The sequence below is a fragment of the Rhinolophus sinicus genome, linkage group LG16 (assembly GCF_036562045.2).
Source record: "Rhinolophus sinicus isolate RSC01 linkage group LG16, ASM3656204v1, whole genome shotgun sequence".
Lineage (NCBI taxonomy): Eukaryota > Metazoa > Chordata > Mammalia > Chiroptera > Rhinolophidae > Rhinolophus > Rhinolophus sinicus.
The window spans coordinates 17007310-17076868 of record NC_133765.1 but is presented as its reverse complement, the minus strand read 5'-3'; the positions used below and the strand labels follow the sequence as shown (position 1 = coordinate 17076868).

At 47.0% G+C, this 69559-nt stretch overlaps 3 protein-coding genes and 1 pseudogene across 9 annotated transcripts; 2 read left to right on the top strand and 2 right to left on the bottom strand.

Moving 5' to 3' along the window:
- Positions 1 to 16758: 16758 nt before the first annotated feature.
- Positions 16759 to 17850, bottom strand: LOC109461459 (V-set pre-B cell surrogate light chain 1). Its single transcript, XM_019757692.2, has 2 exons — positions 17398 to 17850; positions 16759 to 17312 (listed from the first exon to the last, which is right to left on the bottom strand). Exons 1-2 carry the CDS (start codon positions 17441 to 17443, stop codon positions 16894 to 16896), a joined length of 465 nt encoding a protein of 154 aa, XP_019613251.1. The 5' UTR covers positions 17444 to 17850; the 3' UTR covers positions 16759 to 16893.
- PRAME (PRAME nuclear receptor transcriptional regulator) lies at positions 16769 to 30585 on the top strand. 2 transcript variants are annotated; one of them, XM_074321447.1, is made up of 6 exons: positions 16769 to 16903; positions 25040 to 25117; positions 25647 to 27213; positions 27582 to 27881; positions 28317 to 28907; positions 29790 to 30585. In XM_074321447.1, exons 4-6 carry the CDS (start codon positions 27592 to 27594, stop codon positions 30310 to 30312), a joined length of 1404 nt encoding a protein of 467 aa, XP_074177548.1. In that variant the 5' UTR covers positions 16769 to 16903; positions 25040 to 25117; positions 25647 to 27213; positions 27582 to 27591; the 3' UTR covers positions 30313 to 30585. The 2 variants fall into 2 exon arrangements, with proteins under 2 accessions (XP_074177548.1, XP_074177547.1); XM_074321446.1 differs by having other exon boundaries at positions 29787 to 30585.
- Positions 18594 to 19594, bottom strand: LOC141569189 (transcription factor BTF3 pseudogene; annotated as a pseudogene).
- Positions 30586 to 47366: 16781 nt separating the features above from the next.
- TOP3B (DNA topoisomerase III beta) lies at positions 47367 to 68995 on the top strand. 6 transcript variants are annotated; one of them, XM_074321312.1, is made up of 20 exons: positions 47367 to 47490; positions 47778 to 47856; positions 51207 to 51241; positions 52220 to 52401; positions 53559 to 53690; positions 55011 to 55117; positions 55724 to 55798; positions 57151 to 57347; positions 57780 to 57936; positions 58714 to 58827; positions 60262 to 60352; positions 61897 to 62051; positions 62211 to 62316; positions 63081 to 63227; positions 63328 to 63501; positions 65311 to 65439; positions 65911 to 66060; positions 66422 to 66522; positions 67172 to 67373; positions 68411 to 68995. In XM_074321312.1, exons 4-20 carry the CDS (start codon positions 52332 to 52334, stop codon positions 68890 to 68892), a joined length of 2589 nt encoding a protein of 862 aa, XP_074177413.1. In that variant the 5' UTR covers positions 47367 to 47490; positions 47778 to 47856; positions 51207 to 51241; positions 52220 to 52331; the 3' UTR covers positions 68893 to 68995. The 6 variants fall into 6 exon arrangements, with proteins under 6 accessions (XP_074177413.1, XP_019565737.2, XP_019565736.2 ...); XM_019710178.2 differs by having other exon boundaries at positions 51121 to 51241; XM_019710177.2 differs by lacking the exon at positions 51207 to 51241.
- The last annotated feature ends 564 nt before the right edge of the window (positions 68996 to 69559 follow it).

The window sequence follows — 69559 nt, the reverse complement described above, 5'->3', positions numbered from 1 at the left end:
CAGGTCCCTCAGTCTCCCATTCTAAGGGAAAAGCAACCCCAGGGTGTCAGTTCACCGTAATGTCACCTACCCCTGATAGAGACCCTGAGGCCCCACATCTAGATGACAATTAGAATTTCTCTTCCTGTGACTGTCTCTCCTACTAGTATCAGGAGCCCTCAAGGCCCAGCACCCAGGGGTGGACAGAGAGGTGTGTCTTCTGTCCCTGATGTCCATGGAGTCATTTTTCACGACTAGGAACATCTTGGATCTGGACCGAGCTCTGTGATACTGAAGTCAATCACAGCCACCATCTTGGTTAGTCTTCCTGCAGCCCTGTGGTTGGGGGTCACTGTCCCTAGGGGCGAGATGATGGACTTGGTGAGAACTGGCATCTGAGCTCTAGGCCCTTCTGGTCCAGCGTGGAAGTAGCAGGGGGAGGGGTGGGCAGGGACTGTGAGCACCAGGCCAGGACAGGCAGGTTCATGCCTCATGTTCCCATTTGTCTGTGTCACTGTGAGTCACTGCCAGCTGCTCCCCCTGCCAGAGGAGGTGGCACAGTCATAGTCTGCCTTGTCCTTGGCCCGGGCCCTGCAAACGGTCAGGGAGGTGTGTTCCCTGAGTTGAAGCAGGAGAATCAGTTAGGGATCCTCGAGGGCTGGTTGCTATCCTCACTGATGACTAGCACAGGGGCCTGGCCTGGCTTCTTCTGGTACTGAGATGCATACTTATCCCCAAGATTATCTGATCCTGGCCATCTCTCCTGGGACCACCAACACTGAGGTCCTCTGCCTCAGTCATAGGAGGCCACGCAGACTGTAAGAGAGGAGGGGGAGGGGATTTGAGGATGAAGAGCTCATTCCCAGAGGTCCTACCCTGAGGCTGTGGAGCCATTGAGCTCAGGGTCCTGCAGGGCTGAGCCTGCAGGCTGGGCCTGGGGGGGCAGCACCTACGCAGAGAGTGAGGAAGGAGAGAAGGAGAGGATCCAAGCCACGGTGGAAACACCTTGAGCTTTGCCTCCTGAGCCTGCAGCTGTTCAGGCCTCCCCTCGGACCTAATGTCGCATGCAAATCCAACCCTTCCTGTCTCTTGCTGTGGGCTCCTCATGCATCTGAGTGGAGCTGAGTGGGGCTTCTTACTACTGTGTTTCCCTGAAAATAAGACCTACCCCCAAAATAAGCCCGAGTTAAGATCTCAGAGAGACAGACAGACACATTTAGTACGCTATGACGATGTTCCAGAAGAAGATGACATGACTGTAATTGAATAAATGTAGATTGCTGTACATGAAAAAATAAGACATCCCCTGAAAATAAGCCTGAATGGAGCAAAAATTAATATAAGACCCAGTCTTAATTTGGGGGAAACATAGGTTCTCCACACCCCACAGGGCTTCTCTCTCTGCTTTCCTGCCTCAGGGAGGGTGGGCTCTGCCTTTAGGTCTGAGATGTGGTCAGGACCCCATAACTTTCATCGCCCTTATAATAATGGTGCCACCTTTAGTTCTAGTTGCCCTGGCCTCAGGGCTGGACCAAGCCCTTCTGACGTGTCAGATTAGGGGGATCCACGTACCAGCCCATTGTGGACGCTCTGTCAGCCAGGCTCAGAGCCACCAGAGCAGAATTAGGAGGCCTTCTCCTCTTTCAGATTGCTTGCCTTTGGTGCCTTCAACACTGTCATCTGGTCCCAAATCCCACTTCCTTTGAGATATTCATCCCATTTACTGAGGACCATTTGCATTTCAGGTATTTCTTAAACTGTGGTCTAAACAGACTAACAGGAAATGAAGCCAATCCTCTTCACCCAGCAGGTAGCAGGCAGTTTTAACCGAGGAAGAGGGGCCACTGGCAGCGTCAAATCCCTGTCTGTGTCCCTAGGCAACAATGCTTAGAATGAAGGGTGGTCCATGGGATTGAAGAAATGAAGGGGCGGGGGGTTGGCAATAGCCCAGCCAGAGGGAGCTCTCCGTATACTCTATTGTGTGATCATCACCAAAAGTCTTGTTTCCTTCTGTGACCCTGTTTGACCCACGTTACCCAATAATACTTTGTAATTTAAGTGTGATGGTAATAGGGGGCAGAAGGGGGGAAGATACCCTCCACGAACTGAGACCACAAGGATATCGGGAATACTGACTACAGGTCCAAACCCCAAACTGAGGCAAGTTAAGATGGTCACATTAATTAAAAACTAAATAACGGCAACAACAAAATATGGTGAGTCACAGAGCAATTGGGCAAATAAAAGAAATAAAAGATATCCAAATTGAAAAGGAAGAAATAAAATTATCTCTGCTCACAGAGGACATGATCTTATGTGTAGAAAACCCTAAAGTTGCCACTAAAAATGTTAGAACTAATAAATTCAGCAAAGTTGCAGGACACAAAATCAGCACAAAAGTAAGTTGCATTTCTAAACACTAATAATAAACCATCTTAAAAGGAAATTAAAAAAATAATTCCAGTAAATTAGTACAGCCACTATAGAAAACAGCATGGAGATTCTTCAAAAAATTAAGACTAGAACTACCATGTGACCCAGTTATTCCACTTCTGGGTATTTACCCAAAAGAACATGAAATATTGATTCAAAAAGATATATGCACAATTATGCTCATTGCAGCATTATTTACAATAGCCAAGACATGAAAGCAAACTAAGTGGCCATCAACAGATAAATGGATAAAGAAGATGTGGTACATATATACAATGGAATACTACTCAACCATAAAAAGGTGAAATCCTGCCATTTGCAACAACATGGATGGACGTAGAGGGTATTATGCTAAGTGAAGTAAGTCACATGGGAAAAGATAAAAACCGTATGATTTCACTCATATGTGGACTATAAAAACAAACAAATAAAAACTCATAGGGGCAGACCACAGATCTGTGGTTACCAGAGGGGAAGGAGAATGGAGGGAGGTCAAAACAGGTAAAAGGGGTCAATTGTATGATAATAGACGGAAACTAGACTTTTGGTGGTATATGTACAAAGTGTATATAAAGATGTTGAATTATAATGTTGCACACCTGAAACTTACATAATGTTATAGCTAATGTTACCTGAATAAAAAAGAAAGAAAACAATTTCAATTATAGCAGCATCAAAAAAGAATAAAATACTTAGGGATAAATTTAACCAAGGAAGTAAAGGACTTATACACTGAAATCTATAAAACATTGCTGAAAGAAATTAAAGAAGATACAAATAAGTGGATAGACATCCCATGTTTACAAATTGGAAGACTTGATATTAACATGACAATACTACCCAAAATAGTCTACAGATTTAATGCAAAACTTATGAAAACCCCAATGAAATTTTTTGGCAGAGATAGAAAAATTCGTCCTAAAATTCACGTGGAATTTCAAGGGACCCTGAACAGCCAAAAAAACTCTTGGGGAAAAAAAAGTTGGAGTTCTCACTCTTCCTAATTTCAAAGCTTACTACTAAAACACAATGATCAAAACAGTGTGGTTCTGCCATAAAGATAGATACATAGATCAGTGGAATAAAGTTATAGAGCTCAGAAATAAATGCTCACAAAACAGTTTTCAACACACATGCCAAGACCATTCAATGGGAAAGGACAGTCTTTCAATAATTGGTGCTGGGAAAACTGGATATCCATATCCACATGGAAACGAATGGGGTTGGGCACTTGCCTTATACCATTTACAAAATTCATTCAAAATGGATCAAAGACCTAAATGAAATGTTAATGCTATAAAATTCTTAAAAGAAAACATAGAGGAGAAACTTCATGACTTTGGATTTGTCAGTGATTTCTTGGATATGACACCAAAGGTACAGACAACAAAAGAAAATATAGATAAATTGGATGACATCAAATTACAAACATCAAGTCACAAACTTCTGTGATTCAAGGGATACAATCAACAGAGTGAAAAGGCAATACGCAGAATGGAAGAAAATATTTGCAAATGATATACCTGATAATGGATTAATATCCTGACTATATAAAGAACTCCTATAACTCAACAACCAAAACACAAACACCATAAATAAAAATGAGCAAAGGACTTAAGTAGACATTTTTCCAAATAAGATATACAAATGACCAACAAGCACATGAAAAGATGCTCTACCCCACTTCCCTCTGACAGCCTGCTTTAGCTGGGACATTGATCTTCTTCTGCCTCTTGTGGTCCTGCTTCTCAGGCCTCAGACTTGGGCTGGAATCTACCATCGGTCCCCCAGCTCTCAGGCCTTCAAAATACATCACTGGCTTGCTGCGTCTCTGGCTTGTAGGTGGTGGAACTTCTCAGCCTCCATAATCAGGTGAGCCAGTATCTTATAATAAATCTCTTTATCTATCTATCTATCTATCTATCTATCTATCTATCTATCTATCTATCTAATCTGTCTCCTACTGGTTCTGTTTCCCTGGAGAATCCTGACTAACACAGAAAGTAAAGGGCAAGGAGAGCATAGGGGTCAGGGAAGAGTGAAATTTTGTTTGAATGCAATTTTCCATTAATAATTTTAAGTATAAAAGAAAATCTATAATTTCACTATTTAAAATTTAAACCTATACACATGAAAACCCACCATAAACAAAGTTTATGACAAAGTTAAGACACATGGGGAATATAATTTAATTAAGAGGTGAAAGGATCTGGAGATATTTCCAAGAGAGAAGAAGAAAGGAAGGCTTTGGGCATCTGAGCTGAGCAGGTGTGGGGAGGAAGATGAGTGGACTGGGCTGGTGGCCACATGGCAGTGAGAAGTGCTTGGAAGGTAGAGTCTTCAGGTTTCTCCAGATTTCAATCAATCCCTCTGATCCTTGACAATCATGTGGTCTCTCTTATCCTGCAAATGCTAGAGAGCCTCCTTTTCTGAGTTCTGGGCAGAGTAGCACATGACACCACCCTGGGTGGGAGTGCAGGGTGGACTGGGGGTTGCTGGTTCTCAGTGGGGGGAGGCCCCTGTACTTCTGAGCTCCTGCACATGGGACCCAAGGAACTGCAGTCTCCTGGGTCCCGAGGACAGAAAGCCAAGTCTCTCTCTGTTCACAGGCCCCTCCTCTGGACATGAGACACAGATTGGAGAGAACAAGAGGGGAGAAGCCTCTTCTTCCAGGCTCTTCGTCCCCTAGCCTTACCTAGGCCTGGAAGAGCAAGACAAAGATGTCAGCTCAGCTGCAGACCAGAGCTCAGGGAAAGGGAACAGGACTGGTTTCCATGGAGCTGGGGCATCTCAGGGAGAAGAGCTGGAGGGGAGAAGGTGGGGAAATGCCTCCACCATGCCTGGATCCTCTCCCTGCCCCCTCCCTGCCCAGGGGATGGGCTCCCTGGGCACAGGGCATCTCCTGTCTGCTATCTCTCCCTCACCCTCTTGCAGGAATCTGTCTGAGCCTCATATCCCTCTGCTTCCTCCAGTCCCACTGGTTCTGGAACAGCTTTTTAAGGCAGAGAACAAGGCTGATTTCCCCGTAGAGGCTCATTGGAACCATGGGAGCAGCTCTACCGAACTCACAGTGACCCAGCAAGACCAACGTCCCAGCTGACCCGCCCTGTCCACTGCTCCCTGCCTTGCCAGCACTACTGGGAAGACAAAACTGCAGCCCACTGCCCACCCAATGGCTCTTGATGGAGGTTGGTTGTGGCAAAACCTCCATCTGGCCTGGGAATAGCCAAAAGCACAATACCCAAGGGAGAGACTTGAAAAGACATCTGGGTTCCATGCAGTACAAACAAGATTCCTCCAAGATACAGGGTGAGCAAAACTCTTAAAAATATTTATCTCAGAAACCACTAGCACACACACAATCCTGACATGTGCATAGGGGTAGGGGTGCTCAGGGTGGGCAGATCCCTCTCCCTGATGCCCTCCCTTTCTGCACCCCAGGGGTTCTCTCCTAGGGTTGATCACCACCTAGTTCATATAGATAGTGCCTTCAACTGGAGTATAATCTCAATTTTAAAAAGAAAAGAAAGAATTTGGGCATTAAAAACAAAGACAAACAACAAACAATGTCCTTGTGATGACGTCCCCACTCAGTGAAAAGGCCAAAGTCCTCACAGTGGCTTCCAGGCCCCTCAGCCTGCCCACCACCTCCTTCTTCCTCTTCTCAGAACTCACTGGTGCTCAGAGAACATTCATAGATTGTCCTGAGTGCACCTGGACTTCAGGTCATATACACTGGATGCTCCCGCCTGGAGCATCCCGCATGGAACCGCCTGGCCTGGTGCTCCCCTGGTCTGCCTGGCTCAGACTGTCTCCGCTGTGGCTTCTGCTCAAGGGTCCCCTCCAGAAAGGCCCTTTCTGTCCACTGACCTGCCCATGACCAGGACAGTGCCCTTCCATGACCTTGTGTCCCAACATTGTTATATTTCTCTTCAAAGATTTGTCACCACCTTACAGATGGTGTATTTGCTTAGTTGTTCAGTTTTTGTCTCCTTTCAGCAGAATGGAAGATCCCCAAGGGAAAGGTTACTGCCTGCTGATGGCTGCTGGGTCCCTGGGGCTGGACACGCCTGTCAGCTGACACTCACTTAATGTTGAATGAAGGAATAAAATTCTTGCCCATTAGGGAAAATAATAAGGGGATGGAAGGTAGGGAAAACGGATGAAGGGGGTCAAAAGGTACCAGATATAAGATAAATAAGTCCTGGGGCTGTAATGGACAGCATGGTGAATATAGTTAATTACACTGTGTTGTATATTTGAGAGTTACTAAGAGAGTAGATCTTAAAAGTTCTCATCACAAGAAAAAAAATTGTAACTGCGTGGTGATGGACGTTAATTAAATGAATTGTGGTGATCATTTTGTAAGATGTACATATATCAAATCATTATGTTGTACACCTGAAATTAATATAATGTTTTACCAGTTGTTGCCCTATCTACATGTATCTATCTTTCTACATTGAAGTATGAAGTATTCCATTCATTTTTGGATATCTATATTTATCTGGATGTACAACTTTTTGGATGAGAGATAACAGTGTTGGGACAGAGGGTGATGGCAGGGCACTCTTCTGGTTATGGGCAGGGCAGGAGCACGAAGGGCCTTTCTGGAGTTGACACTTGAGCTGAAGCCACAGCGGGAAGAGTGTGAGCCAGGCCAGACCAGGGGAGAGTCAGGCCAGGCAGTGGGAGCATCCAGCATATGTGACCTCAGGCGAAAGTGCACTTAGGTTGATTTTTTCCCTTTATTGTGGTGACGTTTTGCCCTTTAAACTGTAAGAGGTCAATACATTCTAGTCTCTTTAGTAGCAAAAGTAACTTGAAAGTGTTTTATTTATCTTAGCTAATAAGAGATGCATATTAGATTGAACATTAATAAGATAATTGTTTGTTCTCTGAACAAATAAGAGCAGAAAAGACTAATCAATCCCCTAAGAGTGAAATTCCAAGCATAATATAAAGTGGTTACAAACATGTATTTAATTCTTCTGCTATTAAGTCTTACCAGAACTTATCACGTTTTTAAAAATATGCAATAACTACCTCCTCTATATGCAAAGATATATTTGAGATACATTGAATAGCTAAAAGCAAAGTAAAATAAACAGAAATGAAAGGAAGTGCATTATTAAACCTAGAGGTAGGGAGATTTATGTAACAAGATGCAGGAGCCAAGAAAGAAAATATGGAAACGTTCGGCTGCCTAAAATTCATTCGGGTCACCCCACCTCTTCGAGCAACGTTGGCGGCAAGCGTACTTGAATCAATTAATGTCTGTCGGACGCTGCGGCCTTTGGTCTTCGGTCTTGGGTAACAGAAGAAACCCCTCAGGGCGAGACAGAGTTTGGCCGGTGCCCAGCAGGGGGCGCTGCGGGCTTGTCCCGGGACGTCCGCAGGCCGGTTGCTGACAGCAGCCTCCTGCTCTGAGGTTGGGCTTCGTGTTCACCGATGGGGACCCAGTGGCAGAGTCCGCTGCACCTGGGCTTGTGTATTCTCCAAGCAGTTGCTTCCTGACTGCCCCTGCCAGGGGAAAAACAAGCCCCAACCCTCCTGGCATCCCGGATCAGTGCCGATTTTGATGGATGCTCCTCTGCCTCACCTGCCTCACCATCTCCCCGGCCGACAGCTGCTGCCATCACTTATGTGTTCACATTCTTCCGGACGCTATTTTTACATTTCTGTTGACTTCCCATATATGCCCCACAATCTTGCAAAATACAAAGCAAAATAAATACATTATCAGATTTTTCTAGAGCGGCTGTCTACATCTTATTTTGTGGTGGCCGTTGTACTATTTTGACTGAGCTCAGCTGATCTGTTTGCAGAATTCTCTTCTCTGCGTGGTTTGGCTAGAGTGGGGCTCAAGAAAACTGTTAGGTAAGATCTGGAATGTGGATATAGTGCTGCAGCCATTGTTTCTGTGCCAGCTTCTTCCACACGTCACCACGGCACCGAGGTTAAGCAGGGAGAGGAGATAGGGCTCCAGTTGTCCATGGTCTGGTCCACACCGGGTTTCCCTTCCCAGCGGTGGGTCTGACTGGTCTAGAGTGAGTGCAGGCTCAACACGAGAAGAGCGGCAGTAGCCTGTGCAGACTGCTCGACCAGCCCACATCACGCTCTAAGGTACATCCTTGTTCTGTACCCCACACAGCGATTCCTCTTCTCTGATCAATCCTGCCTGACGCTCACCTACACTAGAATCCTCTGTCTACACATCAGCACTTTCTGTCTCCCTTCAGCATCTTTCAAATTAGTATATTCCTCTTGGTCTCCACTGCTAGTGCTTTTATTCAGACTCTGGATGTTACAGAAGATACTGTCAGGGACGGACCTGTCCATATCCCTTCAACACTTGTGCTTCTGTTTGACTTTTAGTTGCTGTCACCTGGGCATCTCTGGCCACCAGCACCAGAGTGGCAGGGTAGGACAGGAGTGTAAGACGCTAACTCACCCCAGGAGCAGCTCTTGGCCAATGACCGATGAGAGTTGCTGGATAAACACCCCAGTTCTCTCATCCCTCCAGAGGGTTATCTCTGAGGTGTGTGTTCTAGGATGTTTCCCAGTGGCCCCCAGTGGGATTAAACTCCAGTTGCCCAGAGTGGTAATTTGTTTTCTGCCCTCCTTCCCCTCCCTATCCTTGTTTCCTGGGATCTCCTCCCAAATGAGTTACTTGCACTTGATTCAGGATCCAATTCTTAAGAAACCCAAACTAAGTAGCTGGTCCTAGGACAAGTGGTCATAAGAAGCAGATCTTCAACATAAGATTCTGAAATTGGATAGCTCACCGGACAAAAAGATGTCAGGACCCCAGTGCTGGTGTTACTAAGTAGGGTGGTGATGACTCTAGTGTGCTGGGTACCCCAAGTAATGATTTTTACCTAATAAGACCTCACAGGTGGTAGATACATTGTGTTCAGGTGGAAGGGACTGCACTGACTAATTCAATATCTCTAGCATTTGAATGATATGGTCGAAGAGGTGATTATAAAACTGTGAAGTGGGTGGTTGTTGCTAAATGCCAACCAAGCACTGGAAGAAGGAAATGACAGGCTCAGGAAAGCCAATTGATCGGGGAGCCAGATGGCTTCTATGACAGTACTTAGAGACCTTCACAATCTGTGACCAGAGATCAGGCCAAAATCTGAGGGTGAGAGTAATGGAGTAAACAAAGTGACTGACTTCACAGCCACAGCAAGAATCCAACACCAAAGTCAGGTCTATGATAGGGAGGGCGTGGGACCTGAGACTTGGCATGGCAACACATCTAGCTGGAGACACTTGAGAACCTGTAACTATGATTCCCCTGAAACCTCTGGGCTGAGAGAAGTGCGCTTCTTCTTTGCTAGAGGCCTGGAGCTTCTCCTCACCTGGAGATAATGCAGCAATCTTACTTGAACATCTTTCAGGATTATGCTCGCCCTCTTCATGACATGTCCCATACATATCCCATCATTTCTTCTGGACTAATAGCTAATGTCAAGTCTCAGGGTAGCCTGGCTGACGAGTACTGTTTCTGGATGATGGGAAGGATGACACCAAAAAAGACCGAGGAGATTATGCCTAGACATATCTTGAGGGTGTTGGATCAAGAGGAGGGCAAAAGCCTGGATGGGGAGAGTTTATTAATGCCAGGCAATCTTCCCCATGACTCAGATGTTACCCAAATAACTGTATCAGAAAAGGCGGATATCCAGATAGTTTTGAGAGCTGTTGACACAGCCTCTGAGGTGACACAGAAGACAGGGCAACAAAAATGCCATCATGACCTCCCTATAGTTTATAGGTATACAAAAGCTTAGTAATAAATAGATTCTTTTCCTGTGTCTGTTTCACACTGTGTCCAATAGATCTGCCAAACTGGCCAGTCTGGACATATAACTGACATGGAAGTATTTACCATGAAGGCACGTGGTGGCCTCATGCAAGTGCCCCATACTACTTAGCTGGTAGACCCTCATATTCATTCATGACCTGTGGAGTAGGAGCCATTATGGTAGAAAAGGCCTACAAAATGCTAATGAAAGAACTCAAAGAAGACCTAAATAATTGGAGACACAGACCATGTTCATGTGTGTTCACTGTTCAAACATACTAAAGACATTAATTCTCCTTGAATTGATCTAGAAGCTTAACGCACTTTCAATCAAAATGTTTTGCAGACATAGACAAGTTTATTCTAAACTTTATATGGAAAATAGAAAGACTTATTATAGGCCAAAAAAATTTTGAAAAAGGAGAATAAATTGGAGGAATCGCTCTTCCTGATGTTAAGGTTTCCTATAAAACTATAGTCATCAAGGCAGCATATAGTCCACAGAGGGGTAGACACATAGATGAAGGGGACAAAATAGAGAACTCAGAGAAAGACTCACAAAAATGCACAAATGATCTTTCAAAGATGTACAAAAGTAATTCAATGGAGTAAAGATAGCTTTTTCAACAAATGGTGCTAGACAACTGGATATCCATAGCCAAATAAACAAACAAACAAACAAACAAACCTACCTTTGACTTCAAGCTCACCTTTCATAAAATTAACTCAAAATGGATCACAGACTTAAAAACTAAAATTGTAAAAGTATAAACTTTTAGAGGGGCAGCCGGTTAGTTCAGTTGATTAGAGTGTGGTGCTCATAACACCAAGGTTGCCGGTTCGATCCCCACATGGGCCACTTTGTGCTGTGCCCTCCTTAGGAACAGAACAAAACAAAACAAAAAAACTTTAAAAAGAAGCATAGGAGAAATCTTTAGGACCTAGACCTAAGAGAAAAATTCTTAGACTTGACACAAAAGAATGATCTATTAAAGGAAAAAAAAAAAACCTCAATAAATTAGACCTCACTAAAATGAAAAATTTTGCTCTGTGGAAGATCCTGTTAAAGGGATGAAGAGAAAAGTCTACAGAGTGAGAGGGGAAAAAACTGCAAATCACAAATCCAACAAAGGACTCCTATCTAGAACATATAAAGAACTCTCAAAACTCAACATTAAAAAAATCCAGTTAGAAAATGGGCAAAGACATGAACAAGAGGATATACACGTGGCAAACAAGCACATGGAAAATGTTCAACTTCATTAGCCATTAGGGAAATGCAGATTAAAACCACAATGAACTATAATTCCACAGTTATCAGACGGCTAACACAAAAAATAGTGAGAACACCAAGTAGCCGGTGGGAAGACTGTATCACTCTTTACATTCCCATTACAGCTGATGGCAATGTAAAGTGGTACACTCATTCTGGAAAACAGTATGGCAGTATGTTATAAAACTAAAAAAAGGTGGGGGCTAACCATACCACCCAACAATTGTACTCCTGAGTATTTATCCCCCCAAAATGAAAACTTATGTCCACAAAGAAATTTTTGTTTGCTTTTATTTATTGTTATTGTTTTTCGTTTGGTTTGGTCTTCAAACAATATCTAATCCCAGTTCACACATCCTAGTTATTTGTCAGATCCCTTTGATCCCTTTGAGCAAAGATTTCTTTTCTTTCATAATACTCACTTTCCAAAGCGTCCAAGCCAGTTTCTTTTCCAGCATTTCACAGTCTAGGTTTGTATGACTGTTTTCCCATGGCTCCTGTATTTCCTGAGAACTGGGAGTGAAAGCTAGAAGCTTGACTCTTCTTCAGGTGAAATGTTTTCAGCTCCATGAGTATGGAGTACTTCCTGTTTGCTCTCCAGCAGGGACCCGGGTCGGGTTGCCCCATTATGAAAAACGCCAGGCTTGAGCGCCATGTTAGGGATGACATCCAAATTTCCCCAACAGAAATGCCCGTGTTCCCTTTGTGACTAGAGTTTGTGGGGTAACACTTGGGCATTGTACAAATGCTGTGTGCCCCAATCACCCAATGGTTTTAGTATCCATTTATGATTGGGGGACAGAGTCCCAGAGAGCAGTTTCTAGGTTCTCGGCCTCACATGGAAAGGTGCTGGCTCAGGTAGTAGATAGTCATCAGCTGTGACTAGTTGGCCATCAGCTGTTACCGGTTAGCCATTAGCCACTGATATAACTGCCATGGCTAAGCTAGCAGGCAGCGGAGTGCGGGTTGCGGATTGCAGAGGAGTAGACGGCAGGTTGCAGATCGTGTAGCTCCTGCTTCCTGTGTCTCCAACGCAGCCACCAGCGAGAATATAGTGGTATGACTCCCCTATCTATGGCTCCGTGGGTGTTCCTTTTTGGCCTTACCATATCCTGCGTTCTTATGTGGGGAGCGAGAGCTGAGACCCCACATGACACCCTGCATGACAATGATCCTTGCCTTAATAATTACTATTATCACATTGAGGGTTTCAAAATAATGATTTTCTCATGATACCGCTCTTTTTCCATGTGTAAGCTCTTTCTCCATTCAGTGTGTTATAAATCATTATCCTTTTGAGAATTAGCTGCAGTCAAGTGTTTTTATTTAAATTTTTGAAATACTGAAAACAAAATTAAATGTACTATTTTTGACACATCAACAAGTTCCTGATAAGAGACAAATTTGAATGGGCTTGTTGTACTGGCCAAAGATAGAAAAAGTTATAACAATTGCAATGGATTTAAATACCTCAGATATGCTTATACCCATGAATATATGAATAATTATACTAACACAGTCAAGTTAGATGATGCCGACACACTGACTTGCTATTTTGATAGCTGGTAAATAAAGGGGGGAAGAGATAAAACGTTTATCCTGCCTTTACTATATGAATAGTCCCTCAGGTGACGAAGTTTTCTTTGTAGAAGTTTTATAACTAACGAGTGAAAGGGGAATGCTAGAATGAAAATATCCCCCATTTTTCATTCCCTAATGAACAAATGGATTTGGGCACTGTGCATACATCACAAAAATGCAACTTAGAATGAAATAAAAGGGCCCTCTGTATCCTAAAGTGCCTCCACATGTTAATTCCACCCTCCTTCTTTACGTGGAACCACCTCCTCCCAGCTCATCTTGCCAGATCATGTCACAACCACACTGGCCTTCGGTAGGCACAGAGAACCCTTGCATTTCACTCTGTTTAATAAGGAACGCTCCATTACCCAAGACTCCTAGGTCTCCCTGAGATCCCCTCCCCCAGGATCTCAGGGTCTAACTCAGGTCAGAATGTTTGGGTCCCCAGTCTTCAGTACCACTGGTGACATGTCCAAGCCCATTGAGTTCTGTGTTTCTGTGTCAAACTTGGGAGCTGCATCAAGCATTTCTGTGAGAGGACCATGGCTCTTAGCACCCCACACCCTTATGCTGTATCACCGTCTGGAGCCTTGTTGACACCTGGGGGCGGGGGGGCGGGGGAGGGGTGGGAGCTCTGTGTGGTACCAGGCAGCAGGTTCCAACAGTCTGGGAAGCCCATCCTCTCCAGCGTCCCTCACCTATGTTACAGATTTAGAAAGTTTCCCAAGTGTCCTCTTCCCTGCATTGACCTATTCCAACCTTTTTCTTTCCCCATCACTCCTGGTTGCCGGATATAATCACCGGCTTCATATGCCAGGCATCAGAAGGTGTGTGTGTGTGTGTGTGTGTGTGTGTGTGTGTGTGTGTGTGTGTGTGTAAGAGAGAGAAAGAGAGAGAAGTAGAATGCAGCCAGTCACTAATGTGACAGCTTTCCCTTATTAGGAAATGACAATGACTCCAGCCATCTAAAGGGATGCTGGAGTGGCAGCTATCCAAGAATTCGTTCCGTCATGCGTTCATTTACTCATTCATCTATTCACTCAACTTTGTTATATCTAGTGTTTATCATGCACATAAAATGAGTTGAACAGATCCTGCCCTCTGAGAATTTGCAATTAGTGTAGGAGAGAGACAAAATTAATTTAGAGCTATGTGGTAAGTGCTAAATATAGTTAGGAAAACACAGTGTTTGTACATCGCAGGAAGTCAGTAACTGCATAAAGCGGTCAGGGAAATCTTGCCCAAGGAGTGAGATTTGAGATAATTGTGGAACCCTAATTTCGTGCAGCCAGCTGGAGGACACCTCAAAGGGACAGGAAGCTAGCAGCTTAGGCAGAGGTTTGGAGGCAACCAAGAGAACCAGGTGTTGGATCAATTGTAGATGGCTTAATGTGACACCGACAGTGAGGGGGATGGGACTTGGCACAGAGTCTGGGCCAGACTCCAAAGGGTGTATCATGATAAGGAGTGAGTTTTTCTCCCTTCACCCTGTCCTGTCCTGTCACAAGCCATAGGCAGCTGTTGCTCACTTGGAATGTGAATGCTCCAAATTGAGATGAACCACAAATGTAAAATACACACCGGATTTTTGCAGATTCAAAAAAAGAGTTTAAACCATCTCATAACTAATTTTTATACTGATTGCATATTGAAATGATAGTATGTGGAATGTATTGGGTTAAATAAAATATATAATTAAAGTCACTTCACCTGTTCCTTTTTACTTAAAAAAAAAATGTAGACACTAGAAAATTGAAAACGACAGGTGTAGCTTGCCAATGTGCGTTTGCAGTGGGAGACAATCCAAAGTTAGAGAGGAGGAAGGCAAGCAAGACTGGATCTGGAAATAATGACGATGAGGAGCGGAGGGTACAGGCTGCAGTAGAGGGGATGTGCAGGAGGCCAGGTAACAGTCAAGGTGAGAAATGACTCAGAATGAATGAAAGGATTGGACAAGGGAGAAGGCCAGGCCAGGAAATAGTGATACTACTATTTTGTTGAGTACCCATGACAGTTAAGCCTCGGTAAGCACTTTATATAAATTGGCGCTATTATTATCCTCATGACACACAACATTGGAAATGTTGGCCTACAAATCAAATGCCCCTTCTAAGGCTGACCAGAGCTAAGACTCACACTCTGACTGGCCCCAGGCCCGAGTCCAGGGTCTCACCCTCCAGAAATCTGGTGCAGCAGAGGCGTTAGGATGATGGGAGCCCAGCCTGACTCCTGCTCTCTGGGTTTCTTGTCATAGCATGGAATCCTGGAATCACGACAAATGAAAGCAGGAGAAGGGTAGGTTATAGGCAGAAGATAGAGATCCTTTGGGATCACCTAGCTGGCCTTTAGAGACATGGGCTTGGAGTCCGTTCCGCAGGGACAAGGCCTGATGCCGGAAGAACTCTGTGCTTTGTGGATGTGGGAGATCAGAGGGCACCTGGAACATGGCACGAGCTGAGACCATTGTTTTACAAAAGAGACTCGGGCCACACATGGAAGGGCCAATATTAACATGTTTTTACCTTTCTCTGGGAATCCCTTGGGGTCTTTTTAGCCATGATAAATGGACGTTCTTAGAGCCAAGTTTGGGGTCACAGAGGAGATAGTTTTCCTCGCATCTCTCTGTACATAGTGACACCACCCAGGGTCTCAGGGTGCTGAGCTGTGGGCCAGGGTGCAGGAACCCACCTGTTCCCTTTCCCCCAACAAGCCCATCGGTGAGGCCACACCCCTCCTGTCTCCAGGTCTTTCCATGGGTCCAGAGGTGTAGTGTCCCTGGGGTCATCAGGCAGGAGGACTTGAAGGTCACTGATTAGCCCACCAAGCATGGTTTGCTTGAAACCTGGAGGCAGGAACTGGGGTGTTTCTCTGGAGCAGGGGTTGGCAAACTGTGGCCAGAATGCCATATCCGGCCTAACCTTGTCTGCAAATGAGGTTGAATGGGAACAGCCATGCCCATCTGTTTACCTATTGTTTGTAGCTTCTTTCATTCTGTAAGGACAGAATTCAGTATCTGAGAGAAAGATCATATGGCCTGGAAAGCCAAAATTATTTACAATCTGGTCCTTTATAGAAAATATAATTGACAGCTCTGCCACTCTCCTGCACAGAAGAGTAAATGCATTTCTCTCACCTAGACCAGTGATTCTCAATTGGGGTGATTTTGCCACCCTGGGGGCATCTGGCAATGCCTGGAGACATTGTTTGGTTGTCATAACTGGGGTGGGAAGGTGCAAGGACTGGCATTTAGTGCATCGAGGCCACGGATGCTGCCTTACATCCCACAGACACAGGACTGCCCTCCAACAAAGAACTGTCTGGCCCCAAATGTCAGTAGTATCTGCTCCAGACCTATTACTTGGCACCCACTGTCCTCTGCAGGCAGAGGCCCAATACAGGCATTTCTAATCTTGTTTACCCTGTATCTCCAGAGAAAAATCAGGTGACAGCAGAGGGTCTTGTCCTCGGCCAGAGCATCCCCCCAAGGTGTTTATATCAGCACCCTGCCCCCCATAACCCACAAGAGCAGGCGCTCCAGCCAAGCAGACCATGACCAGCCAGTCCCCTGGGACCTTCCCCCTAGGTTGTTTTTTGGGTGTGCCTCACCCATTCTGAGCAGCTGGGGCCTTCTCAGTACAATTCAACACACCAATCAGACCAAACGCAGCAAAACAACTTCCCAAGATACAAGTAGCTTTAATCGCCCAATCCAGCCTCCAACAGGGCCTAACTGGCAAGGAGCATCTGCTATGGGCAGCCATGGCCCTCCGCCCTCCTCATCCTCTCTGAGGGATGCATGCCTCTTCTGTCTTTAGTTCACGGTAAGTGTGTCCTGGGGTGCCTGGGACACTGAAGCAGCAGGTTCCTTTCCTTCTGCACTCTCCCTCTCCATCTCCTTGTTGTCCTTCTCCAAGCCCTGGGCCCCCACAGCACAGTAATAAATAGCCTCATCCTCAGGCTGCAGCTCAGAGATACTCAAATACGCCGTGTTCTTGGTCACGTCTTTGGATCCAGAGAAGCGTGGGGGGACCTTGGGGCCCGGTTTCTTGTCTAAATGGGAGAAATATCTCAGCAAGAATCTTGGAGGGTGGCCCGGTCTCTGCTGGTACCAGTAGATGCTATAAATGCTGACATCATGGTCGCTGCTCAAGGTGCAGGCCAGTCGGATTGTGGTTCCAAGAAGCGAGGACATGGACGGTGGCTGATTCAGCACCGGCTGAAGGACACAACCTGGGGAGACAGAAGCACATGCACACCTGGGGCAGGGCAGGGCAAGGGAAGGAGCCAGGGAGTACAAGCTTTGGGGTGTTCTTACCTGTGCAGTGGGCGAGGAGCACCAACAATGCAAGAGCCCAGGACATGGTGCAGACGTGCAGAGCTCTGCCTCGTGAATTGTGCAGCCACAACTCCTGGGGCTTTCTACGGGGAGCTGGCCAGCATCCTCCTCCACCTTCTTAGGGGTGGGGCCATTGCACACCCAGTTCCAGCCACCGCCATCCCAAACTTTCTTGGGTTTGCAGCATCGGTTAGGGGAACGGTCCCATGGTGGCCTTTGTGACCCTTGCCTTGGCCCCATGGAAGCGTTTGGGAGGAAGCACCTGCTAGAAGCTCTCAGGCCAGTGCCCAGGAGGACAACCTGCAGGCTCAGGTCCCTGAGGGATTGTGACCTCAACGTCCCCCTAAGGAAGTGGAGCCCCACAGAAATTTCAGCACTTTCACGTTCTTTGCCTACAGCTAAGCATGATTGGATTTAGGGATGTGCTTTAAATGTTTAAGGGATTGATTACCTCATTCACTCAAGAAGAAAAACAATTTTTTAAAATAAAAAAAGGTAAACTTTTTTTAAATTAAAATTTTTATTTTTAAAATGTCATTCTTTTTCTAAATTTTATTTTTATTAGTTTCAGGTGTACAATACAACATAGTGATTAGACATTTATATACCTCACAAAGTGATAAATCCAATATGTCTATTACCCCTCTGACACTGTACATAGTTATTACAGTATTATTGACTATATTTCCTAGGCTGTACTTTACATCCCTTTGACTATTCTTTTTTAAATTATAGTTGCCATTCAATATTATTTTATATTAGTTTCAGGTGTACAGTGTAGTGGTTAGACATTTATATAAGTTATGAAGCTATCCGATCCCCCCAATAAGTCTAGTACCCACCTGACACTATACATAGTTCTTACAATATTATTGACTATATTCCCCATACTGTACTTTACATCCCCACGACCATTTTTTTTTAACTAGACAAAGAATTGTATTAACCTTTGTTTCAAACTATTCACAAGCTTCTTCACCTTAATTAGCTGTAAAGAATGATTTGTGTATAAGCAAAAACTGAAAACAGCTGCAGTGTCCATGGGGCTTGGGCTTAAAAATGTTAGCGATCGAGACTTTATCAGATTCATGAGCAGAATTTTAAAAAGCAGTCATAATATAAAATAACAGCTCTCAGTAACTTCAAGTTTTATCTTCTTCAGAAGTTGACTCAATTCAGTTTGCTTTACTCTTGGAAGCCTCATCAAATTCTCCACAAGATCTGGAATTTCATCATCATCATCATCCTCTCTAGAAGCAAGTGGTGCTTTCCATCCACAGATGGTTTGGGCAGAGCTTCAGCCAGTCTCCTTGAACTAGTCAGACTGTCTGCACCGAGCTGGTTTAAGATGCTGGGCAGCATTTCTGTCAGCTGCTTGGTCTCAGCGTGGCCTGTGATGGTGAAAGTGTTTGCTGCCAGACAGGCCCGAACATTAGGGTTGTTCAAGTGGATCACTTTCCTTGGTTTGTGAACATACTCATCTCTTCTGTACCAGAGATATTGTTTACCCCTAACTTCTTTAAGGAAAACTGAAGTATTTTTATCATCTGCTGTAGCTGTTCTATGAACGACCTTCTTTCTGCAAGCAGTTCCTCTCCCACCAACGTACACTTGTGCCTGCAGTTTGGCGAGTTTCTCCTGGTTCATGATAGTTTGTTTCATCAGGAAATGGGGCTGTGTGGGGGACTAGGGTTGGTGCTCAGGAGGTCTTGGGCAGACCAGCTGAGACTAAACGCACACACGTGGGGACGCAAGATGGCAGGTAGAGAGCCCCCGTGACTATTTTGTGACTATCAATTTGTACTTCCTCATCCCTTCACCTTTCTCACTCAATCCCCCAATCCCCTCCCACCTCGTAACCATCTATTGTCTGCCCACACTGAAATTATAGAGGACCATACCATCCATCTGTTATGGGAGTCTGGGTTCTTCTTGCCAACACAGTGAAGAATCAAGGTCAGCAAGGTTGGGGAGGGGGGGGAGAGAGAGGGAGAAACCAAGGTCCCTGGTATTAGTGATACATTCTCAGGGAAGAGAAGGGGCCTAGCCGAGGTGGGGGAGAAGGGGAGAGGAAGAAATAGAGAGAGAAAAGGGGAGCGGTGTTAAGCCATGTTTAGGCCAGGAGCAGAAACCTTATCTTAAAGGCCATCTTGTCTTGATCCTGTGTTGCTTTATCTCCTAGGGGCCTGTGATAGTAGACCTGGTGGGCCTGGGCAGTCAGGACAGCGACCTGGGGCCAGGGTGTGGAGCTGGAGGGCTTGGTCATGCCCTGAAACCCTTTGTCAACGATACAGCCTCATTTACCCCCTCCTATAAAACTCCATACCCCTTTTTGCTCGGGGAGGTTATGGTCTTATCTAGCCTGGCCTCCTGCTGCTCAAACACGCCAAATAAATTCTAATAGACCAGTTTTGTTCTCCTGTGACTCATTTCTCCAGCCAATTTTGGTCTCCTGCAACTCATTTCTCCAGCCATGCCTAATACATTTCTTATTTCAGATCCAGTGAGCAATGCATTATGAAAGTAAAATAGGAAATGCTTCCTTTTTATTTCTCCACTTTGAGTTTTAAACAATCATTGTCATACATATTTGTGTATGTTGTATGTTGACACTATAGATGAACAAAATAAATTTCAGTACATTTCTGATGGTTAATTTTTCTTTTTTTCACGTCAGGCCTTATTTACTCATTTACATCTTCCCCCTGATCTGTGTAGGTTATTAACAAACAAAATTCAGCAGAGTAAATTTAAAGATCTAATTGGCTTTAATTGAATGATTCATGAATCCGGTCATATCCAGTAAATAGAAAGGTGCTCTGAGGAGCTGTACAAAATACAAGGCTTTTATAAGCAGAAATGGGGTAGGACAAGAAAGTTAAAAGTAGATTGTTTTCAGGTCACCTTTCCCTAGGAGGAGGCAGGGTCTCTCTTCAGGCAGATTCCTCACTACCATATCTGTTGACTAGGAAATTACAGTCTGATTGGCTTAAAATTCTACTCCTGGGAGAGGCTGAAGCTGCAGTTGGATTAGGTATTAAATCTTGATGGGTCTTTTTCTTTTTAACAAAGCATTTAAGTGTAACTCTTGGTACAGTGAGACTTTATTTGCTTTTATGCATGGCCATTCTGACATTTTGATGAGACCAACAAGAAAAAAATTTAATAAGAGTTTATCTTTTTTATTTTAAACAATTGTTTTTCTTTCTTTGAAATTGTCTTTCTTCTTGAATAAAGTAATCAATCCCTTAAACATTTGAACTACATCCCCAAATCCAATCATGCTTGGCTGTGGGTAAAGAATGTGAAAGTGCGGAAACTTTCTCTTCTTTTTATCAAGCAATACACCTAATCAGGTTCATCTCATTGGTTCATATTAAAGGAGCTCTGGAAGAAAGAGACTCCCTCGCTTCCTCAGGAGAGCTGGAGGTCCAGACACTGGGAACTCCAAACTAACATTCTCTACCCAGCGTCCAGGGAAATTTTCTCAAGTTGCACATGCACATTAGTCAAAAGAGCTGTCCTGTAGTTAACTTTTCCTCTTTGTCATAATAAAAAACACTCCCTAGCAGGAGATTTAAGATACTAATAAGACATGCAATGCATGAAGTGGCATGTACGTACACTGCGCAGGTGTGTTGTGGGACCCACCTCAACATACTTTGGGGAGGGAGAAAGGAAAAAGGAAGGGGTGGCTCCCAATCCCAAGAGCCTATAAAACTTGTACCTATAAACCTCTGGGAGCTACATCCTTGCTCTTTCAGAGAGTGCTCCCGTAGTGCACCAAGCTTTCACTAAAATAAATATTTCTCTCTGCAAAACTGTTTTGCACACTCCCTTTATTTCTACCCTGAGGGCAAAGATCCCTACAGGGAAAATGGAGTCAGTCAGGCTCCCTCACTGGCCATCTGGTAGAAGTGACTTGGGGCCCGCTGGTTATATAAGATGGAGTGTTGCGCAGGTGCCATTCATCCTGATGATGTCACTGTTTGTGTGCTCTTGTGTAAGCACCTTGGCTGTGAGCCACTCTTGTCTCAGCACAGTATAAAAAGCCTGGCCACTATACAAGGCTGGCTGTGCCCAGAAAGCCAGTGAATAAAGCATGTCTACTCTGCCTTTGGCTCCACGTGTTTTCTTCCAGCTCCCAGAGTCGTGGACACCTTACACCAGAGTCACCACTCTCTCGGACAATCCCTGCACCAGTAACAACAAGAACTGTGGGATTGAATAGCTGGTGCTAAACTTGGTTGATACTACAGTAAAGGATAAAGACAGGCTGAGCACCAACAGGCAGCTGAAGCCACTCTCAGGGTCTCCTTGGTAGCATACAGAGGCCTTCATCTTCTACAGTGGGAGGGCAGAGAAAGCTAAGAATCAGACCCAGGAATTAATCTTCAGAGAGGTAGAGTTCCAAAGAAGGTTAAGCTCCCAACCCAGGCAGATCTGCTATGTCCAAGTCAGGGTCCTGGTTGGGAAACAATGGCACCCTAACATATTGATGGCATTATCTGCCTTGAGGCCCCCAAAATGAAATCCAGTTGTTCTCCTTAACCTTCTGAGCCTGCACAAATGGGCTAGCTCACCCTATTAAAAGCTAAACTCCTTCATTTGAATGCATTGAAGAGGCTTTTCTCATTAAGACAAAATGTGCCTTCCTCACTATCTTCCCCATTTTCCCTCCTGGCCAGTAACTAGAGCTAAGTCTCCAGAACAAACCGTAGGAGATATGCTTAGGCTGAGAAGGAAGAACAGGGACTACAACCTACAAAAAGCTATAAGACCTAACCAGCGTGTACCAGCTTAGGGGACTAGATGTATTGGACTAGATTATGAGGGTGTGTGATAAAGTGGGACCAGAACATTAAGATTGGGTAAGGTCAATTCATTGATTTGGGAGCATTCTTCTGAAATACAAGATTTAACATCCTGTCAGAGACCCCAGGAGTTTGTGAACTTGTTACTAGGATGCCTTCTAGAAGCATGAAAAAGCAATGGCCCATGCTAAGTGAGGTTGAAATTCTAGGATTGCTGTGACAGGTGGTAGCTGAAGGTTAACAGACTCAGGGAAGTTGGCAGGCTGGTACAGATACACTTATTGTGTAAGGTCAGAAAACCCAACCAAATGGTTCTATTCCGCAGAAAGCCCCAGCAAACACATCAATTAACAACGCTCTAGGAATATGCCAATGAGCAGGGCAGCAGCCTCACTGAACAGTTCAGTGATGGCACTGCTCTGTAGGCCAGTGCTGACAGTAAGAGTGGCTTGTACAGAATTAGACTCACAAACAGAAACAGGGTCACAGGACCCTGAAGCAACTGAGGTCAGGTAGTGGCATTTAACCATGAGAAGCCAAGGGGATACAATTACTGTAATGATCCATAAGGTCTGAGCGGCAGCCAAGTCACCTGATGCACAAAGAATTATGGAGATGGTTTAAAGAACGCAGTGTCCTTAGGTCCAAAATAGAAAGGCAGCCACCAAGAGTCATATTCTTACTATCAAAAGAAATCAAAGATGGATGATCAGAAGGCAGTCAGCCTGATAAAAAGGAATGATCTCTTGCCATGTTTCTAGACCTAAGTCAGTGTTCAGGCTTGAAACCCTTTGGTTAAAGAAGAGATCAGATCCCAGAAGGAAGGACCATGCAACACCGTGGCAAGGGGACTCAGTAATAATTTCCTCAAAAGAATATATATACAGTGTATTAGTTATCTGTTACTGAGCAACAAATTACCCCCAAAAACTTGGCAGCTTAATTTGTTATTTTTATTATCATCTCACATGGTTTCTGTGGGTCAAGTATTTGGTTGCAGCTTAGCTGGATGGTTCTCGCTCATGGTATCTCATGGGGATGCAGTCAAGATGTCAGCTAGGGATTCCTGTCATTTGACATTTCAATTGGGGCTGCAGTATCTACTTCCAAGGTAGCTTACTCATATGCCTGGGAACTTTGTGATGAGATGCTTCAGTTACTTGCCACATGGATCTTTCCATAGGACTCTTGAGTGTCTCCATGACATGAAAGCAAGCAATCCAAGAGAACACAAAGTAGAAGTCACAGTGTCTTTTATGACCTAACTTTGGAAGTCATACACTGTCATTTCCACAATATCCCATTGACAATCATAGAACTGCCTTATTCAGCATAGGAGGGGGCTTCACAAGGACATGAATACCAGAAGGCCAGAATTATTGTGACCATTTTGGAGGCTGGCTACCACACTTGGGTATCTGTAAATGAGGGGAATTGGAATATACAAGCAATTCGAGGATTGTTTGGACTATGGAAAGGGGGGTACACAAACAATTTGAATACTGTTGGACATAGGGGCAGAGCTGACATGATATCTGGAGATCTAAAACATTGTGGGCCCCTGTTAGAATAGAGGCATATGGGAACCAGGTGATAAATAGAACCCTGGCCAACATCCAGCTCACAATGGGTACACTGTGTCATTACCCAGTTTGCAAATGTATAATTGGAATAGAATGTTTGGAAGTTGATGCAATACCCACATTTTGTCTTTCATCTGTGGGAGAAGAACTATTGTGATGGGGAAGACCAAGTGAAAGCCTCTGTAACTGCCTCCTCTCCCCCCATCCCGTCAAAATAGTAAATAACAATACCACATCCTCAGAGGGGTGACAAAAAGTTGTTTCACTCTTAAGGATGTAAAGGACTCAGGAGTGATGGTCCTTGTCATATTTCCATTTAATTCACCTATCTGTAGAAACCAGATTCATCCTAGAGGTTGGCTGAGATGTCTATAAACTCACCCAAATAGTAGCCCCAATTGAATCTGCTATGCCGATGTGCTCTCTTTGATTGAGCCGATTAATGAAGCCTCAGCTATGTGGTATGCAAATATTAATTGGCAAGTGTGTTCCTTTCTATCCCTATCAGATACTCTTTGCATTCACATGGAACAGATAGATGACAGTATACATTTAATTTTGCCCCAGGGTTATACCATTGCACACTCTGTCATAGTCCAAAGAGATCTGAACTGTCTACCATCTGGGCATCCACAGAACATAGAGTTGATTCACTACTTTGTTGACATCATGCTAATCAAGTTAGATTAGTAAGAAATGCCTGGCATGTTGGAGGCCTGGTAAGAAACATGCTGCAGAGAGGAAATAATCCATTATGAAGATTCAAGGACCTGCCATAGGAGGACAATTTTGAGCACCCCAGTAGTTGAAGGCAGGCTGGGTCATATCATCCAAAGTAAAAGATGAATTATCACATTTTGCACCTCCTACGGTGAAGAAGGAAGCACAATGCCTGACAGAACTCTTCAAGTTTTGGAGACAGCATATTCCACATCTGGAAACACTTCTCTTGCCGGTATACTGACTAACACAAAAGGCTGCCACATATGAGCACAGCCCAGAGTAGGAAATTCTATGCAGAGTAACAAATTCCAGGCTGCAGTGAAAGTAGCCCTGCTCTTTGGGCCATAAGACTTGCCAGAATTGAGGGGACTGGAGATATCAGTGGTAGGAAAAGGTGCCATGTGGAATTCTCCAGTTGGAGAAACACAACACCGGCTTCTAAGGGTCTGGAGCAAGGCTGTGCAGTCTGAAGGGGTGAATTATATGTGTTTCGTAAAACAGCTTTTGCAGTGCTGCTGGGCCCCAGCGGAGGACCATGAAACATGAGGTGACTGCATATCCAGCACTGCTTGTCATGAGGTAAGTTGTGTCAAACCCAAGTCATAAAGTTGCTTAGGCCCAGCGACCACTTACTGTTAAACACAAGAGTCCCATTGAGTTGTAAGCTGTGGCTTCCACCTGGACACTTTATTCTCTTTGTGTCCCCCATCCAGTGGACAAGGAAAGGAGCCTTCCTCTTGGTGGGGGAAACTGACCCAGGTCATAAGGAGGAGAGAGGGGGTAGGGAGGAATATGTTTGACTCCCAAGCAATTCATTTAGGTGCATCTTGGTATCTCCTTGTCCAGTTGTGACAATAAAAAGACAAGTGCTGCAACCCTAGCAAGAGAAGGCATGGGGACTAGGGGCTCAGACCCCTCAGAGATGAAGGTCTGAGACAGGCCACCTAGTGAGCTAGCAAGGACAACAGAGGTGGTAGCTGATCATGAGAGGAATCTACAAGGAATGGTGCGGGAAGGAGAAGAGGAGTATCCATTGCAGCCCCAAGACCAGGTGCAGTGGTCAAGGTTATAAGTTGTCTTGCCGGCCCTCCTCTTCTGTTTCCTCCAGGATTCAAAGCCGCTGAAACCCCAGAGGAGCCTCCTCCCAAACAGATGAAGTGCATTTGGGCAGTGCACGTGATAGGAGTAGGCCAGCAATTAATCCTGGTTTTCATGGGCAAGAAAACTAATGGCTAAGATTGTTGGCTGCTCGCAGGAACCAGAGGCCTCAGCCTTCTGTCCCCTACGAAGACATCAATGTACATACTAATGAAGAGATTGGTAGTTGGACTTACTTCTGCTGAGTGAGGGGCATGATGCTCTGTCCTCAGAAGAGGGGCAAGGGTGGAGATACCCCTGAGGGTCTCAGGTACGAGGCTTCCTTTGGGCTGTTCCTTCAGAGAAATGGGACATTTTCGAAGCACAAAGGGGCGGATTTAAACTCATCGCAGCCACCTTGGCAGGACAGGCTCTAGCTGCTTCAGAGGAGCTCTGCCTTCAGAACAATTGGTGGATTGTGACAGGGGCCTGGTGCTTCCCTCTCCTGCCCTGTCCGCTCCATAGGCTGCCTACCAGGCCTGAGCCTCTCTCAACAGGTGCCCCTTCTCAGTCATACAAACGTGGAAAATGCTCCAGTAGAGAAGGTTCAGTCAGGTCATAATCTAGTGTTTTGGGTGTTCAAATGATCATTTACTAAACCTGCCCTAGCAAACCCCCAGAATCCCCATGGAAGGGCAGCCTGCTGTAGGATGAGGGCTGAGGGCTGCTCCTGGGAGCAGCAGAGCACAGTCAGGGTAGGCACTGCGGGAAGGTTGGGCCCAAGGCGTGGACTGCTGGCTGTGCTGGTGGTTGACGTACATGCACACGTTTGTAGACTCCATGAGTGCCTCAGTGCTGACCATGGTCTCTGGTTCCTGCCTGGGGGCCATACTTGCACAACTCACTCCTGAGGCCTTTGCAGGTTCTGCATTTCATTTCTTACTGACTTCACCACACCCCTAGGCTTAGGTTTCGGCTTCTGTGGTCTGTGCTCTAGTTCCTCTAATCCACCCTTTTCCAGATTCCAAAACTTTGCTTTTTCCGAGGAGCAGGGATATCTAATTCATTCTGTTTGGCTTTCCAGTTTTAGATTTTCTTTTACCTCATTTGGTTTTTCAGGTGGCAGCTCAGAGGCCTCGTGTTCAGTCGTCCAATTGTAATCAGAAGTTCACGGATAGATTCTTTAATGTGTCACTCCTTTTGCTCCTGGAAGAAACCCTTTGTGACCCTGCTTCTTTATTAGATGCTGCTTGTTTCCACTTGGTAATAGTTTATTAACGACTTTTGTATCTATACTTATACATGGAATTATACTATAATTTTTCTTTCTCTTGTCTTTTTCTGACATTTTGTCAAAATTTTACCAGCCCCATAAGAGGAGTTTTATATCTTGTTGATTTTTTTTCTTTTTGGAAAATTATTTTCTCATCTCTGAATTGTATTGAAACCTGGTAGAATGTGTGTAGGAATGTACTTCATAGAGTGAGAAGAAGGAGGGATCTGAACATGTGGAAAGTTGCAGTTACTATTTTAGAAGCCCTGCTCACCACAGAAGGCAAACAAAACCTCAAGAGCTGACCTCTTACCATTAGACTAAGGTAAGAGATTGATTATTCAGTCATGTTCCTTAAAATCACCTTGGAGGCGATGATGATTTGGGAGAAAGTTCAAGAAATTAAGTTTGAAAGAATTTATACTCTTTGATGCTCAATGAGGGGCAGAGATAAAACCCTAATTATTCTAATTTCAGCCAGCTGGTATCAGGGTCAGGGACACTGAGCTGACAGCATCAGAGAAAGAGCTGGAGATTTGTGACTAAAAATTGCAGAGTGGAAGGAGGAGTGGGGACAAACTGGAGTCTCACTTCCTGCTGTGAAGGGTGGTTGAGGCCTGGGTAGTCCTGGCCCAATAGAAGGAGGCCGAGCACTTTGAAAACCACTCAGGATTTTCCCTTACCTTGTGTCAGGCCAGTGGAGATGAGCAGACAAGCCCCACTCAGTCTCGTGGATCTTGCAGCACAGAGCCTGCTGAGTGATGAAGACTCAATTGTACGTGCCCTGGAAGAGCTCCCTGTGGACCTCTTCCCAACACTGTCCATTGCAGCCTTTGATGGGGGACACACGAAGACCGTGACAGCAATAGTGCAGGCCTGGCCCTTCCCCTGTCTCCGTCTGGGATCCTTAAGGGATCAGTCAATAACTCAAAACCTGTTGGAAGCTGTACTAGATGGGCTGGAATTGGTTCCTACCAACACTGCTTGCCCCAGGTGACTGTAAAGATGGGGTGCTGGTAGGGGCACAGTGAGTGGAGTAAGGAGTTGGATTCAGCAATATGGGGACCATGGATGTGCCAGAATCTCCTGGTGGTACAACCATCCTTGGGAGGCCTTGAGGCCATAGCTCAGAATCCATTGAAGAAGAAAGACCTGCTGTAGTTGGGAGCTGATCACGCTACTGAGGTGTTGGGAGGGTGGTGAGGTTCCTGGGTGGTATCCCTAGACTATATAAGGGATGGGGACTGAGCAGGATGAGGGTGGATGAGGACGGAAGAATGCACTTAGAAGACATGGCAGATGGCAGTGGGTAGGGCTGCTGGCTGGCAGAGAAACCCCTTCTTAGAGTCTGCTGCTGCTGATCTCGTACCAGCTCTGCCATACTACCCTGAAAATCACAATCTCAGCTCTCTCCCTCATTCCCTACAGGAGATCGAAGCTGAAGGTGCTGGATTTTACCCATGATTTTGAGCGCGCCAACTGGGAGAAGTGCTCTGAGACCTCTCCTGTACCCTTCGTCATCACGCACATGCTGGAAGAGCCTGAGGCAGACCAGCTTATGCCCAATTCCAGAGAACAGCCTCAGTGTGATCGAGAACCAGTGCAGATACACACAGACCTTTTCTTAGATGGTTTGTTCGGTTTCTTCCACCTGTCTGGGTTCCCCTTTCACATATTGCAGAGAGTCGAGAAGAGCCATGGCTGTCTGCGGCTCTGCTGTCGGACTCTGGTCATTAACCAAGTGCCATTCCACAGCCTCGTAGAGATCCTGGGAGTGCTGGAGCTGGAGGCCATTCGAGAGCTGAGGCTTCATCACAGGAGTAGGTTTTGCTTCCAGTCAGATCTAATCCGGTTCTTCACCCAGGTAGGGCAGATGAGCAACCTGGGCAACCTCATCATGAGCCATATCCCTTGGGATTTCCCTGCTGACTGTTTCTCCCTGTTGAGGCCATTGGGCCACCTCCAGAAGCTCCATCTCATCTTTGGCTGTCTCTCGGGCCAGCTACGTAAGATGCTCAGGTGAGTGTGTGGAAGGTCCCCCTGAAGGTCTAAAGGCCAAGGTCCTGGAACACTCCTCTGAGCATTACTCTTTCAAAGCAGAGACAAGCCTCGACTTCTTCTTCCATGAGTTCCTGCAGAGTCATTAATGGACATAGACTTCAAAGCTGGGGTCCTGGGATTTATGTCTGAAATTGGCATCTCATCCCCTCACTCATTTTTTCATTCATTCATTCGAGCACTTAGTCCATGCCGAGCATAGAGCTAAATAAGAATGGATATAAAATTCGGAAAAAAATCAGCCAGAATCTCATTGTCTTGGAGCTTGCACAGAATAAGTTTGTTCTGTTGTGAGGGTGTTATCTGAGGGAGGCAATTGTCCCAACAACATCCAAGCCCGGTTGATTTGGTCAGCGCGCTCCCCTCATTTACGTCTCTTAGACTTCTCTGTGGCATGTCCTGGAAGAGGGAGCTGTTCTCCTGAGTTCTGGTCTTTGGGTGAATAGGAGTCTGGGGAACCACCTTCCTAAACCTTCCTCGCAGTAAAAACCTAGCCCTTGCCATGTGTAGGAACTATATCTAAACTCCATTAATGCCTAAACAATGTATGGAGCATGAGTGATCATTGTGTTTACATGGCGTGTGAGGAGGCTGAGGCTAAGAGAGGTCAGTGTGCCTGACAGCACACTCTGAAAATGGGAGAGGTCCTGTTGGGAACGGGAAAATGTTTGACTCCAAGCTCTATGTTCTTAACCAGTACAGAGGACTGGCTCCCGCCATATGCATCTAGACTGAGGTAGGAGTAGTACACATTTCTCAGGTCAGATTTCTAGGCCTTTTCCAAATGTACTGGTGCTCCACCCCAATTTCCAAGAAGTAACTGTGTCTGTCTCTCCACAGCAGCCTGCAAAAACCATTGGAGACTCTGGTGATCAATGGATGTAGGCTTACTGAGAATGACATCACCTACTTGTCCCAGAGCATTCATGCCGCACGCCTGAAGGAGTTGGTGCTGTGTAGCAATAACCTGTCCGAAACAGTTCCTGGGCCCCTAGAGGTTCTGCTGGCTGAAGTGTCGGGCACCCTACAGCACCTGAACTTGAGAAGCTGCCGGTTGAAGGAAGCCCAGCTCCGAGCCCTCCTGCCTGCCCTGTGCTGCTGCTTCTGTCTCCGCTCCCTTGTCTTCTTTGACAACGTCATCTCCACGTCAGGCATCATGAACGTGCTGCAGCACTTAGCGGGGCTGAAGGAGCTGAAACGTGTGCAGTATCCCGTCCCTGCTGAATGTGTCGTCTACTTGGACGAATACAGGTGGGAGAACCTCAACAGAGTGGAACTGGCCCGGGTGCACACCAAGTTGCAGGAAATGTTGCAAGCACTACAGCGGGCTGACATGGAGTTGACTAATTCTACCTCAATGGCCTGACTCATGAAAATGCACAGCTGACCTGATGGGGAAAAAAGAGCAGCAGTGGGTCTTGGAGCTGTGGCCGTGGATTTCCTGAATGGACAGAGTGGCTTTAAAGAAAACGATCAAAACAAGAAACACTGTAATGAACACTCTAGTGGTGACTGCTATTTCTGGATAGAGCAGGAGTTCAATTCTTTATGAACTCGACAGACAATGGTAAAAAAATATGTATCTATACACCGTGCAACTGAACACTTGTTGTTCAATATTGGGAATAAAAAGACAACCTCTGCCAGCCCTTGTCCTTCTGGTCTGTTTGCCCGAGTTCCCTTTCATTCGGCTTCAGTATTCCCACTTTGAACAACGAGCAATTGGGTGAATTTCTTCTCGAAACACTATGAAATAGGATAATAGAAGTGTTCATGTAAGTGTAAGGTACTCAGCACAGAGTTTTCATTCACTCATTTATTCAACAAATATTTGTTGACTTGCTGCTTTGTTCAGAAACTGCTCTCCCTGGGAAATATAGAGGTAAAACATTCAAGGTTTCTGCTTTCGAAGAACTTAGCTTTGAAGGGGAGTGGGGACCACTAAACAAATCAGCAAACCAATAAGAAAGCTGAATTTAGAGGAGTGCCATGAGGACACAGAATACCAATATGGGGAGTTACTGGAGTTGGGGGTGTGGGGGCAGGTATTCTATTTGGTGGGTAGGGGTGCACATTACCAGTGACTGACAGGTGAGTGCTGAGAAGCAGCCAGACACTGGGAGAGCTGGGGAGAGGCCTCCCAGGCAGAGAAATGAGAGCTTCAGTGACAAGGGATCAGAGATGGAAGATGAGGGATGTGCAAATCCTTTGATGGTGAAAATGGAGAATCGCCTTGCATGGAGTGCCCCTTCGCATAGCATCACCTGGAGAAAAAGCAACTGAGATGGAGCAAAGGTTATTAAGGTAAAGGGCACGGTAATTAAGTAGAAATTATTTTTGCTTCAAAATAAATTCTGATACCTAAACGCATATCTCTTCCCCACCCTGCCCCCTACCCTGCACTTCTTCCAGAGAACTACCCTGGCTATTCTGGGTCCATTACACTTCCTTCCATTATTTCTAATAATTTGTGGATACTTTTGTGTTTTCTTTATCATTTTCAGTAAAGCCGTTTTCTTTACTCACTTCCAATCCTATGTCTCTGATATAATTTTCATTCCTTATCATCTAGGCTAAGCTCTCCAACATAGTGTTGACTAGAACGAGGAAGAGTGGTGGTGTCCTTTAAAGAAAGGACTTTAAAGAAAACACCCTGACTTTGTAAGATATGCTTCCAACATATGTCTGTTTAGAATGATGCTTCCTCATTCAGGATGATATTCCAATTTATCCCACTTTTGCTGTTTTTGTTTTTGTTTCCTCAGTATTCTCTAAAAGTTTAGTGTAGAATTCCTCTATGAAACTATCTGGGCTTGGTGCTTCCCAGAGGATAGTTCCTGATAACTTTCTCTATTCTTTCTATGGAAATTAATGTATTAAGTGTACAATTCAGTATCATTAATTATATTCACTATGTTCTGCAGTCATAACCACTATCCATTAACAAAACTTTTTCATCACCCCAAAGGAACTCTGTACATGTAAGCAGTAACTTCCCATTTCCCCCTCCTCTCAGACCGTTAACCTCTAATCTATTTTCTATCTTTTTGCCTATTCTAGATATTTCATATAAGTGAAACCACACAATATGTGGTTGTTACAGGTTGAATTGTATCCCCAAAGATATGTGGAAGTTCTAACCCCTGTACATCAGAATTTAACTTTATTTGGAAATAGGGGCTTTGCAGAGGTAATCCAGTTAAAATGAGGTTATAAGGGTGGGCCCTAATCCAATATGACTTGGTATTCTTATAAAAAGGGGACATTACAAGACAGATAATCATAGAGGGAAGATGATGTGAAGTCCAACATTTACAAGCCAAGAAATACCATAGGCTGCCAGAAGCTAGGATAAACCTGGAACAGACCCTTTCTTAGTGTTTTCAGAGAGAGCACGGCCTTACCAACAACACCTTGATTTCAGACTTCTGGACACCAGAACTGTGAGAAATAAATTTCTATTGTTCTAAGCCAGCCAGCTTGTGATACCTTTTAATGGCAGCCCTAGGAAACTAATACAGTGGTCTTTTGTGACTGCCTTCTTTCACTTAGTTTAATATTTTTGAGGTTCATCCATATTGTAGCAAGTATCAGAACAACATTCCTTTTTAGGTGTGTATATATTACATTCATCTATTGATGGGCACTTGGGTTGTTTCCACCTCATGGCTAAGGTGAACATGCTGTGGTGAACAATGACATACAAATATCTGCTTAAGTCCCTATTTTCAATTATTTTGGACGTATGTCTAGAAGAGGAATTGCTGGATTATATTATAATTCTACGTTTAACTTTTTGAAGAACCACCAAACTGTTTTCCACAGCAGCTGCACCATTTTACATTCCCACCAACATCATCCAAGTGTTCCACTTTCTCCGCATCTTCACCAACATTTCTAATATCCATTTTGTTTTTATAGCCATCCTAGTAGGTGTAAAGTGACATCTCATTGTGGTTTTGGTTTACACTTCCCTAATGACTAATATTAAGCATCTTTTTCTCTGTTTATTGGCCACTGGTATATCTTTTTTGGAGAAATATCTATTCAAGTCCTTAGCCCATTTTTTAATTGGGTTGTATGTTTTTTCATTGTACAGTTGTAAGTGTTCTTTGTATGTTCTGGATATTAAACCTTTATCAGATTTATGAATTGAAATATGTTTTCCCACTCTGTGGGTTGTCTTTTCAGTCTCTTGGTAGTGTCCTCTGACGCATAAAAGTTTTTAATTTTGATGAAGTCTGACCTATCTATTTTTTCTTATGTTGCTTGTGCTCTTGGTGTCATGCATAAAAAACCATTGCCAAACTCAAGATCATAAAGATTTGATCTTGAGTTTGCCTTTAAGATCATAAAACCATTGCCTTTAAGATCATAAAAATTTTATACTTTTATTTACATTTTTTATCCATTTTGAGTTCATTTTTGTACAGGGCATACAGTAAGAGTCCAACTTCATTTTTTGCATGTGGATATCTAGTTTTCCCTACACAATTTGTTGAAGAGACTGTTCTTTCTCTATTGAATGGTCTTAATACCCTTGTTGAAAATCAATCGACCGTAGATGTGAGGGTTTATTTCTGGTCCCTCTATTGTATTCCATTGGTCGCTTGTATTCCATTGGCCAGTACCACATTATTTTTATTTTTGTAGCTTTGCAGTAAGTGTTGGAGTCAGAAGTCCTCCAACTTTGTTCTTTTCCAAGATTGTTTTGGCTATTTGGAATCCCTTGAAATTCCACATGTGTTTTAGGATGGGTTTTCCGTATCTTGCAAAAAACACCATTGGGATTTTGATAGTGATTTATGGATTCTATAGATCATTTTGGATAGTGTATTAGTTTCCTTGGGTTGCCATTAACAAAATACCACAAACTGAATGGCTTAAAACAACAGAAATTTATTCTTTACAATTCTGGAAGTATAAAATCAAGGTGGTGGCAGGGCCATCCATGCTCCCTCCAAAATCTCTAACGTAGGATCTTTCCTTGCTCTTGAACCTTCTGGCAGCCCAGGCATTCCATGGCTTTTGGCAGCATAACTCCAGTCTTTACCTCCATCTTCACATGGCTGTCTTTCCTCTGTGTCTGTCTATGTCCAAATTTTCCTTTCCTTTTGTTTTTCTTTTTTTTAAAGATTTTTATTAAAATATAGCCAACATACAATATTACATTAGTTTCAGGTGTACACAATAGTTATTCAACATTTATATACCTAAAGAAGTGATCAGCATAAATCCAGCAACCATCTGACATGGTACCATACTATCACAATATTATTGACTATGTTTCCTATGTTCTACATTACATGCCCATGATGTATTTGTTTTATACCTAGAAATTTGAATCTCTTATTTCCCTTCATGTTCCCCACATTTTTAAAATTTTCAATGACAGTTGGCATTCAATATTAGTTTATATTAATTTCAGGTGTACAGCATAGTCGTTAGACATTTATGTAATTGAAGAAGTGATCCCCCTGTCTAGTCTAGTACCCACCTGGCACTATACAGAGTTATTACCATATTATTGACTAGATTTCCTATGCTTTACTTTACATCCCCATGACTATTTTCTAATTACCAATTTGTACTTCTTAATCCCTTCCCTTTCTTCACCCATTCCCAGCACCCCTCCCGTCTGGCAACCAAAACATTATCTGTATCTATGAGTCTGTTTCTGTTTTGTGTATTTTGTTCTTTATATTTCACATATAAGTGAAATCACATTGCATCTGTCTTTCTCTGTCTGACATATTTCACTCAGCACAATACCCTTCAGGCCCATCCATGCGGCCACAGATGGTGAGAACCGATTCCCTTCCAAGGCCAAGCAATATTCCATTGTATATATGGACCACCTACTCTTTATTCATTCATCCATTGATGGACACCCGGGCTGCCTCCACATCTTGGCCGTTGTAAACAATGCTGTAATGAAAACACATCGATGCACATGTCCCCTCGAAATAGTGTCTTGAGTTTCTTAGGATAATTACCCAGAAGTGGGATTACTGGGTCCTCCTTTGTCACTTGTTATAGCCTTTCTTTAAAGTCTATTTTGTCTGGTATAAGAATTGCTACCACAGCTTTTGTTTCTTTCCATTTTCATGAAACATCTTTTTCCCATCCCTTTACTTTCAGTCTATGTGTGTCTTTTGATCTGAAGTGAGTCTCTTATAGGCAGTATATGTAAAGGTCTTGTTTTCTTATCCATTCAGCCACCCAATCTTTTGATTGGAGGATTTAATCCATTTACATTTAAAGTAATTGTTAATAGATATGTAGTTATTGCCTTATTATTGTTGTTGTTATTTTCTTAAACAAGTCCCTCTAACATTCTTTGTAATACTGGTTTGGTGTTGAGGAACTCCTTTAGCTTTTTCTTGTCTGGGAAGCTCTTTACCTGTCCTTTGATTCTAAATGATAGCTTTGCTGGGTAGAGTAATCTTGGTTGTAGGTCCTTGTTTTTCATCACTTTTAATATTTCATGTCAATCCCTTCTGGCCTGCAAAGTTTCTGTTGAGAAATCAGCTGATAGTCTTATGGGAGATCCCCTGTAGGTAATAATTGCTTTTTTCTTGCTCCTTTATGATTCTCTCTTTGTCTCTAAGCTTTGGTATTTTAATTATGACATGTCTTGGTGTGGGCCTCCTTCGGTTCATCTTATTTGGACTTTCTGTACTTTCTAGGCTGTATATCTACATCCTTCACTGGGTTAGAAGTTTTCGGTCATTATTTATTCAAACAGGTTTTCAATTCTTTGCTCTCTTTCTTCTCCTTCTGATACCCCTATGATGCAAATGTTGATACTCTTGATGTTGTCCCAGAGGTCCCTTAAACTATCTGCATTTTTTTTTTTCTTTTTTCTTTTTGCTGTTCTGATTGGAAGTTTTCTGTTATTTTGTCTTCTACATTGCTGATTTGATCCTCTGCTTCATCTAATCTACTGTTGACTCCCTTTAATGTATTCTTCATTTCAGTTATTTAGTTGTTTGTTTGTTTTTAAGATTTTATTGGGGAAGGGGAACAGGACTTTATTGGGGAACAGTGTGTACTTCTAGGTCTTTTTCCAAGTCAAGTTGTTGTCCTTTCAATCTTAGTTGTGGAGGGTGCAGCTCAGCTCCAGGTCCAGTTGCTGTTGCTAGTTGCAGGGGGCGCAGCCCACCATCCCTTGCAGGAGTCGAACCAGCAACCTTGTGGTTGAGAGGACTCGCTCCAACCAACTGAGCCATCCGGTAGCTCAGCAGCAGCTCAGCTCAAGATGCCGTGTTCAATCTTAGTTGCAGGTGGCGCTGCCCACCATCCCTTGTGGTTCTTGAGGAATCAAACTGGCAACCTTGTGGTTGAGAGCCCGCGCTCCAACCAACGGAGCCATCTGGGAGACAGCTCAGCTCAAGGTGCCATGTTCAATCTTAGTTGCAGGGGGTGGAGCCCACCATCCCTTGGGGCACTCGAGTTGTTGAACCGGCAACCTTGTGGTTGAGAGCCCGCTGGCCCATGTGGGAATCGAACTGGCAGCCTTCGGAGTTAGGAGCATGGAGCTCCAACTGCCTGAGCCACCGGGCCAGCCCTGTAGTTATCTCTTTGTTATCTTGTTTTTAATTCTTCTGGATATATACCCAGAAGTGCTATTACTGGATTATATGGTAATTTTTAAATTTTGAGGAAACTCCATAGTGTTTTCCATAGTGGTTGTACTAATTTATAGTCCCACGAGCAGTGTACAAGGGTTCCGTTTTCTCCATCTTTACCAACACTAGTTATCTTTTATGTTTTGTGTAATAGCCACCCTAACAGGTGTGAGGTGATACTTCATTGTGGTTTTGATTTGCATTTCCAAAATGATGAGAGATGATCTGAGCCTTTTTATATACCTGTAAGTCCTTTGAATTTCTTCTTTTGAGACGTGTCTATTTAAGTATTTTTACCCATTTTTTTTAAAATTGGGTTATTTATAGTTTAAAAAAAAACATTTTTTTTAATTGGGTTATTTATAGTATTGAGTTGTATGAATTCTTTATATATATATGCCTTTTCTGACATATGTTTTGCATTTTTTTTTCCATTCTGTGTTGCTTTTTTAAAAATTTTATTGTTCTTTTGATATGCAGAATCTTTTTAGCTTCATGTAGTCCCATTTGTCTGTTTTTGCTTTTGTTGCCTGTGCTTTTGGTGTCATATCCAAGAAGTTATTGCCAAGACCATTATCAAGAAGATTTGCAGCCACTGGATAGCTCAGTAGGTTAGAGCATGAGCTCTGAACAACAGGGTTGCCAGTTCGATTCCCACATGGGCCAGTGAGCTGTGCCCTCCACAACTAGACTGAAGACAATGAGCTGCCGCTGAGCTTCTGGAGGGGCAGCCGGATGGCTCAGTTGGTTAGAGCCTGAGCTCTCAACAAGCCTGCCGGTTCAATTCCCGCATGGGATGGTGAGCTGTGCCCCCTACAAATAAAGACTGAAAATGGCGACTGGACTTGGAGCTGTGCCCTCCACAACTAGATTGAAGGACAACGACTCAGAGCTGATGGGCCATAGAGAAACACACTGTTACCCAATAAAAGTTTTTTAAAAATAAGATTTTTCCCTATGTTTTCTTCTAGGAGTTTTATAGGTTTAGGTCTAATCTTTAGTTCTTTAATCATTTTGAGTTGATTTCTGTGTATGGTGTGAGATAGGGGTACATTTTTTTCTTTTACATGTGGATATCCAGTTTTTCCAACATCATTTATTAAAGAAACTATCCTTTCCTCCTTGTGTTTTCTTGGCACCCATGTGGAAGATCAGTTAGTTGACAATATGTGGGTTTATTTCTGGGTCTTGATTCTGTTCCACTGATCTATATGTCTGTTTTTATGCTATTTGATTGCTATGTTATATAATTTCAAGTCAGGAAGTGTGATGTCTCCAGTTTTGTTGTTCTTGCTCAAGATTGCTGTGGCTGTTCAGCATCTTTTATGGTTCTATATGAATTCTATTTCTATTTTTCTACTTCTGTAAAAGATACCATTAGGATTTTGATAGTGATTTCATTGAATCTGTACATCACTTTGAGTAGTATGCACCTCTTAATATTAATTCCTCCAATCCATGAACATGGGATGTATTTCTATTTATTCGTGTCTTTTTAAATTTCCTTCATCAGTGTTTTATAATTTTCAATTACAACTCTTTTACCTCTTTGGTTAAGTTAATTCTTAAGTGTTTTATTCTTTTTGTTGCTACTGTAAATGGGATTGTTTTCTTAAATTCCTTTTTGCATAGTTCATTGTTAGTCTTTAGAAATACCACTGATTATTGTACATTGATTTTGTACCCTGCAAGTTTATTTAATTTATTTATTCTAGCATTTTTTTAATGGAGTCTTCAGCATTTTCTATATATGTGATGTCAACTGAAAAATAGATAATTTTATTTATTCCCTTACACCTTGGATGCATTTTATTTCTTTTTCTTGCCCGATTTCTCTGATTAGCACTTCCAGTACCGTGTTCCAGCAGTAGTGAGAATGAGGATCCTTGCCTTCTTCCAGATCTTAGAAGTTTTCAGTTTTAACCCATTGGTTATGATGTTAGTACAGATTTTCCATAGATGGCCTTTGTCATTTTGTGGTTTCAGAGTTTCTTTTAATCATGAATGCATGTTGAATTTTGTCAAATTTTTTTCTACATCTACTGAGATGATCAAGAATAATTTTTGTCTTTATTCTTTTAATATGGTGTATCATAGATTGATTTGCATATGTTGAACTATCCTTGCGTACAAAGGATAAATCCCACTTGGTCATGGTATATGATCCTTTTGATGTATGTTGAATTTGGTTTGCTAGTATTTTGTTGAGGGTTTTGGCATCTGTGTCTATCAGGGATATTGGCCTGTAGTTTTCTTTTTCTTGTGTTGTCTTTGTCTGGCTTTGGAATCATGGTGGTGATGGCCTCATAAAACGATTTTGGGAGTGTTCCTTCTATTTTTTGGAAAAGTTTAAGAAGTGTTGATATTGGTTCTTTTTTTGAATGTTTGGTAGAATTCACTTGTGAAGTCATAGGCTTTTCTTTTTGAGGGGGTTTTGATTACTGATTCTTCAATCTCCTTATATGTTATTGGTCTGTTCAAGCTTTCTCTTTCTTCTTGATTCAGTCTTGGTAGGTTGTATGTTTCTAGGAATTTATCCATTTCTTCTAGGTTATTCAATTTTTTGACATATGATTATCATGATCAATGTATTATTGTTATGATCAGTTCATTATGATCTTTTTTATTTCTGGATCATATGTTATAATGCCTCTACTTTCATTTCTGATTTTATTTGAGTCTTCTTATTTATTTTCTTAATCTAGCTAAAGGTTTGTCAATTTTGTTTACCTTTTCAAAGCAAGTTAGTTTTATTGATTTTTTTCTATTGTTTTTCTATTTTCTATTTTGTTATTTCTTCAATAATTTTAATTATTTCCTTCTTTCTGCAGACTTTGGCCTTGGTTTATTCTTCTGTTTCTAGTTCCTTGAGTTGTAAAGTTTGGTTGTTTGAGATATTTTTTCTTTTTTTAATGTAGACATTCTTTGCTATAAACTTCCCTCTTAGTATAGTTTTTTTTTTTTTTTCATTTGATAGGTTTTGGTAAGTTGTATTTTGTTTGTGTCTGTCTCAGGGTACTATTTCTTTAATTTTTATTGGGGAATATTGGGGAGCAGTGTGTTTTTCCAGGACCCATCAGCTCTAAGTCAAGCGGTTGTTTTCAATCTAGTTGTGGAGGGCGCTGCTCACTGGCCCATGTAGGAATTGAACAGGTGACCTTGGTGTTATGAGCACTGTGCTGTAACCACTGAGCAAACCAGCCACCCCTCAGGGTATTTTTTCAATTTCCTTTTTCCCCCAATTGTTGTTCAATAGTGTGTTTAGTGTGGAGTTTCATTTTTTCTTTCTGTTACTGATTTCTAGTTTTATCCTACTGTGGTCTGAAAGGATACCTGGTAACATTTCAGTCTTCTTAAATTTGTTAAAACTTGTTTTGTGACCTAATATGTAATATATCTTGGAAAACATTCCATGCGTGTCTTAGTTCAGGCTATTATAACAAAGCACCATAGATTGGGTGGTTTATAAACAAATTTCTCACAGCTCTGGTTCAAATTTCTCTACATCCTTGTCAATACTTGTCATCTGTCTTTCTGATTCTGGCCATCCCACTGGGTGTGAAGTAGTATCTCAACGTGGCTTTGATTTGCACTTCCTTGATGACTAATGATGCTGAACATCTTTTCGTGTGCTTCTGTCTATTTGTGTATCTTATTTACAGAAAGGTACTTTATCTTTGTTGCTTGTACTTTTAGTATCATAGCTAAGAAACCATTGTCTAATTGAAGGTCATGAAAATTTACCAAGAGTTTTATAGTTGCTGTTTTTACATTTAGATCTTGATCCACTTTGAGGTAATTTTGTATGTGATGAAGGTCCAATTTTATTTTTTTGTATATGGCTATCCAATGATCCCAACCATTTTTTCAAAAGAATACAATTGTGTACTGCTTAGCAATGGAGATACATTCTGAGAAATTCATCGTTAGGCAATTTTGTTGTTGGGCGAACATCAAAGAGCACACTTACACAAACCTAAATAGCCTATTACACACCTAAGCTATATGATAGAGCCTATTGCTCCTTGGCTACAAGTCTGTATAGCATGTTATTGTACTAAGCAGCATGAGGTTAAATCAAGCACAAGAGAAAATGATGCAATCAAGAGATGCAGTAAACATAAGATATATGAGGCTGCTGCTGGTGTAACACAGCATCCTGTTTTGCAGTGAACTTGTTTTTTATTTAAGTAGAAAGAGTACCCTCTAAAAGAACAATAAAAAGTATAGTAAATTAATAAACCAGTCACAGAGTCATTTATTATCATTACCAAGTTCTATATACTTTACATAATTAAAGCATATCATTACCAAGTACTATATGCTTTACATAATTACATATGTGCTGTACTTTTATAAGACTAGCAGTGCAGTAGGCTTGTGCACACCAGCATGACCACAAACATGGGAGTAATATGTTGCACTATATTTCAATGACTATGAAGTCACTAGGCAGTAGGAATTTTTGAGGTCCATTATAATCTTTTTTTTTCAATTAAAATTTATTGGGGTGACAATGGTTAGTAAAATTACACAGATTTCAAGTGTACAATTCTGTAATGCCTCATCTGTATATCACATTGTATGTTCACCACCCAGAGTCAGTTCTCCTTCCATCACCATATAGTTGCAGGTCCATTATAATCTTACGGGATCACTGTTAACAGAAACATCCTTATGTGGCACATGACTATATTAAAAAATCCATTAGGTTGAACTAAATGAAATTGTGTTTGGTCAAAAGTGGTCAAATATCAGCAATTTTATATTGTTCTAATATAAACATCATTAACCAAATTAGCATATGAAAGAAGAAAATCATATTATCATCTCAATAAAGGTAGAAAAGGCATTTGGTAAAATTCAACATCTAGGGGTCGGAGGCTCAGGCGGTTGGAGCTCCGTGCTCCTAACTCCAAAGGCTGCTGGTTCAATTCCCACATGGGCCAGTGGGCTCTCAACCACAAGGTTGCCGGTTCAAATCTCCGAGTCCCTCAAGGGATGGTGGGCTCCGCCCCCTGCAACTAAGATTGAACGCGGCACCTTGAGTTGAGCTGCCGCTGAGCTCCCAGATGGCTCAGTTGGTTGGAGCATGGGCTCTCAAACACAACATTGCCAGTTTGATTCCTCGACTCCTGCAAGGGATGGTGGGCTCCGCCCCCTGCAACTAAGATTGAACATGGCACCTTGAGCTGAGCTGTCTCCCGGATGGCTCAGTTGGTTGGAGCGCGTCCTCTCAACCACAAGGTTGCCGGTTCGACTCCCGCAAAGGATGGTGGGCTGCGCCCCCTGCAACTAACAATGGCAACCAAACCTGGAGCTGAGCTGCACCCTCCAAAACTAAGATTGAAAGGACAACAAATTGACTTGGAAAAAAGTCCTGGAAGTACACACTGTTCCCCAATAAAGTCCTATTCCCCTTCCCCAATAAAATCTTAAAAAAAAAAAAAAAAAAATTCAACATCTAGTGAATGTAGTGAGAGAAGATGTCAATTGTCCCCAAATTCATCTACAACAGATTCAAAGCAATATCGATCCAAGTCCCAGTTGACTTCTTTGCAGAAATTGACAAGTTGATCTTAAAATTCACATGGAAATCCAGAAACTCAGAATAGCCAAAACAATTTTGAAAAAGAAGAACAATGATAGAAGACTCATTTCCTGATTTCAAAGTTTACTACAAAGCTAGAGTAATCAAGACAGTATGGCACTGGCATAAGGATAGACATACTTAGATCAGTGGATAGAATTAAGAGCAAAGAAATAAATCCTCACATTTATGATCAGTTGATTTTAAACCAGGTTGTCAAGACAATTCAATGGGAGAAATAATACTATTAAAATACATTTCTGGAATGAACCTAACCTGATCGTGACACATTGTCCTTTTAATACCCTGTTGGATTTGGTTTGCTGTTTAGTTTTGGACTTTGTATATACTTTCATTAGGTGACACACCTAATCAGTACAGCTGTATTAGTCACCCACCATGATGGAGGGAAGGGATAAGTAGGGGGTTTGGGCAAGTGACTCACCTCTGCAGAGAGGACAGGTGGCTGCATTCCCATACATGTGACCTGAGAAGGCTGTGGGGGCTGCAGGAGGTATTTAGTACAAGCACAGAGACAGAATTATGAATCTTGAGCTATGGGAGGCAAGCCAGGGCTGGGTAAATGTCTTGGAAAGCCTCACTGCACTCCACATCACGTAAGCTGTTTGTGCCTTTTTGGGTTCTGCAACTGTTTGCTTTGATTTGATTTTTCTTCTGTTTCTGATAAGATAATTTTTTCTCCCTGTTTGCACCTTTGGGCATGGGGCCATGTTCAAGGACTTGCCCCCACCTTGCCCCAGGACAAACCCCAAGCCCCTTCCAGGGGATGTCTCTCCTCTTCCCTCATTTCTCAGCAGAGCCATATCAGGGGTGTTGGATCAGTGGACAACCCTCAGCGTCTGCTCCTTCTTCAGACCTCCCCAGGCTCTGTCTTGGGTCCCGCAGGCCCCCAGATCTTAGCAAAGACCCCAACCCTCAATTCCCTCCATCCTGGGAGGAGGGTGTCCACTCTGCACACTAGCGCCCCACTTCCTACCCAAGGCAGGCATCCACGCTCACCCAACCCCCTGGGACAACCCTACTGAGCCCCTCCTTTCCCAGGTAGCCCCCCCCCCCCCCGCCCCCAGGCCTGGGCACTGACTCCACCACTGCCCTACCCCCTACCCGCACCATCCTCAAAGAAACACACCCAGTGACAACCTCAGACCCAAGTGGTGAGTTGGGTTGGACATAGGAAAAGATGGAGAAAAACTCAGGCCAGGGCAGGGAAGGACTTAAAGGGATAATCTAAATGCGTTTATGCCCATGAATTTGACTTAAAACAAATAGACAAATTCCTTGAAAAACACAGTGTCCCAAAATGACAGAATACATAGAAAACCTAAAACGTCCTATATCTGGTAAAGAAATAGAATTTCTCAGTTTTAATTTTCTCACAGAGAAAACCCCGTGTTCTCAATGGCTTCCCCCAGTTAAGTTTTCCAAGCATTTAAAGACTAATACTAACCCTCTTGAGCCAACCTCACCCCCCAGCTATTGCCCCAGTGAAGAGGGAAGTTTCTCTTAGTGCAGACCAGCTCCCCTCCTCAGCGCGGTGCGGATCCTCCCTGCACTCTGCCTGGAAGATGGTGCCGTGAAGGGTGGCCTGTGCAGGAGCTGGAAGACAGCTTTGGCTCCTGGGAGCATTGAACACCCTGGGAGCCAGGAGCTGAGTCCTAGTTGCAACACCGTTCGTATCTCTCAGGAATATACCCACAGCGCCCTCTGCTGCTTTTGAGAAGATATTACAAACGCTGCCGACGGAATCTCCAGCCTTCACTCAGCCTGAATTCACTGAATCCAGAGAAAGTTGATGTAAAACTTATAAACAGTAAAGTACAGTTATCACAAATGTACATTTGATGATTCCTTTCATATGCGAATACCTACATTACCATCACTCAGATCAAGACAAGGAACATTTCCAACACCCAAGAAGGCATCCTAGTTGCTCTCTCAGTCTTAAGGGTTGAATTTGCCCTGTGCCTCTCTCTCTGTCTCTCTCTCTGTCTCTCTCTGTCTCTGTCTGTCTGTCTCTCTCTCTTTCTCTCTCTGTCCCTCTCTGTGTCTCTCTGTCTCTGTCTGTCTGTCTCTGTCTCTCTGTCTGTCTCTGTCTCTCTGTCTCTCTGTCTCTCTGTCTCTCTGTCTCTCTCTCTTTTTGTCCATGGGATTGTGCATGAGAAATGAAGAAAATATTGACATTTTTGGCTGTTTTCTGACCACCTGAAGGAATCTTAGCTTAGAATCACTGTTGTATATGATTTTGATTTAAGAAAAACAGCTGCTAAGAAACTAGGAAAAGAATGATAATTTTTTGGTTGTAGCTAAATAAAGCCTGAGTTCCATTAAGGAGCCTGCAGCCTAAAGAACTATCTTTCCTTGTTTCTTGGGAGCATAGGCAAAACAGATACAATGGGCAAAGTAACGGACAGCAGTAGAAGCCAGAAGAGTATGAGGTGGAAGTTGAGGCTTATTTGTTTCAAGCACCATTTATTGAAAAGACTTTCCTTTCTCCCATTGAATTGCCTTGGTGCGTTTTTCAACAATCAATCGACAATGTATATGCCCGTCCTTCAGTGGAAGCTCTATTACATTTCCTTGATCTCTGTCTTTCAACTTATGCCAGTACCATGCTGTTTGATGACTGCATTATAGGAAGAGTTGATATCAGGTCGTGTCTTTCAACCTTTTTCTTTTCTTTCCAGTATATAAAATAAATAAACAGACAGACAAAACAGATTTGACAAAAAGTTACAAATTTAGAAGATAGGCAAAAAAAGAAAAAGAAAAAAATCTCAACACATATATAATAGGAGATCCTGAAAAGGAAAACCAAAACAAGAAAATAGTACAAATTCAAGTACAAATGTACAGAGTCAAGAAAACTTTCCTGAAATTAGAAAAAAATTTTTTGAAAAGCTATATATTCAGAGGGAAACTATGAACCTGAGAAAGTTGATCACACTGACCCACACCAAGATTTATTCTAATAAAACTACTAAACTTAAAAGCAAAATAAATATCTTTGGGCCTCCAGGCCCAAAATAAAAAATCACCTACAAGGCAAAGAAAATCAGATTATCAAATTTTTTGAGAGCAACACTTTATATCAGAAAACATTAGACTGACATATTTAAAATACTCTAGGGCAAAAAACGTGAGCCAGGGATTTTAGGTCCAGCCAAACTGGCTTCCAAATCTAAAAGCCACAGATGAACTGTTATCAATACAGCATAGTCAGCCATGAAGCAAAGATACACATGGAGCTGATATAAATATAACATGTGAGTAAAAGAAACACAAAATTGCCAGAATTGTTTTACAAACCATTTTGGTAATAAGAAAGAGTACAATTTACCCAGAAGAGATATGTGTCTCACTTCCTCTGGGGTCTGGCACTCTAAATTATGCAGGCTGAACTGTGGTGTCATGAGTGACTGTAATAACTAGCCTTGTCTCAGCCTGAAACCCAGCAATGGTCAGGAAGGCTGTGTTGATCAACTTGGAACCAGAGAACTGAGTCAAGATCCCTGAGAACTGACCGTTGTTCTTGTAGATGAGGACTTTAGGGAACTGGCAGATGCTTGTACCAGTTTGGGGCAAACTTGATGCTTCTGCTGCTTCATGTGCGGAATATGGTGATTGTATCTCCCAGAGACCTAACACTGAGGCTGGCTGAGTCGGCACAAACTTGGGCCCTGAAGCCTAGAAAGATAAAGAGAATGTGAAAGCAATTAGAAGTCCTGCAGCCAGTGGTTAAGAACTTGGCTTCTAGAATCAGGCTGCCTAGTTTTGGAACCCTACTCTGCCATTTATATCTATCACATGTCTTCTTATGTGTCAAATAAGGATAATAATAATAATGATTGTTGTAATTAATAATATCTAATTCTTAGTGTTGTGATGAGAATTAAATGTGTTAATAGTAGAAAAGTGCCTAGAACGGAGTAAGCACTGTGTGAGTGTTAACTGTTAACAGTGTTATCAAAACCACGGTCCAGCCTATGCCCAACCAGAGAGAAGAGAGACCTAGGAGCTCTCAGGTATCCTATCTACCACAGCCAGGTTCCTGTGCAGTAAGTGAGGTGTTCCTATGAATCTAGGTCATTTGTCAACCTAAGGGTCCACAGGAGGGCCTGACCGACAGCTCCCAGGGAGGTCTGTGTGGAGGGCTCAGCTGCTGGGCTCTTGGGACAGAGAGCACCAGCGGAGCCAGGAACCCTCTTGAGACTCTCAGGCCTCCAGAGATGACCACTCAGCGCCCCCTGCTGGGCCCAGGCTTCACGTCCTTTCTCCTGCTCTTCATTCAGAACGAACCCCGAGCTGGATTAAATGAGCAATAGGGTTGCCTTTTTACCGTTGGTCGAACCTCTCAGATCCAACCTTAGCCCTGACCGCTATAACTGGGGGCTGTGTGGAGAACCGACCGTAGGGCAGCAGGGTGGAGGCCAGGGGGTAGACGGGGCTTGGATCAGTGTGGTGGCAGCCGAGGCAGGGACGATTGATTGGGTCTCAAATACATTTTGAAGACAGCGATACATAATGAACGAGAGAGGAATCCAGGATGCCTTCAAAGCACTGGGTTTGAGCAATCAGGAAGATGAAGTTGGAGATGGAGAGTCCGCCAAGGAGTGAGTGAGTTGGTTTGAAATCCGAAGTTCTATTTTGAAAGTGAAATCTCACTGTGACTCTTATTTTTTGATATTGCCCAACTTTAGTTTGACCATAGAACTTTTCTTTTTCCAGAGTATTTATCAGGGCTAGTATTCCAATAAAGGCAAGTTGGGAAGAGTGTCTGCAGGGCTCAAAGGAAATGTGTGTACGCTTGTAAAAGATATTAAAATATGGTCGTAAAAATTATTTAAAACTTCTATATCCCTAATGCTTCATCACAAAAAAAATACTTTTATTTTTCCAATTCATCTTACAGATATAATTTACACAGTTCATTCATTCATTCCACAAATGTTTGTAGCATTGAAAGAAGCCTGCTATACACACATCTGTAGTTTTAATTATTTTAATGATTAACAACATATATATTTTCATGCTTATCATCCAGTTTTTTCATAATCATAATGATCATTGTCAATATTGCCTCCCCCCCGGGCAGAATGGGGACTACCTGCAGATTGCGGCTTGCAAAGCGACTCGCGGCTGCGCCGCCGGAACGTGCAAGCCACGGAACCCGTGGAGGGAGACGTGCGGGAGCCGGAGAGCAGGCAGTCGCAGGGACGCCAGCGGCTGCTGGACCCGGAAGTAGGGTTTGCCTGTGGCCGCTGTGGGAGCCGGAGCGGTAACCGGAATCGTGGCGGCGCTGCGGGTGAGAGGCAGGCGGCGGGTGCCGCGCGCAGGGCTCAGGGATGTGGGAAGGGAGCCCTTTTCTCGGGCATGTGTCCCGAATGCTGGCCGGGCTCCGAGGGTCCCGGGACTGGCTCTTTGCGTTCTTGCTACCTCTTCCCTCCTTGTGGTGGTTCAGGGAGGTGGTGATAGGCCAGCGCTTAGCCAGTTGTCTGGAAAGAGCAGATGCTGTATAGTTAATACCCTTCTTCATCGAGCCTTCTCGCAGTTCTTTGAGATGGGGTCTGTTGTCCGAATCTGTTGTCACAGGTAGGGAAACTGAGGCTCAAGGAGGCCGTGCAGCGGTCGGGCCAGGATTGGGCTCAGGTCGGCGAAGCTCCAGGTCAAGGTAGGTTCCACTCGCAACTGCCTGGGCTCCAGCTCAGGGAGTCTTGAGGGTGTCCAGGCGTTTCTCTGAGTTGTTGATGTAGATGAGGGAGGGTACTTTTGTGAACAAATTAACTAGAATCCAAGGGCGGTAATTTCTCAAAAATGAAAAAAAAAAAAAGTGGCTTTGTCTTGCCTCCTTATCGCTCAACCTTTGGGAACCAAAAGTCAGGCCAACGTGGACTTGATAGCCATTGAGCCCTGGGGTTCCTAGAGCCTTTGCAAAGGTCGTCTGAACTCCAATTTACTCATAGTTTAAAAAATTACGACGCAGGCCTCGTAGGGATGATGGAGAGATTAACTAGTGTTTATAGCTACAGCATTCCTCGTACAGAGGAGGCGCTTAAGAAATGGTTGTTTCTTTCCCTCTTTTCCTGACTCCATGGGTATTTGATGAAGTTACTAAGGTGGGAAATCCTAGGGCTCTAAATGCTGTTCAGACCACTGCTAGGCCTCCACTCCCAAGCTGAATCCACCTGTTCATAAGACACTGACATGAAAAGACTTTAGTACAGTGTGTCCCAGAGGACACATACCATTGTGGTATTGCTGGGAGAGTTGACAAGGTAATAACAGACTAATCTGCTGCTCCTTTTCACTTTCAGCCCTCCTAATTACAGTCCCCAATTTGGAGTGTTTGCTAGCAACACCCCCTTAGCACTTGCTAATCTCCCTTTCTGAAATAAGAGGACAAACCAGTCTCAGAGCTTTGGCAGGCAACAAGATCAAACTTGAGAAACCACATAGGTTACCGGAAAGAACCTTGTTCTGGCCATTGATTACAGGCTTTCAGTGCCTATGAGGCTAAAATTTCCCCTTTTTATATATATTTAAACTTTTTAAAAAAGCAAATCTTAAGTGAATAATAATGTTGGTAAGGCACAAGCATTAAGATGGTATATAAATAAGGTTTGCAAACCGTTGCCTTCAGCTTTTGTTCTCATTGGCTTCCATTTAAAATTGGAGATGTGCCTTAATGGAAAAAATAGGGACACCCTAAGATTAATCAGAAGATTAAAACAAAACAACAAAAAACATGTACCCAGCAGGAAGAAGGAAACATGAGTTTCCCCCTCGATTCAACCAATTCCCTGGGTTACCTTTGGAAAATGCGTTCTTTGAGTCTTAAATTTGTTTTTCCTCCTTGAGATAGTGGTGTCATCAACCAAGGCCCTTTCCCCAGGATTCCATGATTCCGTGTCCTTAAATGAAGTGATATTTTTTCCCTAATAAAACAGTGATACTCAGAACATTACAAAGTACTCATGCAATACGGAGGTATAAACTGCTGAGTTAGAACCTGTGATTCTTGAGAGCCAGACTGCTGAAGAGAGGCACGTATCGAAGGTGAGTTAGCATCTGCAAAGCTTGACAGGTGGACAGGTGATCTGAAATTGGGATTAATGCTGATGGGCCTTTGTGTGACTGTCCAGTTGTGTCCCTAGTCCTGGATCAATGAGGCCGTCCCTTTGAAATTGCTAGGACAAATTGCTTCTCTCTAAAGGGATCTTTGGAGAAGAATCTTAATGATTTACTGAAAAGGTGCTTAGGCTCCATAGGTATGAAGGGGCGTAGTGGAGATGTAAGATTTCTAGAAACTTCGACACCATGGAAAAAAACATCGAGAAGGAGAAGTGTGTACAACACTCTTACAGATTTAAAGTCAGTTTTTAAATTTTAGACATCTAAAAGAGTATTTTTATTCACTTTGCAGGTTGAATTACTCATATTTTCAGTCATTCATTCAATCAGTATTTGCTCATGGTCTACTGCTTACCATTAGAGTAAATAAAACCCCTCTTCTCCTGGAGCTTATTTAAATTCTAAGAAGTATAGAACAAAACAAACAAGTAAGTAGATGGAGACTATCAGGTATAGTGGTAAGTGCTCCAGGGATGTAAAGCAGGGCCGCTGCCCCATGCAGGGTGCTCACAGAGGCAGCACAGGATGAAGGCTTAGTGCATGGTTTGTAGAACAAACAGGCCCGGGTTTGTATTCAAGTCCTGCCACTTGAGCTCGGGTCTCCCTGGCCCCACAGTTCCAAATGTGGGGCAGCACAGTTGTGCACCCCCAAACGAGGAGACTGGCAGGATTGCCAATGCCTAGCATGTCGTCACTACACTATAACTGCTGGCTACCCTTGTGACACAGAAGTGAGAAAACCTGAGGAAGTGTTTTAGGATAGAACCTTTTAACAGATCTGGAAGGGATGGGAAAGTCAGAAGCCCTCTCAGAGCAATCTCCCTTTGCTGCCAGTTTCCCCCTCTGACCTCTGGCTTCTCTGGGTGGGGAAGGGGAGCCTCTGGGTTGCCTTGAAGCCTCACTTTTGGGTCTCTGACTTTGGTAGAACTGAAACTTCCCCAGGATGGAGAGCAGAGGCCACATAAGGACAGTCTTAGTTGTTCGTTCATTCATTCAGCAAGCGTTCAGTGCTGCTGGGTGTCACATATACAACAAAACTAGATGCCATCCATTGGGCGGGGCGACGGGTGGGGAGACACAGCAGTGATGCCAGGCATGGTTTTCAGGGAGAGGGGTGGGGGAGTCAGAGCCAGTAGAATCTGGGGGAAAGTGACCTAGGTGGAGGCCTGAGGACAGGAACAACCATGGACACACAGGAAGGGAGGAGGTGCTGTTTGGGAGGATGGGAGTGGGGGCGCACAGCAGGGCAGTGGGCGGTGCAGCCTGGGTGATCGTTGGGTCAGGCAGCGCCTCTGCAGGCCGCCCGGGCTGTCATTTCAGGAGTGCTCAGCTTTCTGTTTCTGAGGTGGTGGTTTATTTAGGAGGAGCATCCAAGAACTTATTTTGAGGGAAAAAGCAAACTAATGTTTTACTCAGGGCAGCTTTCTCATAAAGAATGCTGATTTCACTGAGGTCGTCTAGTATCTTGCGGCAAGGGATGGGGTTGGCAGCCCAAGGCAGACCCTGGGCCACTTCCCCTGGACAGTGTGCAGAGTGACAGAAGCCCCTGCAGAGAAGATGATTTCCTTGGCATCCTTTCTGAAGGCTGCCCTTTCCATCCCTTCTTTATTTTTCTGGTTTTATTTTATTTTGTCTTTCGTTTTGAATCCGTAGTCAGTTCTTTTGACCAATCACGTTTGTCCACAGCTCTAAATATAAAAGGTGCAGGAGGCAATGTAGGGAGCAGGAAGACCTCCCAGCCCCAACCCTGTCCCCAAGCGAATGCTTTGACCATTTGTTTTCTGAAATGTGTGTGTCCCCACAGATGGCAGCACTCTGTATACACCATAACGTGCCCAACTTTCTTCATGTCATTTCTCCGTGACCTGATCCGTATTATTTGCTCAGCAGATGCATCCTTTCTCGCTGCCGCCTGGTGCTCCACGGTACAGATACACCATACTTTTAGTTAACAATTCCCTGTGGACCTACACTAGATTGTTTCTAATTTTCTATTATGAATACTAATGCTGCAGAGAATTCCCCAGCGGTGTGTTTCATCACAGGTGCCTCCATGTCCTGCCTCTTGGGGAATTGGTGTCCACATGACAATCTTGCCAGTGCCTGATCTTGCTTCCATGACCTCTCCCACTATGACCTTGCCCACCCCCATCAGGCCCCACACCACTGCCTGAGCCCCATCAAGCTCCTTGCCTTCCGACCTTGCTCCCATTGACTCCCAGTTGCAGGACCCTCTAGAGCCTGGCCTGGGCACCTACATTTTGAAAGCATCCTAGGGCTCAACCCAGGTAGAGGTGTCACCCGTGGAGTACACAGAACTGCAGCGTGGGTGGAAGGCCAGGCATCCGCCTTGCCCTGTCCCATCGGCCTACGTCCAAAGGCCCCAACGTATTCCTAACATGGATTTGGGGACAAAATTGAACTGAGGTCACGGGGTCACCGCAGCTTCTCCCAAGTGATGCCAAATTCCCAATGTCATCTCTGAGCCAGATCAGTTTCCTGGGCAGTTGTTTGTCAGATGTCTTCAAGTTTCCCTAATTTTTCTTTTACTTGCCCAGGGTTTTTTATTTTGTTTTGTTTGTTTGTTTTTTATTGGGGAACAGTGTTTCTCCAGGGCCCATCAGCTCCAAGTCAAGTCATTGTCCTTCAATCTAGTTGTGGAGGGCACAGCTCAGCTCCAAGTCCAGTTGCCGTTTTCAATGTTTAGTTGCAGGGGGCGCAGCCCACCATCCCATGCGGGAATTGAACCGGCAGGCTTGTTGATGAGAGCTGGCACTCTAACCAACTGAGCCATCCGGCTGCCCCTGTTTTGTTTTGTTTTTTAAGTGAGTTTCCTTGTTAACAAGTGGCATAGGTTTCATTGGAAGCATTGCTATTTCCTGCATGTCTTTTCTTCTCTTTAGGAGTCAGCATTGACAGTAGTGTTGAGCTGCAGAAGAGCCGTTCCTAAACTTCATTGCTCTTTCCTGAAACTGGAGCCTGAAGGGCCAAGGGCCCTTCAAGCTTTAAGACAAGATGAAGACTGTGCTCATGGTTGCAGAAAAGCCGTCTTTGGCCCAGTCCATTGCCAAAATCCTTTCTCGAGGTAGGGAAACACCAACTTGGCATCTCTCTGGCTTTGATCTGTAAGCATGGTCGTTCCAATGTTACACATTGTTTCTTTCTCATTCCGAAGCCCGCTGGAGTAGACTTGGTTCAGGACAACAGGTGTTCATGAAACACCTCAGTATTGGTCACTGCAGGGCGCGGTCACTGCCATAGCCAGGGCTGGGGCTCCCAAAAGACACAAGCATAGTGGCAGATGCAGACAGGCCAATGTTGGTCGGGGTTGTTGGTCACAAGCAACAGAACCAGCCCCGGTAACTTACACGGAAAGGGAACCCCCTGGAAGGAGGAAGACACAGCCAGGACCCCATCCCGGTCTCAGTCTGACGAGGCCGTGCCACGGGACCCTCGCCACTGCCCTGAACCTGCCGTAGCTCCCATGCCTGTGTTACGCCAGAGCAGCCACTAGGCTGAACCTTGGCTATGGCCCTCCTGGGACACCAGGTGCTGGGAAAGGGAACATCTGCCCCCACCCCCCCAGTATTGGGGTGGTCGGTGGGGTGCTGCTTCTCTTCCTGCCTCTGAATTCCTTCCAAATAGGAAGGGTGTTTGGGTGCTGGGAGATCCAGAAATGGCAGACGTCCACCTTGCCCCCCCACTCCGTGGTCCTGTGGCTAAGGGAGAAGGAGACCCTGAGACAGTGGGATGAGAAGTCGTGGCCCAAAGGGGAGGGGAGACCCCAGAATGCCCCATACCCAGAGGCCAAGAAAGTTTGGCTGAGGGGGTGTTAGTGAGGAGCATGAGAAGACACCATGGAATTCAATAACTGAGAGGGCCCTGGGGACCTCTGAGTAAAGCTTGAGAGAAGCAAAGCACAACTTGAAAGCGTGAACACAGAAATGCAGAGAATGAGCCCAAGAGTGTCTTCCCTTGCGAGTTCAGAGGACGGCGCTCCTGGCACCCAGCCAAGCCGAGGCTGGGTGGCAAGCACCTGTGCTCATTGGTTACTGATGGTGTTTTCCCTGAGAACCGTGAGACCTCTCAGCACCTAGTAGTTCGCTGCAGTGGCGTGAGGAACGTTATCACTGACTGCTCTGGGGTAGGGGGACTCTGGCCCTCCGAAAGGCAGTGCTGGGGCCCCGGGCCTCTGCGGCGGCTGCAGCTCGCTGAAGCAGGCATCCCTGTGCTTCTCCGCAGGGAGCATGTCCTCACACAAAGGGCTGAATGGAACCTGCTCAGTGCACGAGTACACCGGAACTTTCGCGGGCCAGCCAGTCCGCTTCAAGATGACCTCCGTCTGTGGTCATGTGATGACCCTGGACTTCCTGGGTGAGCGCCCCCCCCGCCCACCCTCTATCCCGCTGAGGGAACCCTGCACAGGGCTGCCCAGGGTCCAGTTGGAGCCAGGAGAAGGCTCTGGGCAGAGAAGTCCAGAACCCATGAGTCCTGAGGCCAGCAGATTGTGAAAAGATGACCTAAGGTCTCTGGGTGAGGCACCCAGAACTCAGGCTTTAGAGCTCAGCACCTATGGGTCCCCATTCCAGTGGCACCCTTAGTCACTGCATGCCCTATGCACCTCTGTAGACTGGAAATGGTGGTGTTCACTTCAGGGGGGCCTGGCCTGAGCAGGCGTTTGGGAGAAGGCTTCTGCTCCTTCTGTGTCACTGTTGTCCAGTGGTCACTCAGTGGCTGCCATTGTCATCCTTGTGTTATTGGTATTCATCCCCTTGGGATGGCCAGCATTGGTGATGCCCGGGGGCGAGGTGCAGGGCCATGTGGTTGTTAGGAATCCAGCCCTGGCTCTGACCCACACTCCTCCGGCTCGCAGGCTGGGCCTGGGACAGTCACTGAACCTCCATGAATTTCTGCTCCTCCTGTGTGAAATGGGTCTTATGACAGTGCCCTCTACTTCCCAGGACTGTCTGTGGACACAGTGTGACAGTGAAGGGAGAGTGCTTAGCACAGGACCGGGCACACAGCAAAGCCTCAGTACTACTTGCTACTCAGTGACAGCAGTGACACCAAGTCAGTTGTGTGGCTGAGCATTCAGACCCTGAGCTTTACCACCAGCCGGCAGGTGGGGAGCCAGGATTTGAACTTGGCTCTATCTGACACATTCTCCCAGGCTGCAAGAAATGGGGCCTAAAAGAAAGCCAGAGCATTGAACATATGAGCACTGAGCCCCGAGTAGAGAAGTTGGTAGATGTACCCGGCATGAGGCCCAAAGAGATTGATTCTCCAGGGGCATCAGCTGAGCACCTGTCATGTGCCCGGTCAAGTGCTGGGTGGGGGCAGAGGGTTACAGAATCCAGGCTAGAAGAGAAGATGAAGGCATGAGTGACATGGTTCAGTGCTTGACAAAGTGAGCCGGCCCAGGAGTGGTGCTTCCAGCTGCAGGAACCATCCTGGAAGTGAGGCGGGAGCAGCCGCCCTGCCCAGTGGTAGCTCCCATGGGTGGTAGAGGTGTGATGTCAGCTCAGCAGCCAGGAGGGGAAAACTGCTGAAGGCAGGCTCTGCCTCCACTGTCGGGGTAACCCTGGGCCAATCGTTCTCCCCATTTGTGAAACCACTGTCTTCCTGGGGTTATGATGATCTTGGAGGCCAGGCTCTGCAGTGTGATTCAGACGTCACTGTACCTGTGGTTTCTAGGAAAGTACAACAAATGGGACAAGGTGGACCCTGCAGAGCTGTTCAGCCAAGCGCCGACAGAGAAGAAGGAAGCTAACCCGAAGTTGAACATGGTGAAGTTCCTGCAGGTGTGTAGCGCGCAGGCACGCAGGGCGGCCTTTCCCCTGGCTCCCTGCCCCTCCCCTGCGCAAGGAGGTATTTGCGCAGCTATAAGCTGGCCTCACAGTCCTTTCTGTGAGTGGCCCCTGCTGTCCCATGAGGCACCTTTCAGGCTTGCTCCTCCCCTCACTACACAGTGGGCCACCCGAATTCTGCTTTTAAAATTGTTTGGTGGTGGGGGTGGTTTTTCTCATTTTGAAACAAATGCACACGCATTATGGAAAATTGGAATATATGCATAAGTAGAAAGAAGAAAAAATTAGAATTCTGGCAAAACCACTATTAACGGTTAGGGTTATTTCATTTCAGTCCTTTTTCTGTGCCATTTTGGGGGTTAAGATCTTACTGCATTTTTAACATTTTTTGCTCCACAAAACAACAGTCCTGAACTAAATTCCTTTCTGAGTGGCTAAGCCAGTCTAACTAGCTAGCTCTTCTGCCCGCCTGTGCCCCCCCCCCCACTTTCCTAAACAGCTGAGGGAGGGGCGGGTCTGCTTGGGAGCCAGGTGGGAGGCCATGGGTGGGCACTTGGGAGGCGTTGTGACAGGTGCGAGTCCCTGTGTGTGGTGTGGCAGGTGGAAGGCAGAGGCTGTGACTACGTCGTGCTATGGCTGGACTGCGACAAGGAAGGGGAGAACATCTGCTTCGAGGTGAGGCTGGGCCCCACGTGGCCCCCACTTCCCGCCTTCCCACCACCTGCCCCACCATTCCTGGGGCCAAAGGAGGGAATCAGCTACACTGGCTCCAAATGCCTTTTGTTCTCCTTTGTTTTGGAAATTCTCTAGACACTGTACTATACTCTGCTAAAGGTGATGGAGTGTTACTTCACCTGCTGGGGGCACACTGTGTGAGCAAAGGTAAAGAGGGCAGAATTTGCTAGATGGAGTCAGGTTTCAGAATGGGGCTATCTCGAGGACAGGGTTGCTGTTCAGCGTCCCAGCCCACTCAGCACCTTTCAGGCACCTTAGATTGATGCCGTTGACACCTGGCACTCTTCCTCTCTCCTTTCGCATGCCTCATTCTTCTCATCTCCCGCCTTCACACGCCCTCTCCCCACCCAGGATGCCCACCCACGGCTGCCTCAGCCGTGGCGCGCTAGCACAGGTATCACCTTGTGCCCCTCAGGCTGTGACTCTGTACAGGTCACCCTCCTGCCTCTGCACCCCTAGCTCTTACCAGGGCCTGGTACACCTCAGGGCTCAGGAAATGCTTCTAGCGCAGGAGGGAACACGGGGTACCCCACTCCAGCACAGCACCCTCAACTAACTTAATCACACCATCTCTTCCTAGACAACCCTCTCCTGTCCCCTCCCCTGCAGAGCTGTTCCTCCCTAGGGGGCCTTTGCTGCTGGGGGTGAAGAGCAGTGGCAGCTCACAGGGCTTTCTCCCTTCAGAAACGAAGCCACTTCTTCCCTGTAAAGAAGCTGCATGGCCAGGCTCCAGCGTGACTCCCCTCCCACTGCACGGCCTTCTTAGTGAGTCTGGCTCCAGGACGCCCGTTGTGTTTTAGCCCAGAGCTGCCCAAGCCCCCCAGAGTGGGGGTCACCCGTGACCTTCTCACTGCTGCCCTTTGCCTTTTCCTCTTCATTCTTTTCCCGTCTTTTTTTCCGGTCTCTTAGACGTTCTACCCCTCCCGCTTCTCTTGAAGAAGGGGAAGTGGGTCCAGTGGGGGGGATGTGGGGACTCAGTGCCTTGTGTCCGTGGCAGTGTCATTTCCTGGTTTGGTGGGGATGGGAGCAGAAGATAAGAGAGAAGGTGGCGACCTGCAGGACGGTAGTGAGAAGGGGGGATTTGAAGCCATGTGGCAAAAGTACGTGGAAAGACTGAGGCTTCTGGAAGGGGAGGGAGACAGAGGAGGGTCTTGCAAGCGTGGAGAGCATCGCACACACCGCCGGGAGGCTCAGCGCTGGAGAGGGGTCAGGCCTCTGGCTGGGGTGTGGAGTGGAGGCAGACACCTTGCGGTGGGTCACCTTGCGGTGGGTCACAGCCGGCGCCCCCCCAGGTCCTGGACGCTGTGCTGCCCGTCATGACGCCCGCACACGGTGGCGAGAAGACAGTGTTCCGGGCTAAGTTCAGCTCCATCACAGACACAGACATCTGCAACGCCATGGCCCGCCTGGGCGAGCCCGACCAGGACGAGGCGCTCTCGGTGGACGCCCGGCAGGAGCTGGACCTGCGCATCGGCTGCGCCTTCACCAGGTGCCGGCCGCCGTCCCTCTGGCCAGAGCCCCTGCCCTTGCTGGCCCCCATCCATGGCCCCTGGGCCTGATCTGCATCCTGCAAGTGTCAATATTTTGAAAACCCGTCTATTCGGCTAGAACAGACCACACAAGCCACCACTTGAAAAACTGTTTGTCCACATTGTGGGTCTCAAGGAGAGGGCGGAGGGGGTGGAATACAATGGAAGTGCTTCCTGGCCCAGGATGGACGGAACCTCTGCTCTCAGAAAGCTTTCTCTGTCACGGGCACACACCCTCCCTGACCTCTGTGCTGAGCGCGTCCGCCTGGGCACCTCTCTGCACCCACCAGCTAGCCTGTTCTGGGCTCCCAGGGGCGGTTAATGATGGGTCTTGAGCAAATGCATGACCGAAATATCCTTCTCTCCTCCTGCCCCCACCCCACTCCTTGTAGGTTTCAGACTAAGTACTTCCAGGGCAAATACGGCGATTTAGACAGCTCCCTCATCTCCTTTGGGCCGTGTCAAACCCCCACCCTGGGATTCTGCGTGGAGAGACATGACAAAATCCAGTCCTTCAAACCAGAGACCTACTGGGTGCTGCAGGCCAAGGTTTGCTTTCCCTCCTCTGTTCCCGCTGGGTCTTCCCAGGTTTGGCTGTGGATTCTGAGAGTTTCTCATCAGCATAGTCCTGCAGGCCCTTTAGGCCGAGGGCATAAGTGTGGACAGCAGTGCAGATGAGGGAGGCCAGAGCGGGGTGTGCAGGGTGTCCAGGGAAGGAACCCCAGCCTTCATGGAGAGGCAGGATGAGGCTCGACCTGGTTGCATTGAATTTGGATAAACGGGAAGGAACTCAGCTTTTGTAGTGTGGGGTGAGGTTACCCCTCAGGGCCATCAGCTGCCATGGTCACATCCAAGGGCTGACTTTCAAGCTTTGTAAGGTCTTGTAATACCTTCTCCAAATAAAAGTCTCCATGGAAGCTTCTCGTAAGATTTAGAACATAATGTAGAGTTGCTGCGGTTGACATGGAGCGTGAAGCCTCTGGATGGGGCCATACCCAGTGCTGGCCATGGCTTAGGTAGTGGGCAGGGTGGGCATGAGAGGTGGAAGTTCTGATGCTCCTTAAGGACACATCAGCCTCGGCTTTGGGCTCCCCTTGTGAGACCATCTGCCTGGTCTCGGCGAGGCCGCTGTCAGAGCAGTCTTCCCTGGGAGAGGGGCTGCATATCTGTGCCTCTGCTATGTGCACACACCTGCACACGTACAGCTGTAAGACTTTAGAGCTCCCAGACAAGGACCAGCCTCATCCGCCCCAGTTCTCATCCTTATCAGTGGGCTTACCTGGGTACTTTTCCTTCCATGTTCTCCTTGTGTCCTTCTTTCCACAGGTTAATGTCGATAAAGACAGATCTCTCCTTTTGGACTGGGACCGAGTGCGAGTGTTCGACCGGGAGATTGCACAGATGTTTTTAAACATGACCAAGCTAGAGAAGGAAGCCCAGGTGGGCCTGCTGCACCCACGATCTGTCACTTTTGCATGGGTGGGACTAGGTTTGGGAAGCCTCTTGCTAGAGGAATAGCTTTTGACTTAGGGTCATAGCTTTCTCCCGCTTTCTGAAACACAGACATGTTTTGGAAAGAAGAATAGCTACTCATGCAGATACTACTGAGATAGTTCTGCCCACCACCACACTGCGGTGTGCTGCATACCTGCTCTGTCCCCCGCGCCATCCCACTCCTGTGACCTGCCAGGCCCCTTCCATGCTCCCCTTTCCACAGGACCCTATGCATGAACCTGCCCAGTCACCCAGCTAGCACAGATGGGTCTGGGATCCAAACTTCAGTCGACTTTCATGGCCTTTGTGGTGCCGTATTTCTTACTTAGGGTTTTATGACTTGGAAAGACTTGCTGCTCGGCCATTAGGAAGAAAGTGATACCGCCTGGCAAGGAGCTGGATGCCCCATGTGGGGGCAGGTCCCAGGCCATCACAGCAAATGCCCTGCAGCTGTGACAGCTACTAGAGCCACTGAGACACCTTCTCTTTTCCTTTTCAAGCCTTCCTTGGGTGCCCTCTTGCCCACCTGTGCAGTTGACTCAGGTTTCCAGAATTTTTTCTAAAATCGCTTCATGCTTTTGTCTTTGATCTGTTCCTGCTGAGACACCATCACTGCTATCTTCAGCTCTCACACTAGGGATCCCAGTTTCCATGGCTGCACGTACACAGTTTGGCCTCAGTGTTCACCCCACCTTTGTCTGTCTGGAATTCAGAAGGCCCTGCCATGGCCAGGTCTACATGGGATTGGCAGGGACAAGGCATTGGAGTTGACTTGTTTAGGCTCCTTCTGCCACGTGTAAAATGGAGCCATCTCTTCTGAAAACTGTTCAGTTTAGAGGTTGAAAGGGGTCACTCAATAGCATTTTATTTAAACTATATGGTGTTTGCAAGTTTCAAAATAGTTACCAACATTTTAAAATTATGAGATTTCACATAAAAATCCCGATTTCCAGCTTCTCTTGACAAATCAGAAGATATAATGATACTAGCAGACCCTGATGGCAGCACTCAGGTGCAGTGAGGGGCAAGCAGCTGCTGCAGGGACAGCCTACACTCCGGGGCCCACCTGACCCCCCCTGCCATCCCTGGGACGCTGGCTCCTGTGGGATTTTGAATTTGTAACCCCTTCTCCTGACTTCCCCATTCCTCCAGTTTTTCTCTTTCCCTAGAAAATTATTTTCTTTTTCCCATCCTGGGCCTCAATAAATATTCGTTCAAGTCTTGAGACCACTGTAAAGAGTGAATTTGAGAAGCAGGGAGACCAAATGAATGAAAGTAGACCCTTTGCCCACACATCCTGATTTTCTCTCTTATGGTGCCTCCCCCCACCCCTAACCCCATGTTCCACCCCCAAATCACTGAATCTGTTCTGTCTTCTAGGTGGAGGCCACCAGCAAGAAAGAGAAGGCCAAGCAGAGGCCCCTGGCCCTGAACACCGTGGAGATGCTGCGTGTGGCCAGCTCCTCTCTGGGTATGAGGGGCATTTCTCTCTAGGGCAGGCATGCAGCAACCGCGCTCAGCCCCAGCACAGCATCTAGGGATGCAGGGCAGTCCCAACATTCTTACCTCTTCCAGTACTCTCCCTGCATGCTCACCTGTGCTGCACACCCGCTTCCATGCTCACCTCTTCCAGCACCACCCCCGTGCCCACCTATGCCATGCACCCCCTCCCATGCTCTTCTTTCTCAGCACCCCCATGCTCACTGTGCCAACACTCTCCCTCTGTGCTCACCTGTGCCAGCACCCCCTCTCTGTGCAGTGTTGCCTGAGGCTTAGAGGGAATCTGAGCCTCATGCAGATTTTATTTCTCTTAAATTCCAGAGAGGAAACAAGTAAAAATGAACAGGAGAGAGGATTCCATTTCATAGGATTGTTGGTTAATGCTCAACAGCTTTAACTTTATGTGGGGAAAGTGCAGACCATTTCGTATTACTAAAGGTCTGAGCAGCCCCTGCCAGGACTGAGCACGTGGAAGGCTATTGGCAGGGCCCACTTGCAAGGCAGGCCCCCTCATGTCCCTGGCTTAGTGGAGTCCCCTCAGAGGCATTAAACTATGGAGTTCAACTCCAGAACTAAACTCTGCTTCAGATCCCAGCTCAGCCCCTTCCTTCCTTATCTTGGAGCCTTGTTTCCTCACGAGAAAAGAGGGGGATCGCAGTACCCATCTCTCTGGGTTGTTGTAAGGATTAAATGACTGACACAGCACATCCTGCCAGTAGCAATGGAAATGCTCGCCCTACCCGGGAGGAACATCCTGGTGTTAGCATCCCGGAGCAGCTTCCCTGGTGCAGGGAGAGCTCAAGGCCCATCTCTCCTGCCCGGGACAGGTGTGACGTGGCCTCTCCACGCCTGATTCCACAGTAGCAAGAAGGGGGTTAGGCTGCAAAGTTGGCAGTCTCTGACACCTATTGGCCTCCAGGCATTGGTGGCCACTTGGTGGCCTCAGAAAATCATGGGCAATGTTCTCTCGGAGCATCACCTCCAGGGATCTTTGGAGCGTGACAGTGACATTGAGTGACCAGTAGCCAAGTGCCAGGCTCTGCTGATCAAGGAGAAGCAGGAGGACGAGTCCTCCCTTAGGGGCCCTAGAGTGCTGTGAGGACAGAAACACCTAGGGGGCTCAGAGTGGAGGGCATGTGCTAACTCTGCTGTCACAGCGGGTTGTCAGCAGACCGTGAGGCATGGTTATGGCTTCATGCCAGAGGGGGAGAGGCAGGCACTCTGAAGGCCACGTTTAGTCAATACAGCAACCAGTGTCGTGAGGGTGACACTATAAAGGGAGCTTCCCTATCTTGGGCCCACCCTCATAGTTTGAGGACCTCAGCCTTGGATAAGTCTGTGTGGGCACAAGCACCTGGCCAGAAGCTCCTCTTCGGGCCGTGCCTGCTCAGAGTCACCCTCACCCTCCCGCCAGGAGGCCCCATCCACCTTTGGGTGAGCCTGAGTGACCACACTGTGGGCAGGCCCCTGGCCATCCCTGGCATTCGGGGCCGCCTAGCCTCTTGTCTCTTGCAGGCATGGGGCCACAGCATGCCATGCAGACTGCCGAGCGGCTCTACACACAGGGCTACATCAGCTACCCGCGGACCGAGACCACCCACTACCCCGAGAACTTTGACCTGAAGGGCCCTCTGCGGCAGCAGGCCAATCACCCCTACTGGGCTGACACGGTGAGCAGAGCTGGGCCCTAACTCCCCACCCCCCAACCTGTTGCCAAGGCCTTGGGACCCAGCTCAGACACTGGCCAAATCCAGGACCAGCAGCAGCTCCCTCTGGATGGGAACCAGTCAAACCCAGACTCCCACTCTGTTTTGTTTTCTCTTCCTCAGGTGAAGCAGTTGTTAGCGGAAGGTATCAACCGCCCTCGGAAAGGTCACGATGCTGGCGACCATCCCCCCATCACTCCCATGAGGTCTGCCACAGAGGCTGAATTAGGTATCGGGCGCTCCCCCTACCATTCTCCCACTCACATTTTCACACACACACACTCTTGAAGCTTCCTGGGAGGGAAGGGCGAGAAGCTGCAGTGATGTGGCACCTTTGCATGGTGTGAGGCCCTGTTGGCAATGTGAGGACTCCCTCCTGCCCAGAACTGCCGCTGGCTGTGGCAAAGGAGGTTACCTGAAAGTTGTGCTCCCTTACCATGCGGTGGCACAGGAGTGAAGTGGTGATGGCAGGTGTGTGATGATGTGCCTTAGGGCAGGTTGCAGGCAGCTGCTCGTGGGAGGCCCTGTACAAGAGAAAGCTAGGCAGGAGGGTGAGGAGAGTGGGCAGGTGGCCGTGGACAGAAAGAATGGGATGAGACAGGGATAGAGAGTGACAGGCTCAATCATGGCACCCACCTCCTACTTCCCACCTAGCCAAGGTGATGCTGGTGGCTGCGTGCTGGGAGGAGGCAGAGGAAGGGAGAGCCATGCAGGTGGAGACAGGAGTTGCTTGTGCACAGTCCCAGTTTGAAGTGATGGTGGCATGTCACTAGACAAGGACAAGCCAGGCACCTGAAACGGGGCAGGAGGTGGGAGCCGAGGCTGTGAAGGAACCACCAGGGTGCAAGAGACTTGCTTGCTATGCGTTTCCAACCCTCTCGGGCTTTGGAGCAGGCCGGCCGGCCGGGGCGTCCTGTGGCCCTGCTGCTTGAGCAGGAATGCCGGGGGTCCTTAGAGCTGAGTCCCCGGTGATCACATCTCTGCCTGCTGCAGGGAGCGAGGCGTGGCGGCTCTACGAGTACATCACCCGGCATTTCATCGCCACCGTTAGCTACGACTGCAAGTACCTCCAGAGCACCATTTCCTTCAGGATCGGGCCTGAGCACTTCACCTGCACAGGGAAGACCGTCATCTCACCAGGTAAAATGTGGTACCCAGCTTTGCTCCTCTCCTCACCTCCACAGACAGACGGAATGTTCCCCATGGGACCAGGGTCTCAGGTAGCGCCCTGTCTCTCCAGGCTTCACAGAGATCATGCCCTGGCAGAGCGTGCCCCTCGAGGAGAGCCTGCCCACTTGCCAGAAGGGCGACACCTTCCCCGTGGGCGAGGTGAAGTTGCTAGAGAAGCAGACAAATCCGCCTGACTACCTGACGGAGGCTGAGCTCATCACGCTCATGGAGAAGCATGGCATCGGTAGGTGTGCCCACCCGCCTGCCCACCTGCCTGCCCAGGACCCAGGCCCGAGGGTTCCCATCCCAAGACTGGGGCCGGGGGGCAGGGCATCCAGAGCTGACTGGTGACCCCTCCGTGCCCAGCACCTGATGACTGGGGCCCAGGGTGTGGCCAGCGGAGCTGGACAGGGTGGCAGTGGGCAGCGCGTGGCCAAGGAGTCCATGTCAGGACCTGGCCTTGCCTGGAAAAGCCGAGATGTGCCCTCATGGGCACTGCACCCAGGATGCCAAATGGTTCATTTACAGGAAAAACACAAAAGTCAGATCAGAATCCTCCTGAGTCTACACACAGCCAACCTGGGATTGTCCTGGAATCAGACGACAGGGAAACCAAATTCACAGGCACTGCTTCCCTGAGGGGAGCAGAGAGCCCGACCAGGGCAAGGCTCCTGGCCATACCCAGAATCCTTCCAAGTAGGAATGGGCAGCCCAGGGCCGTTTGCCGGCTCATAAGTGTAGTCACTGATACACAGCCTCACAGGCGAGCCGGTTTTGCCCAGTCCCGGGCCTAGGGGCTGTGAGCCGGCTGCTCACACACTTGGGCCAGCCTCCCTCCTGGGGCCTTCTCCCCCGGCACTGCTCCCTCGGGTGGGCACTGCCTGGTCCCTGCTATGCTGCCCTGGCTGACCAGCCCCCTCCCAGTCGATAGGCTCTGGAGACTGTAGGGCAGTCTAGGCCACTGTACCTGGGCTTAGTTCCATTCCCTGACAGTCCTACAGGTGACTGCCAGACAGCAGCTCACCAGAGTCTGGGGCCCTGGTGACAGCAGTGGCCTCCACAGGAGAGCTGTGCCTGCTTCTAGGAGCCTGGAGGCCTGCGGTGGGTCCTTCCCTGGCAGTCCTCAGCCTGCTGTGCAGTGCGGACCTTGCTCCCTCTGTCTCTTTTGCCCCTTCCTGTTGATGGCACAGCCGTGGCTTCTGACAACCATGCACTAGCTGGCAACCCAGACCCCATGGCCAAATTGACTTTGCAGCAGTAAACAGGACTCTTGTAACCTAAATGAAACAACATTTGGGGGCAGCAGCCCTGTCGACTGGGGCCTCCAGGACTATGTAAATGAACGTGGCAAGAGCCCCTCAGATTGGTGACAGTGCAACGGGGAGCGTGCCTGGAGCCCTCCCGAGCCCCAGGGGCCTGGCAGATACAAGCAGCAGCAGGCACAGCGCCACTCAGCCCAGCACAGGGTTCACATCCTGGTCCCGGAATCATCCTGGGAACGTGGGACCTCACGGCTCCTGAGCCTCTGAGCACCAGCTAAGGAGGCTCCTTAGCACAGGGAAACAGTCATGGCAGCATCTGCCAATGCCAGGTGACCTTAAAGTACCTCAGGAAGGTGTGTCCTGGAACAGGGAACCTGCCCTGGGGACTGATCACCAGGGAATAGTCAAAACAGGGCAGGATTTAGAGAGGACAATTTGGCAGTGAGCTCCTCCATGTTCAGGGGGCTGGGGCGCTGGCTCCGGAATGGGGTGGGTGCCACAGGATGGAGACAGAAGAGGCCAAGGAGGTCACGCCGTATGTGAGGGGCAGGTAGAACGAACTGTGACCTTGGCAGTTGTTTAAACTCTCTGAGCCTCTGTCGAGTGGGAGGAAGTACCTGGCACTGGGAGCGCTGTCCTCGCGTTTACAAGATGGTGTGTGAACAGCACGTGGTGTCCCTGGCACAGTGCTGGCTGGGATCAGCACGAGACAGGCAGAGAAGCAGGGGCCTGTGACAGGTGGGGAGTGTCGGGCAGGCCGAGGGACCCCAGGGCCTTGCTGTGCGTTGCAGGGACAGATGCCAGCATCCCTGTGCACATCAACAACATCTGCCAGCGCAACTACGTAGTCGTGGAGAGCGGGCGCCGGCTCAAGCCCACCAACCTGGGCATTGTCCTGGTGCACGGCTACTACAAGATCGGTGAGTCTGGCTGGCCCGTGCTCCCTGGCGGGTGCCTCCCACAGGCCATGCAGTGAGCACCAGCCCCCGCTGTAAAGGTGCTGCACCAGCAACTGCAGGACCTGCCCCAGCAGAGGCGCGGCCTGGTGGGTCATGAACAGACAAGTGCAAAGCATCGGAGAGGGGAGGCAAGGGCTCTTCCCCACAGACCAGCTCCCAGCCTGGGTCCTCCCTATTGGCTGTGCTGTTGGCTCTGTCCCCTCAAGGTCCCGAGGAGCATAGACATGGCGGGAGGACTGCCAGGAGCACATCTGTGACTCAGCCCTAGAGACAGATGTCCCTGGCGATTCCACACAGGATTTCCAGGTGGACAGTTAGGAAAGGCTTGGGGGGTGGGAGCCAGCCTGGTGCCTTCCAATTCTGGCTGGGGCTGCCATGGCAACCATGGGCCCTCGGGTGTGAGTGCTCACAGCGGCATCCCCCGACCTGCAGACGCAGAGCTAGTGCTCCCCACCATCCGTAGCGCCGTGGAGAAGCAGCTGAACCTGATTGCCCAGGGCAAGGCCGACTACCGCCAGGTCCTGGGCCACACCCTGGACATCTTCAAGAGGAAGTTCCACTACTTCGTTGACTCCATCGCTGGTAAGGTCTGCCTCTCCCCTGCCCCTAGGTCACGGCCACCACCACTCGGGGTGCCAGGGGCCCCCATGTGAACCAGCCCCCAGGTTTGGGTTCCATTGGGAGGATAGGCTGATGATGGGCCACCACTAGGCCAGTGTCAGGGTTAAAGAGCCAGTGTATTAACACCACACTCTGCAGTTCTGCCCGTCCCGTGACTGACTTGGAAGCCCCACCACCCTCAGGGCGGGCGATGTGTTCACTCAGGTCTTCTACCTCCTATGGTAGCGACCCCTCCAGCTCTGCCTGTGACACCATCCGCTTGTTAGGGAGGTGGGCTCTGCAGGCCAGGAGGATATGACTCTCCTGCGCTCCTTGCTTTCAGGCATGGATGAGTTGATGGAGGTGTCCTTTTCACCCCTGGCAGCCACAGGCAAGCCCCTCTCCCGCTGCGGGAAATGCCACCGTTTCATGAAGTACATCCAGGTAGGTGAGGGTGAAGGACTGTGACCTTCTGGTCTGCAGCGCCCTTGTGCACAGACTCAGGCCAGTCATGTCACCTCTCTGGGCTTCTGCCTTATCCTCAGTCATATTCTTTGTTCCAGCTGTCGTAAGAATGACTGAGAAGCCTAAACAGCCTTGCCAACAAACACCTAGTGTCCCCATGACCCCAGGAACACATAAGCTGTTAGGCCACTTACGCACATGTTGTCCATTGTTTCCTAACAACACGTTCCTTGCTTTCACGGGTGTTAACATACATGCCAGGATTTTAGAACTGCCTTTCTTCAGACGTGGAGCAAGTGTCCTGAGACTCGTGGCCAGGATTCCTAACTGAGAGGTCCTTGCCTGGCGATGTATTATATATTGTATATTACATGTTACATATTCTATACATGGATTAAGTATGATGTACTACATATTATACATTATGTAGTATGCTGTATTACACATGTACACTCATGTATTGGTATGCATGATGTGTTACATGTTACATGTATGTATTTCATAGGACTTGCATATTACATATTACATGTTATGTAGTACATGTTACTGTATTATGGGGAGAATGAGGGTGGGCAGGAGAGTCCGGTCGTGCCAGCAACCCTGTGCCTCTCCCCTGGCATCGCTGCAGGCCAAACCAAGCCGCCTGCACTGCTCCCACTGTGATGAGACCTACACCCTCCCCCAGAATGGCACCATCAAGCTCTACAAGGAGCTCCGGTGCCCGCTGGATGACTTTGAGCTGGTCCTGTGGTCATCGGGCTCTCGGGGCAAGAGCTACCCGCTGTGCCCCTATTGCTACAACCACCCGCCCTTCCGGGACATGAAGAAAGGTGAGCACCTCGTCCCGGGGCTTCAGCTGCTGCCTCCCAAGCTGGGCTGCCCTCTTCCCCTTGGGTATCTGTGGTCTCTATGCAACACTAGCCCCTGCCTGACACCACACCGGACTCTGAGGGGATCCCTCCCCGGGCCCTTCCTGTGCTACTAGTGCTAAGATAGACGCAGGATATATGTGGGCACTGTTCAGGTGTCAGCCGGCCTGTCTGCCGCTCTCTGTCCAATCATCATTGGGCAGGTGACTAAGTCAGGTCACCGGGAATCTGGGCAGAAGGCGTGCTGTGCCCCCTCCTACGCTGGGGTGAGTGAGAGGATGCAGCAGGTGGCGTGAGCCCTCAATCAGCGTCCACCACCGTTCTCCGTCCTTGTGCTTATTCCTGGAGAAAGGAGAGTGTGTCCAGGTGGGGCTGAGAGACTGAGCCGAGAGTCTGAAGGGGGCCCAGGGCCCAGAGTGCACACCCTCGGCGGTGCTCTCTCCTTTACACCCCACACAGCCCCTGGGGTGTCATCACCCCATTCTACAAACAGAAATGAGATGCAGCAAGAGAGGCATTCACCCACATTCTCAGGGGTCCTGGGGAGACCTTGAGGGTCTCTGACTCAAGCTTCTCCCCTGGGGCAGGCACAGTCTGCATTTGGGCTCCAGGGGCACTGAGGCCCATCCCCGCCCTCCAGCAACTTCCATCGTGGCTCCATGTAGCCCACTGGAATGAGGGCCACTCAGAGCTGCCTGTAACAAGCTATGGAAGCAAAGCAAAGGGTAGATGGACTTGGCTGGAGGCCGCCAAGTAGGCCTTCTGGGAATGATGTGAGCCGGGGAGGGGATGCCTCAAAGAGTGAGGAGGTTTCAGATAAGCAGAGAATGGGGGGGCTCCGGAGCCAAAGGCTGATGTGCACAAGGCCGAGAGGAGCACTTTCTGCTGGGATGAGGGACCCTTGACTGAAGATCTGAGAGAGGCCCTGGGGGTGGGGTGGGGGCTGCAGCATGGGGCAGGCGGGAGGTGTGCCTCACGGGCTGCCCTCTCCCCACCAGGCATGGGCTGCAATGAGTGCACGCACCCCACCTGCCAGCACTCCCTGAGCATGCTAGGCATCGGCCAGTGTGTGGAGTGTGAGAGTGGGGTGCTGGTGCTGGACCCCACCTCAGGCCCCAAGTGGAAGATGGCCTGTAACAAGTGCAATGTGGTGGCGCACTGCTTCGAGAACGCCCACCGTGTGCGGGTGTCCCCTGAGACTTGCAGCTCCTGTGAGGCTGCCCTGCTCGATGTGGACTTCAACAAGGCCAAGTCCCCACTCCCAGGTGACGAGACGCAGCACACAGGCTGCGTCTTCTGTGACCCCGTCTTCCAGGAGCTGGTGGAGCTGAAGCACGCGGCCTCCTGCCACCCCATGCACCGAGGTGGTCCAGGGAGGAGGCAGGGCCGGGGGCGGGCGCGGGGCCGGCGGCCTGCAGGAAAGCCCAGTGCCAGGCGGCCAAAGGACAAGATGTCAGCCCTAGCTGCCTACTTTGTATGACGGCCCCACCATCCTCGCCCAGGCTCCAGGAGGTTGTCCTTTGGGCTATGGAATCATTAAAACACATTCTGTCTTCTCCAGAGCGAGTATCTGGGGAACTTTTGCTGGTGTCAGCGGTTACTGTGTCCTCCCGACCCATCTCCTATCGCCCCTCCCGTCCCTGTCCCCTTGCCTCTCTCCCTTCATTCTGCCCACACCCCAGCATTGCCTGCAGGGAGGCCACTAAGTGTGGGAAAATAGCTGTGTGCACAGCAGGAAGTGTCCGTGATGCCCATCAGGAAGGACAGTACTGAGCCAGGCGGGTGTCGTAGGAGGGAAACCTAGTGGAGCAGGTGGGGCTGGGAGAAGTGCTCTCTGGACCTGGCTTTCACTGCAGCCCACTCCTCAGGGCCAGACCCCGTGCTCCCTGCTTAGCAGCTCTGAGCAGGTCTATATGTGGTGCCTTGGGCAACCCTGATAGCCTCCCCGGGCCAGTTCCCGATTCTTGTTCTCAAACAAGCCCTTATTGTCTCAGACAGATGGAGCCAGTAACTTACAGGGGGGAGCTAGGCAGGCGTGCCATGGTGAGCTGTTCACGTGCCAGGTTTAGAAAATAGCCCATAAGTCACAGTACCCTGTGGTGGCTGAGTGCCAGCGGTGGGTTGCATGCCCACCTGCTGTCCTTCCC

Coding starts and splice junctions, on each gene's coding strand:
- LOC109461459 (XM_019757692.2), bottom strand. CDS start 17,443: ATGTCCTGGGCTCTTGCATTGTTGGTGCTCCTCGCCCACTGCACAG. Junction 17,313..17,397: donor GCTCCTCGCCCACTGCACAG/GTAAGAACACCC, acceptor CTGTCTCCCCAG/GTTGTGTCCTTCAGCCGGTG.
- PRAME (XM_074321446.1), top strand. CDS start 27,592: ATGAGCAGACAAGCCCCACTCAGTCTCGTGGATCTTGCAGCACAGAGC. Junction 27,882..28,316: donor ACCAACACTGCTTGCCCCAG/GTGACTGTAAAG, acceptor CATTCCCTACAG/GAGATCGAAGCTGAAGGTGC. Junction 28,908..29,786: donor CAGCTACGTAAGATGCTCAG/GTGAGTGTGTGG, acceptor GTCTCTCCACAG/CAGCCTGCAAAAACCATTGG.
- TOP3B (XM_019710177.2), top strand. CDS start 52,332: ATGAAGACTGTGCTCATGGTTGCAGAAAAGCCGTCTTTGGCCCAGTCC. Junction 55,118..55,723: donor ACATGGTGAAGTTCCTGCAG/GTGTGTAGCGCG, acceptor GTGGTGTGGCAG/GTGGAAGGCAGAGGCTGTGA. Junction 66,061..66,421: donor CTTCGTTGACTCCATCGCTG/GTAAGGTCTGCC, acceptor CCTTGCTTTCAG/GCATGGATGAGTTGATGGAG.